The sequence below is a fragment of the Lissotriton vulgaris genome, chromosome 3_1 (genome assembly GCF_964263255.1).
Source record: "Lissotriton vulgaris chromosome 3_1, aLisVul1.2, whole genome shotgun sequence".
In the NCBI taxonomy this organism is placed as follows: domain Eukaryota; kingdom Metazoa; phylum Chordata; class Amphibia; order Caudata; family Salamandridae; genus Lissotriton; species Lissotriton vulgaris.
The window spans coordinates 827,832,365-827,904,453 of record NC_141689.1 but is presented as its reverse complement, the minus strand read 5'-3'; positions in this window follow the sequence as shown (position 1 = coordinate 827,904,453).

Here is a 72,089-nt window from a genome sequence, read left to right as displayed (position 1 = left end):
ATCCCTAATACTAAGACATTCCCTCTACATATGTGCCTATCAGAGGCGGCTGGCAGGGAACAGGATTGCGGGGTGGTTTTAAAAAAAAAACCCCAAAAGAAAAAAAAACATGTAAATGACCGACGTCTCTCCGTCGTGTTGCCGCTCTTCTCAGCGAGGTCTGAACCAGGAAGCACCCAGGCTCCCCATAGCCAATCACAATGCAGCAATGCAGCATTGTGATTGGTCTGAACGCCGTGGTTCGCTGCTCAGATGGGGACAGGGAGCCTGTGCATGTTCCTCTCCAGGCTGTGCATTACAGCCTGGTGGGGAAGATGCAAAGTGCGCATGACTCCTTGGCCGGCCCATGACGGCTGGCCAAGCAGTCATGCTCCCTTGGAGCGCGCAAACCGCTCCTCCCCCTGTGACGCCAGCCCAGTCCCACCTTGTCCTAACCCAGCCCTGGAGCAAAGAAAAATAAAGTGATAATAACAAGGTTATTATCATTTTATTTGTATTTTATTTCTGCTTTGTGAGCAGTGGGGCGACGCTCCTCTGCCTTAGGGGAGGGGCCGCCCCTGGTTACATATGTTTATTGAGTGTCTCACCTTTTCCAACAATTGTCGGAACCCCATGTATTCATTTCAATCATTTTGGTGCTGATATTGTTACAAATTACTTTGTAGGCACTCTCTTTATATTGTGATCAAATGGACGACTTTGCAGCACTATGCTAGAATGTTATCCATTGGCTTGCTAATATGTCGGTACGCTGATGAGTCGCCCACCTGGATACGTAATGCAGTGATTGCTTGGGTGGGTTGATTTCTAAATCTTTATATATGCGAGGAATAGCTCTTGTCATCTCACGATTGGTGAATATGTTCTTCATTTTGGTAGTACCTCTAGTCCCTCCTGCTTTAATTAAAGGTTGTTGTGCCCAATGTAAGCAGTTATTCTAAAGATATTTATTCTGCTCGTTTGGAAATCTTTGGAGCATTGATCTCTTCTTTTGACAGCATTTCCATCGTATAGGTCCAGAGGTATCAAGTGCAGTCCCCCATGCCATTGTGAAAAGCCCGTCAACTACACCAGGCTCAAAATATCTTTGTTCCCTATAAAAGGGGTAAAGGGCAAAGAGTGTGTTGGATTTTACTTTTCTCTGACTGTCTTGTTCTAATAGAATAATGTAGTTTTTGTTGACTGTAGGAGGGGACTCACTTTTTTATGAGTACTTGTCGAGAGCCATAGGTGATGTTTGAGTAGAATTTTACAAACATCTTGGTCTAATTTCACCCGTGGCTTCTGCATTAGTGTAGCTAAACATGATAGGGCCAATGTAATTTGCTAAGATGTATCTACTAACGTCCGATGCCACCAAACCAACATCATGTGGAGATCTGTAGAGAATCTATCTAGAAACGTGTGGTGCTCTTTTATTCCAAATAAAGACCCACAATCTGGATTTTATTTACAAAATTAGGTGGAAATATAGCTGGGTATAAAGTTCAATTTCAAACATTTAATTCTTCCTATCTACAATACCTCTAATTATTCCCAACAATACAGGTATTTGTAGAGAACATCTAACTGGGATGGACCTTATGATCATAACGATGTTGTATATCTTGGGATAGATAAATGCCCAGGAAGTGAACGCGTTCAGGGGCCCAGTCAAAGCTGTTCCTTACCAGTATGTCCAGAGTTTTCTTTTACTGCCCCACACTCATGCTTTTTGTTAGAAATGGGATTTTTGGTAGGTTAGGGCGCGGGCCAAAGCCCGGCAAAAGCCACCACTCTAGTCAGGATAAGGGAGTTACACGTCTAACATAACCCCTACTCACCCCCTTGGTATCTTGGTACGAGCAGCCAAGCTTATCTTAGAGGCAGCGGGTAAAGCATTTGCACATAACCAACAGTAAGACAGTGTACGCACCAATAAAGGACACACCAGTTTAGAAAAATATCCAATTTTTTAATATAATTAAAACAAGATCAAAAATGATGAACATCCACAATACTATACTTAAAAGTTCACAGTTCAAAAATAAGTTGATTAAAAAGAGTTCCTTGTGTGGATAGCCCCGTCCGAGCTTCCACAGTGTAGTGAGCACACAAATCCAAAAATAATTCTGGCTGACCCCGGGGTCGCAGGCCAACTACGGTGTCGGGAAGACCAGAAAACAGTACCTTTCAGAGATGCAGGGCAATGGGGCCCTTGAAGTCACTCGCGTTGCAGGTCGAGCTCCTTTCTGGAGGGATCCGGAGCGATGGCGCCAACAGGCGTCGGTGCTGCGGTGTGAAGCACAGCGGTGTGGTGTGCAGTGCCCCCAGGTTGCGGTGTGAGCAGCGGCTCAGTGGCAGTGTCAGATGGTGTCGTGGGTGAGACCAGGGTCGCGGTGCAAGATGGAGGCGGTGCTTGTCACGATGCTAGCAGGTCACGGTGCAAGCAGCGGCGTTGTGGTTGATGAAGCGCTGTCGTCGGTGGACGAACTAGAGCTGATGCTGTGGTGTGGGATGAGGGCGGTGCGTCGTGTAACCTCCGAGCGGTGCTCCCGAATCACGGTGCAACAGCATCGTCGATTTCGGCGGGAAGTGGTGGCGTCAGAAAGGCCAAGGCGTCGTTGTGTAGCGAGGTGGTGCAGAGTGCAGCCCCACAGGCTGTGGTGCGAGCTGCGGTTCGGTGATGGCGTTAGCAGGCGTCGTCAAGTTGCGTTCTTCGGGTTGCAGCACAAAACACACAGTCCCCAGTGCTGCGGGTTGAAGAACCTGAAGTCTTTGCTGTTCCTGAGACTTTGTGAATAGGGGGCAAGCTCTACCTTAAGCCCTTGGAGAGTCTCACCAATTTGGTTGCATAAAGTCCAGTCCAGGCCTTTCACTGCCCAAGACAGAAGTAGCCACTGCAGGTCAGCCCACCAAAGCACGCAGCAAAGTGGTCGTTCCTTTTAGCAGCTTCTCCGGCTCTTCTTCTGTGCAGTCTTCTTGATCCAGATGAGTTCTAAAGTTCAGGGGTCTGGGACCCAGTTTTTGTACACACAAATCCTTTGATCTTCCAGGCAGAGGGTGTCGGTGTCCGGCCAGAACCAGTTGGACCTTCTCTGGTGTGAATTCCTGGCAGGAGGTGGAGACGGCTTTGTCAGAGGCAGACCAGGCCCTTTGAGGTGCAAGGAAATCTCCCCCCACTACCCCCCATCGTAACCCAGGTCTGTTTAGCCCTTTCCTTACCTACCAAGACTATTGGGAGCCACCCTGCTTCCCAACCATCTGTCATCCAAAAACCAGACAGGCAATCCACATTCCAGCAGAGGAACACAGGATGACCGAGCAAAATAAAACCCACTTTCTAGAAAGTGGCCTCTATGAACTCAGAATGAAAAGGGTACCCTCGCTAAAGGCTGTGTCTTTAGACGCAGAATTCAGGCATACCAAACCTTATTCACTTATACCTTTTTCGGTCTACGTACGTGGGTGGCACAATCCGTGCTGCAGGTCCATGAGTAGCGGTTGACTCACAAGCCCCGGCACCCGCAGTGCCTTTTACTGGGGACTGACAAGTAAGCCATACATCCAATCAGAACACACTTTACCACAGGAGCACCAGCGTTTTAACACTGATCAGCAGTGTGAAAAGCGCGCAGAAACGTAATACCAGCAAAAACAGAGTCAAAACCGGGAGGGCAGAAAGCAAAAAACTCGGGGGAAACACGCCAAAAGATGCCAAGTCTAACACCTTTAGACTTATGTTAGTTTACCTTAAATCCCATATTAGTTGGAAATTTTATGAAGCTCATGCTATCAGAGAAGGAGCTGGGTCAGTCAAAAAGCAGAGAGCGTCATGTGCGAAAATTGCCATCTGTACCTGCTTGACTTTAATGGGCATACCCTTGATATCTGATTAGACATTATTTTCGTAAAATTCATTTGATGCGCAAATTAACAAGAGAAGGCGAGAGCAGACAGCCCAGTCTTGTACCCCTCGTCAGTACTATGGGGTCCCAGAAATGACCTCTCACTTTTATTCTCGTAGAAGACTGGCCAAACTTAGCTAAAATAAAATGTTCTCATTCTTTGGCCTAAGTCTGCTTTAACCAGATTTTTCTTGAGATATTTCCAGGTCAATCTATCAAATGCCTTCTTCATGTCAAGCGAGAAAATGAGCATCTGGGTATGGTCTCTAGTGACCATCTCAATAAAATCAACAGCTGGCCTGTTGTCTCCTGTCTGCCTATCTTTAATGAAGTCACTCTGGAGCCCAGCCGTCGTATTATGATACAGGTGGCCCGGCCGATACCTGCTAATGGCCCGACCGATAATCCACTCCACCTCCGACAGGCTCAAGGGGCCCGTTGAGGCAGTGGGTGTATTGTAATCCCCAAAATGGAGGTAATGCCTGCTCAGGCATCACCATGGGGATTGCGATACACTTTTCCTCCAGCTTTTTCATGCCTGTTCTGCCATGAAAAGGCTGTCAGAAAGGGTCTTTTGGGGCCCCTAGCTCAGCCCCTGTCTCCCGTGTCCCTCAGATATGGGGCCTGTGGTGCCCCCCTAAACATCCATGTATTATGTGGCAGGCACACGGTGCATGGATGTTTTAAAAGTGCATTTTTCCTATGTGGTTTATGCTGCGGGCTGCAGCACAAGTCACAATAGGAGAAATACATTTTCCAACGGCTGTGAAGCTGGCCTGTTGTTGTCCCCTGCCTGCCTATCTTTAATGAAGTCACTCTGATAAAGAGAGATTATTATTGGTCATACATTTTTATGTGTGTCGCAAGATTTTTTGGGTAAATCTTCACATCACTATTGAAAAGTGCTATTGGCTTATAAGATTCATATATCTCTGGATATTTATTTGGTTTTTCCAGAAGGGCAAGTGTTCCGTCATAGTCGGAGTGACCTTACCCATCTTCAGGAATGAGTTAACAACCTTGGTCAATATTGGTGCTGGAAGGTCAGCAAAAGACTAATAAAAAGAGTTTGGAAATTCATCAGGCACTGAAGTCATAGTGTTAGGAAGTGCTTTAATGGATTGTCTAACTTCACTCTCAGCGTCCATTACCTCCAACTCCTCTAGTATCTCCAGAGGAATCTCAGGAAAATTAACCTCTCTTAAGTACTCCAACCTGCAATCCTTTATCTACCTCCTTGTAGAGATTTTGTCAGAACTGCATAAAAGTTGCAATTACTTTGTGATCAACTGTGATATCACTTCCTTCGGACTTTGTGAGTGCCTGTATATAGTTTCGTTTTCTAAATTGTTTGATTTTATGATCAAATAGTTTGTCCGCTTTATCCCTCTTCTCATAATACCTCTGTTTAGTTTCTAGGAGTTTATGGAACGCCTCTTTTGTCAGTAACGACTCAGGTTTGTCCTGTACTTTGCAAAGAGACCTATATGCTTTCTGCCAGCTTGTAGATCTGTACTTAGTTTCTAGTCTGAAGATATCCGTCTCTAGGTCAAGAGTCCCCACTTTCCCTATCCTCCAAAAAGTTGTTGTGTGTACAATGGTCTCTCCTCTCCGAACAGCCTTTGCTGCATCCCAGATTGTGGCCAAGGCATCCCCTCAGTTACTATAACCTCCAGGTAACTCTATGGCTCTACTGCTTCAAGTATATTTGTTCTAAGTACTGGGTCACACAAGGCAAAAGTGCCTTTTGTCAAAGTGATCTGCCTTAAGTGATTTGTTGGGACAGAGATATATCTAGTATCAGCGTTGCAGATGCATGATCAGACAGCATCTGTGTACCTGTTGTTGAATCAGTCACCCTTTTTGTTAAAGAGAAAGTAAGGAAAAGTAATCTAAGTTTGAATGGGATTTGTGTACATAGGAGAAAAAGTATAATCTCATGTCTATCAAGATTAGGTCGCATATGACTGAATCTAATACTTGGGCATTTGGGGATGTATATGTTGCCAAGAGGTCAAAAACCTACCTATTGTGAGTACATAAGTTACATTAAAGTCTCCTGATTATCATACGTTTTGACGACAAATTGGCCAACAGCAGAAAAATAAGGGCCATAAATTAAAACAATTGTGTGCTATTTTCCATAAAGCACTCCTCGTACCCTATTGTTCTCACTGCTCTATGTTTGTGAATAGATTTTTTAAAGGAATCCCTGCTTTTATCCAAACCGCAACATCTCTAACGTTTGAGCGTGCCATTGAATGGGAGTGTGAGAAATCGAAGCAAGATCTCACCCTTCTTAAGCCCATTGCTAAAAGATGGGTCTATTGCAGAAGTACCATATCTGCTTGTTTCATGTGGAATCATTTTAAAAGAGCCTTTTCTCTTTATTGGAGCTTTTAAGCGTTGTACATTGGGGCATCAGGAAGCTAATCATTTGGTTATTTTTCAGATATAGCTTAGTTTAGTTGGCCTCATCCTGTAAGTGATTACCCACAATGTTCCATTCAACAATAATTAGTCTGCCCTGCTAAGTCCCCTGTCAAGAAGATAACTTTGCAAACAGCAACAATCTAAAAACACATTTCATCAAACTGTAACTTGCTAACCTGGGAAATCATGGCTACTCAGGTTCTACAAAGTAAAATATCTCTAATATTGTTCTTTGTTTAAATCTTAAGAACATTCTTCATAAAGCAAACAGTTCAAGGAGTAGCCTCTTGGGTTTTCTGTCTTCCCCAAAGCGATATTCTAGCAGGTGTTTTGATAAGGAACAGTTTGGTATTCTTGATTCATTTAGCTCTCCAAGCGTTCTCCCAAAACCTGAGATGAGCTTCTACTAAAAGATTAGGAAGCCCGTCCGCCATAAACATGAGGGAGGGATTTATTAGCATAAAACATAGTTGAAGCTACATAAGGGTCTCATGCCACTTCATCATCACCATCAGACTGCTCAATTATATTCATGTTTTTCATCTTTCACCTTCTTCGCCTTGCTCTCTGCTGTCACTATTCTGGATGTATTTCTTGTGGGGATTCTGATGCTGTCTCTTGGTTTGGCTGCAGATAAAGCAATCTAATTGCTTCTTCCTTAGAAGAGACAGAACCTTTCTTCTTATTGAGATGAAACAACAATTTAAATAGGAATCCCTATCTATTGGGGATGTCTTCAGCTCTCAAATGATCGTTTGCTATTTTAAGGGATGTACATTTTGCTGGGTTCAGTGCTGATATATTTTGGCATAAGGACAATTGGTGGAGAAGTGTGGCTCACTGGTTAGAGAAGGCAGACCTGGAAGCAGAGGTCAGCCCGGGACCAGGGTTCAATTCCTGGCTCGGTGGGGTCTTGAGTCCAAAAATGTTCATGGACTCGACAATTCTCGCTCCGGTGCCTACTCGATTCATGGGTTCACACTCTGCGACTCTGGGCAATAGCTTGCTTAATCTCCACAACGACCCCTCACAGCGGGATGCCTGGCTTTCACCTTGCGGATACCCTGCCGGGGTTATCTCACAGGGGAATACCAAGACGGGTTCCCTAAGCAAGCGCTTAGAAACCGGTTGGTGATTTGCGCTATATAAATTCCTGTACATTTACATTTACATGTTGCTCCTTTGAAAACAATAGGGTAGTTCTTTCTGGCTGCTCTCAGGATTTCTTCTTTAATATTGTAAAAACGTGCTCATGCGAACACATTAGGCATCAAATTGTTATTTGTTTGATAGACATTGTATACTCTATGCACACAATCTAATTCAATTGATTGTTCATCTTGGGAGAGGGTGCAATGACAACAAGAGTATGGATAAGGAATATATATGTTCTTTCTTCATACCTCTAACAAACATGAGTCCTCAAAACTTTCTTTTCCTTTACCATGATGATGATTGGGCAAAATCTCAATGCTAAAAGTAGAATGTGCATGGTTATTTACTAATTAATTGGATTCTAGCACCCAGGCTGTACGTATTTATGACATATGAAAAATCTTATGCCAACATGCAATGGGTTCTTAACGTTTGTATATTGAAATTTACTGTATGGTAAAGATCTTATGTATATATTGTAAATAAGCGTTTTTGTATTTTGTAGCCCTGAATATGCCCATCTGGGCGAAACATGTTGGCTACTGTGGCTATTCATTTTAAAAGAAGAATATTAACAAGAATGATTCTTTTGCTAAAAACACATTTTTTGGAGAATATGAATTATTGGAACTGTGCATGAAACATTCTGAATCTGGTGCTGAATACCTATGAATATGAAATATTATTATATATTGCAAAAGAGTGCTGAACCATTATAATTGATAGGTATGTATGATCAGCAATGCTGACCATTAACATTTGTCAGACTCTACCCTTTTCTGCTAATAATAAATCTAAAGCTAATCAATCTGGCAAAACCATTGATCTAATAGCTACACAATCTGTATTTATTACTAACAAAGGACCAGATGTACTAGTATCCAGTTTATCTACTACAGTAGAGAGTTTTTTTTAAATGTTATAGTCATAGAAAACTACTCCCACTGGTGGAATGATTGCTCCAAAAATATCTGACACCAATTGTGTCCCATCAATGGTACTACATGTATCTCTGTGAGATGGTGTAATTGTCAAAGCATCTGAGCTATTTACATGATACATCTTTGGAAACAATAAAGCTATATAGAAAACACTCCCCCAATCATCAGGTAAATGGAAACATGCATCCTGTCCACAAACAAATGATACTTAGGGAATAACTGCTTCTGCACCAGCTAATATTTGAACAAGTTCTCCAAGAACCTCAAATGTTTCTTCACAGCCGCTCTTCTAAATGTGTCTCTTTCTAAACTGGTTTCTGCTTCTATAAACACACAGCAAAATGCCATTGTGCAACATTCCGTCCATCATCTTGTGTGTTTTGCTGTTCACCCTATGTGGGAGGGTATGCCCAGACGTGAGTCCCGTGCTCACTACGCCACTGGAGTCAAGCTTCCTGTCTGAAGACGGCTGGTAGCCAGAAACCGGTCCTAAGATGCTTGATTCTGGTCCAGGGAAGACATGGCTTGGCAGTTCCGTCTGGACTGTTCCCATGAGGCACAGGGTCAAGACTGATTTGCATATGGCCATGTCTGAACTGGGGTGGCTTGGTGAGCAAAATAACAATTGATTAAACCCAGATCTGTGACTGGGGTGAATGTTTTGCCATTGTGCAACATTCCGTCCATCATCTTGTGTGTTTTTCTACAAATACACAGGCCTTATTACGATGTTGGGCAGAAGGCATTCAGACAGCTTGCAGGTGGCAGTCCGACTGACATCTGAGGCATCAGCCCAACCGCCGTATTATGATTCAGGTGGCCCGACCGATACCTGCTGGGGTAATCCACTCCACCTCCGACAGGCTCAAGGAGCCCGCCGAGACAGTGGGTGGATTGTAATCCCCAAAATGGTGGCAATGCCTTCTCAGGCATCGCCATGGGAATTGTGATGCACCTTTCCGACAGCCTTTTCATGCCAGTTCTTCTGCCATGAAAAGGCTGGCAGAAAGGGTCTTTTGGGTCCCCTAGCTCAGTCCCTGTCCACGTGACCCTCATACATGGGGCCTGTGGCAGGCACACAGTGCATGGATGTTCAAAAAGTGAATTTTTCCTACTGTCGTTTATGCTGCGGCCTGCAGCACAAGTCACAAAAGGAGACATACACTTTCCAACCGCTGTGAAGGAGGTTGTGTCGTAATTTGGGAAGCAGGGCTGCCGACTCTTTGTTGTGCTGTCCTGTTTCCAACACGATGCCTGTCGGACATCGTAATGAGGCCCATAGTTTCCTCTTTTGTCTTCTCTTTAGTTTTCATTTTGGATATATCTTTTTCTTCTTGTATTCCTTTTCCTCTTTCTTTTAAAGATTCTTTAAAAAATCTTCCTCTTTATTTGCCTTGTGAAACATGTGAGCTCTCCTTTCTTCTGAAGCAAAAATACATTTATTTTCTAATGGTCTCATTAAACAAGTTAGATTCCTTTCATATGCCTTGTCTATGACTGTAGGGGGCCCAAAGAAATACCAGGCAACTTCTATATCCTTAGTTTGTGGATGAGGTTGATTCTTTTCTGAAGGGGATCTTTAGAAAGTATCACGTCATAACTGGAAAAATAATATTTGAAACGTTCCTGTCTATAAAACAAACTAAGAAATATACTATCTGTAACTGCATATGGGACTGGAATTTGGTGATATGTCATATCTTCTGCGGTTGAAGAAGATAAGTGTGCGCAAATATAGGAATCCTTAGTGTCTAAAGCTTGGGTGTATTCCTGAATTAATCTAGAATAAACATTAGATGTAAAATCTCCATTTGGAAGATTTGCAAATGATGCCTTTATCTTTATCTCGTTTAGTGAATGTGCAATGGATGTAGGTGCAGATGTAGATTTTGGTGTTTCTGTCTTTGGGGTAAACTCATTCCAACTAAAAGAATTCTAAAAGCTGACATAACAACTATTAATGTAACAGCTATGACTATTCTGCACTTAGCCTGTATAAGGACACATGTGTTTGTCTACAGTCATACCTTTAGTAGAAAATCACAGTAGGCAAGCTCAGTAATCTGTGTACATTTCTACTTGTGCAAATGAGCAAAAATGTTCAATGATTTTTTTTTAGTTTTCTCATTCTGCTTGTTAGAACTGGGGCTCTCTAGTTGGCAATGGCATACACCTTTGACCAAATAGGGACCTTTGCTTCTAAGTCAGGACAAGGGATTACACTCCTAGATAACCCCTGCTCACCCCCTTGGTAGCTTGGCACGAGCAGACAGACTTATCTCAGAGGCAGTGTGTTTATACACAGTAATACAGTAACAATACTACAGATGGGCACCACACAGGTTTATTAAAAATAAGTATTCTTTATATAGACCATAAACGACAAAAATCAACAATACTGTACTTAAAGTTGACTTAAAGATGGTAAAAGTTGCCTAGTTGAAGTTGGTGATAAATGCGACACAGTTTTCACAAAAGTACTTGGATGCGTAACGCAAAACGAACAAAAGGCTAGCAGAGTGGGAGATGCGTCAGTTCCATGCTTTAGGGGAGATGATGCGTCGTGCCTCAATGCTTGCGCAGAGTAGTGGATGCGTCTTGATCCTTACCGAAGCGGAGATGATGCGTAGATTCTTGTCCTGCGAGCTAGTTGCGATGCGCACGATGGCACCGCGATGCGATGCGACACTCCAGGTGTGATGCGAGAAGATGGCGCCCTTGATGCGACAACGTGAAGACGATGCATACTCGTCTGGCGGCCGTGCGGTGAACTCTGTAGCTTTGGAGCCGCGACTGGCCCTGCAACGCGCTTCTCCGGTGATGCGACGGCGACCTTGCGGTGGCGACAATCAATCAATCATTCAACCAATCAATCATTTGTAAAGCGCACTACATACCCGCAAGGGTCTCAAGGCGCTGGGGGGGGCGCTACTGATCGAACAGCCAGGTCTTGAATATCCTCCTGAAGGTCAGCAGGTCTTGGGTCTGTCGTAGACTCAGTGGGAGGGTGTTCCATGTCTTGGTGGCAAGGTGGCAGAAGGATCTCCCACTGGTGGTTGTTCTTTGAATGCGCGGCACGGTGGCGAATGAGAGTTTGGCGGAGCGTAGCTGGTGGTTGGGGATGTAGAAGGAGAGCCGTCTGTTGAGGTAGGCTGGGCCAGTCTTGTGGAGTGCCTTGTGCGCATGGGGGAGGAGCTTGAAGGATATCCTCTTGTTAACGGGGAGCCAATGCAGGTTTCTCCGGTGGGGGGTGATGTGGCCGTGACGTGGTACGTCGAGGATCAGTCGTACCGAGGTGTTTTGGATGCGTTGTAGTCGTTTTATGAGCATGGTCGGGGCTCCTGCATAGAGGGCGTTTCTGTAGTCGAGTCTGCTGCTGACGAGGGTCTGGGTGATTGTCTTTCTTGTATCTGTTGGGATCCATCTGTAGATCTTGCGAAGCATGCGGAAGGTGTTGAAGCAGGAGGAGGCGACGGGATTGACTTGCTTGGTCATTGAAGGCGTTGAGTCGAGGATGATTCCCAGGTTCTGTGCGTGGTCGGTGGGTGTCGGGGCTGACCCCAGTGCCGTCGGCCACCAGGAGCCGTCCCAGGCTGAAGGGTTGGAGCCGAGGATGAGGACCTCCATCTTGTCCGAGTTCAGCTTCAGATGACTGGTCTTCATCCAGTCGGTGACGGCCTTCATTCCTTCGTGGAGGTTGGCTTTGATGGGGTCCTTGGTGAGGGAGAGGTTCAGCTGAGTGTTGTCGGCGTAGGAGATTATATTGAGGTTGTGCTGGCGGGCTACATGTGCGAGCGGGGCCATGTAAATGTTGAACAGCATCGGGCTGAGAGAGGATCCCTGGGGTACGCCGCAGATGATCTTGGAGGCTTTGGAACGGAATGGGGGGAGGCGGACGCTCTGGGTTCTGCCGGAGAGGAGGTGGTCCAATCCAGAGCCTTGTCTCGGATCCCTGCGGTGTGAAGGCGTGCGTGTAGTGTGCGGTGGCAGATGGTGTCAAAGGCGGCAGAGAGGTCTCGGAGGATGAGTGCTGCGGTCTCGCCGTTATCCAGCAGGGTCCTGATGTCGTCGGTGGCGGTGATGAGGGCAGTCTCGGTGCTGTGGTTGCGACACGCTTCTCCGGTGATGCGTCGGGTAACAGCTTTGATGAAGTCCTGCTTCTTTGGTGATGCGGCAGCAACCTCGGCGGCGGCATCACGCTTCTCTGGTGATGCAATGGTAACAGCTGCGACTGCGACATGCTTCTCTCGATGCGTCGCGCTTCCAGCTCCCAGCGACACGCAGTCCTTTGTAAACAGAATTCCCAGCAAGGAAACTCTGAGGAGAGCTGGAGGTGAAGTCTTTTGTCCCTGAGACTTCAGCAGGAGGCAAGCACAAGTTCAAGCCCTTGGAGCAATATTCTGCAAGTTGATGAAAGTTCTGTCAAAGTTCCTTCTCCTTTCCTTGGCAATATAGAAACCACTGCAGGCCAACCCAGCAAACAGCACACTGGCAGAGGGCAGTCCTCACTCCTGCAGCTTCCTTAGTTTTTCTCCTTGGCAAAAGGTTTGTCTTGTTCCCAGAAGTGATCTACATTCTTGGGATCAGGGTCCCAATACTTATACCCCAACATCCTTTGTCCTCTGAGGCAGAGGGGCCTTTGCCCAATCCAATCCAGTTCTGAAGCACTCTGATGACATGACTCCTTCTTTCTTTTCACAGTGCAGGGCAGAAACATCAGACGCCCCACAGGAGGTGGAGCCAGCATTGTGGAAGGAAAGCACAGCCCTGGAGCACTTTATTGACATGTTTCCTTCTCTTCTTTCACAGTGCAGGGCAGAGAAATCAGCCGCACCCAAGGGGGTGGGGCCAGCATTGTGGAGGGAAGGCCCAGCCCTGTTTAGGTCCCAGGTGCACTCCTCCCTCCCATCTAGATGCAGATCTCTCTATTCACCGCTGGGCTGACGTATTCTGTCTCCTGAAATCTCCCAGCCCTGTCACTCAAACTCCAGACAAGGAAAACACAACCTAGCACAGGCAGGCTTGAATAGTTAGACAAGAAAATACCTACTTTCTAAAAGTGGTATTTTCAAACACAGAATGTTAAAACCAACTGCACTAAAATATGTATTTTATCATTCTGAGTTCAGGCATACTAAACCCAAATTTCTACCATGTTCCCTGAGTCAATTAGGATTATAAGATGTAATAATCTAACTGCCCATTCCGGCCTATGGAGAACAGGTAGCCTTGCAATAGTGAAACACGAAAATGGCTGTAATTCACTATTATGACATGCTACACACACCAGGGCATGTCCTACCTTATACTTACAATGCACCCTGCCATTGGGCCTACCTTAGGAGTGTCTGATATGAAGAAAAGGGAAGGTTTAGGGACTGGCAAGTGGGTGCACTGGCCAAGTCGACATGGCAGTACTAGACTGCACATAGGCTCTGCAATGGCAGGCCTGAGACACACTTTACAAGCTGCTTCTGTGGGTGGCACAAACAGTTCTGCAAGCCCACCAGCAGCATTTGATTTACAAGCCCTGGGCACACATGGTCCACTGCACTAGGGTCTGGCAAGTAAATCAAATAACCCAAGTTATTGGAGTCACTAATCAATACATCAATTTAACATAGGGAGCACTTGCATTGTGGCACTGAATAGCAGTGACACCGTGCCCAAAGCACATTACCAGCGAAACAGATAAAAAATAGAGGAGGCAATCAGTAAAAAATGGAAGGGAAACTCACGCCAATGATGCCAGGTCAAACACTGCGAATTTACATTAGTCTTCGTGAGGCATCCCTAGCACTACTCCGTCTTCTTCTAAATGTGTTATCCCTACACGTCTACTGCAGCATTGATCCTAGCCAATTCTTCTTAATTCTTTTATTTGTTTTCATTAATGAATAATTGTCACAATCATTTATCACAGTCTTTATAATGTGGTTAAACAAGTTCATTGTTTGCAGAATCAGATTTCTATGGTTTGAATTTGCTAAACGTTGCCTGTCAAGTCTTTTCTTGCCCTTTTTTGTTTCAAAATTTTAAATCAAATGCAAGTTTTAGAGTGGCATATCATGAAGGTTAAAATGAATTTCATCTTAGTTCATTAGGATCTTGATCTGTTGCGTTTGGCATGTTCTTGTCCACTCAGGTGCAGAATACCTATGACAAGGTACTCTTGCTCTCTTGGATCTCCTTAGTGTCTTTTAATCTTCTTCCGACTCGCTTATAATACTAGATTCTGCTTTGTCACTTATGGGTTGCAGTATGCATTGCCTCCAGCTTTAGGGCCCTTTTGATTTCCATAAAGGACTTTCTCTTCTCACACTTGTTAATTTACCAGGATAATTCAACAGCTCCTCTATTTTCAGCTCTCAATTCTCTATTTTCAGTGGGTACTTTCACACCACTTTGCGAGATTTCAGGAACTTGCACAGGTGATGGACTCTGCTGTACTTCACCCCCCTCTAGTCCTTCAGGACATATTGACACAGAGGGTCTCACACTTGGCTAAAAAAATACCACTTCTTCCAACTGACATCTCATGTGTGAATCATGCACCCAGTTGGGTGTCCCAACAAATTTACAGCAGTGTTAGTGATCAGGATCATCTGGTAGGGACCCATCAGGATTTTTTAATGCGCTTTTTGATCAAAATCCAATCACCAGGTTTAAGATCGTGGCACTGCTCCTAATTTGGAATGGCAGTAGCAGCTCCAACCTGGTGAAAAACAGAACGCACTACATCACCTAATCCTTCCTTTGCAGTAGTTGAGGATCATCTCATTTGTGATGTTCACAAGTGCATTCTGCAGGCACAGCAGGCAGTCACTTAGCATGTACCATGAGTATCTCGTGGGGTGATAATCCAGTCTGTCAGGAGTGCTTTGAAGACTCAAACATCAATGGTAAAGCATCTGGCCATTTCGATGACGTAGATGCACAGTCTTTTGCCAAACATAATTTCAGTTTCCCATTTAGCTGTTCAACTATCCCCGAAGTTCCAGGCGATAGCTACAATGCCAATCCTGTTCCACTTGAAGTGCCACACATAGCATTATAAGGACCTCATTATTAAAATGAGGCCCCCAGTGTGACTCCAGAGAAACCGGAAACTTGAGGCACAGAATAAATTATTGTAACAACAGTTAGCTGCAGTGAGGCTACAATTTCTCCATGTGAGATAGGCTTACACCAATCAGGAGAAAATGCACTCAATAACTAGGATATATCTCAGCCTGTTACAAACAGGCATTTCGATAAAATCTAACTGCCTCCTGTTAAAGGTTACTCCTGATCATCCTATGTGACTCAGTGTTACAGATGTTCTTCTCCTTACATTACCCTGCTGACATGTCACACACCAATGGCATAATTCCTCCACTAGAGCTCTAAATCAAGGATATAACTAATTCTGTCTGTAACCATTGCATCCCTCCCAATGTGTGCAGGACTATAGAAATGATGTGTCAAGGGAAACAACAGGCTATCTGGCAACACTGGTCTTCCGTCTGCTGAAACCCAAATGTTATTTGCGTTTTTAACTTGTGCTCTGATCCATCCTTGATGGTCTGCCCTTAAAGCTTCTTTTTGTAATCTTTTGATTTCTTTCCATGTATCAGCTACTGACAGCAGCATTGAAAGGTGGTGTGGTGTGCTCATTAGATTAATTTGTATGTTAACTGTTAAATGTGCATGTCACAATCGCACAATACTATGCCACTTCATCAGCATATCTATTTCCAACCGTGACATAGTCATTGCCTTTTCTGTGAGCTGCACATTCAAATACAGCAATTTCTTGTAGCAAATGTAAAGCTTCCAACAGTTCATCACATGTTGCTCATTTTGGATCAGTGATTCAGATAAAAAAGAATTCCCTCTGTGACCACAACTTCCTAAAGTCATAAACCACACTGAAACTATACTGTAAATATAGTCACTTGCAATTGGGCTGAAAGATTGCAGGCTCGTGTAAGGGTGATCAATTCTGTCACTTGTGCAGTGGTAACACCCCGACGATAAGAGGCTTTGACTACTTCCTGAACTGTTCAAACCGCATAAGCTGCTTTCAAAGTCCCCTCATTGTCTCTTAAACATGAACCGTACACAAAAATTACAGTGTCAAGCCCATCAAGAAGTTCATCTTTAATATTGTGGTCTTGGCTTGGTGCATAAATCCGTAACATCAAGGCAGACATGTTCAACCTCTACTCCATCAATAAAATTTTTAGGCAATGGCAACAGTGTAGCTGGATTAAGTGTTGACACCTTTTTTAAAGTCACATTCCTAGGAGCAAGAATCAATTGTTCACATTTTATAAGTCTGCTGTTTGTCAAATACTGCGTTTTAGTATGAATTAACAATATTTAGAGTGAGTGAGGGGCAATCACTGTAAAAGGGTGCCCCATCACAATACTCTCACTTCTCTCAATATTGATATCAGCCTCTGCAACCGCTTTAAAGTAGTCTGTGGCACCTTGGTGAAGAGTGGTCGCAAAATAATCCACTGGCCTTTGTGAGTCTCCATTTGACTAAGTAAGTAACAAGAGAGAGCAGCCCTCTCATTGCAAAACAATGTGAACATTTCACTTTAACAGGTATTTCTGGTGCTGGGGCATAACAGAGGCTTTCTCTCAGCTCCCGGAATACTTTCAAGCAATCGTTGTCCCATAGGAGCAGATCGGGTGCATCCTTGTGCGTCAGCCTCAGTAAAGTGTTTGCTACTTGGGAAAAACTGGGTATCCACTGTCTGAAGTAGCCCACCATTCCCAAGAACATCCTGACTTCTCTCTGTGTTCTGTGGGGATTCATTTTTAATCTGGTCATGATTCTCTCTTGTGACACCTTTCTCGTTCCTTTTTCAATGAGATGTCCCAAATATAGGACCTGTTTCTGGATATTGTAATTTGCTTGATGACACCTTGTGTTTGTTCTCAGCTAAATGATTCAAGAGAGCAATTGTGTCTTGTTTACACGCTTCTTGTATACTTGATGCCACAAGGGAATCATCAATGCATTGAACAAGAACTGAATTACCAGGCATTAGTAAAGTCTAAAGATTATTTTTCAAAATCTCATTAAAGATCGGAGGACTCTCTGTATATGCTTTTGAAACTTGGCACCATGCCGAAAACTCTATCTCTGAATATAAATGAGAACAAGAGTTAACTGTCCCCATGCAACAGGATAGAGAAACAGGCCTGGCAGAGAGTCACAATGGTATACCCCTCCACATTGCAAGGAACCTGAAATAGTATTGTTGCTGGATTCTGTACCATGGGTAAACATGGGACTATAATTCTACACATTTTTCAAAGAACCTGTACAATGCGATACTTGCTGCTAGCTTCTGTAAACTCATAATTGCCAAATTGCAAGGACTTCCAACAATTAAAAAAAGAAACCTTGTTTTAGCATGTTTTAAATCGATGGAGTGTTTCCAGCCTCAGTATCAGGTGTTAGATTATATGGTGGTGTTCTTGGCAGAGACGTTTTAAGCCATGGGCAAAGGGGGCTCTGGCCCAATGCCCCAGCCTTTCCGGGGGCCCCCTGATAGAGCCAGCACTGTTATGCAGAGAGTCTTGCCCTGAGGAATTTGAATAATTCTTAGATAGATTGTTTCAAATATCGTTTAGCTTTAATTTATTTTTAATATGGGTGATGTGTTTGAGTCTATTACAGCCATTTTGCAGGGAAAAGTTGCGTTTATGTTTCAGGCAACATCCACAACAAAGTTTTTCGTTTAGATCAAAACAGGGCCTCTCCTATTCATATGTCACAGGGATTGTTTGTAGTAATATTAGTGAGCTGACACAATATTGAAAACACACTTCACTATCCCTAAATATTAGATGTAAGCACATTTAGAATTTGGACCATTGTGCCTGTGCACTGTCAGTGACCTGACCAAAGAAGGCATGAAAATGAAAAACTGGATCATAAATTGAAAGCTGTTCCGCACACATACCCCCAAAAGACATCTGGCCCAGGACCCCCAAAATTCTTAAATTGTGTTAACATTTTTACATTGAGTCTGATTGACTCCTTTCATTTGCCCATCACCACTCAGTTAGGATTCTGTCTACAGTCCCTCTTCCATTGCCCAAGCCTGTTACAATAATGACAAAGAGTTGATTTTCTCAGAGTTGCAATATCTACCCTTCAATTTGGATCAGCCTAAACACATCTCAACCCTAAGAAGTACCTACTCCACCTTGTTCCACCAATGTTTCCTCCATACACCTGATTCTGAAACCCCTCTTGGTTAACTTAGTCTGAGCCAACAATAATTTTTCTTCAAACCTTTTCTGCTTCATCTCTTGCTTACCACTACACTATGTTGCATACCTCAGGATCTCGTTTAAGGGTTTTGTCTGCCAACAAACCACATTCTGTTGAATGTGCATGCTGATTTCTGGTCACAACCCAAGAAAGAACTGCAGCTTTCCATATCTTCCTGTTTGGGATTTTCTCACCAGTGTACTGTTTAAACACCTGCAACAATTATTCATAATAGGCATGCACCAGCAGTGCTGTTGATCTTCAGCCAATCAATATCCCATGCTGGAACTTTTGCTTTAAAAAAAGTAATTACCTTGTCATACTTTGTCATCACCACAGGGGAAGGTGCATATGTACATGCATTACTTAGAGGTTCAGGACATGGCCATTGCACAGCTATTTTACATTCAGCCCATAAATCACCCTACAACACAATATCAAATATAGTATTCAAGTCTGGCCACAAAACCTTCAAAATCTTCACAAATTTGTCAACTTGTGTATACAACTGGGCAGAATTCTCAATTATTTGTGCATGTTGCAAGGTTCCCTCTAATCCATGGTACATGAACATATCCTCCACCTGCTATCTCCCTCATGAGGAAAGTTATGACATCATCTGGGCGTACTGGTAGTGGTTTACTATTAACTTCTGTAACATTTGATTGTTTCTTTTTCTTGCCTTGCTTCTTTGCCCATTTGCTCTCTAACCTGTCAAAATGACTCAATTTTCTAATGCTGTTCACCAATTCTGCAATATGCAATCTCATTCCTGAGGATCTCATGGTCACAATAGCTTCATCATCTAACTGTGCCCTGTAGTGTTTTGGCGATATTTTATGACAGAACCCTTTTGACTCCAAACGGACTCTGTAGAGCTGTGACCTAGGTGTTAGAGTGCAATGCCATGAAAGCTTGGTTTAGAATGTTGTGTTCACAGTTACGTGCAGCGGAATAAAGACGTGTAATATTAAGCTCCATGTGTGGTGTGGTCATAGCCGGGTATCCAGGCACGGAAGATGCTCCAAATGGCGATGAGCTAAAGGATAAGTAAACCAAAGAATCACTGTGCTCTCTCAGAGAGTTTGCCGTGGTCCAAGCAAACTGCTTGTACATGCCACGCGTGTTGCTGTCAAAGAACAGAATCGACACTTCATGCAGTTGGAGTCAAAACGCAACTCCAGTTGCTGCAAAGCAAATGAAGACAATGGAAAGGTTGCCAAGCATTTACACCTTGATGGTCAAGAACCTGTTGGTCAAGCCATACATAAAGGCACTGCACTGCCACGCAAGATGAAATTGTACACTATGTGGAGTGTTAATGTTGAAAGCAGATTCAACCTGGGTTATGAAGCGCAGTCTCTGATAATTATAACTGGCAAAATAACGCTGTGCACAGAAGTGCTGCAAAGTGGGGATCAACCAGGTGTTACAAAATGCAAATTGATATTTAGAAGAAAAGAAAAAAATGACTTGCTGAATGCTCTGAAGAGAGTCATCATACTACCACACTCAGTGAAGTTGGCTCAAGGAGAAGTGTTCAGTGTTGTGCTTACAGAGCCATCCATATCTGTAGCGATTCATTCACAAAATTGCCAAGTGGGGCTCAGAACAACTTAACAGGTCTTCAGAAAATAAGTAGCGGAGAACAACTCTTGAACTAGTGAAATCTTTCAAATGGTAGCAAAGAAAGTCACGTTTCCAGATCTCATTAAAGATGAGTCAGAGGCCAGCACGTTGCATGGTCTCACAGAAGAGCTGCAAGCACCCAGTCACAAGGAACCACCCATGGTGTCATTACGTTCCACACTGGTCTACAATGCTGTTCCGTTCCTGAAACCACCACACCACCTTATGATACAGTAAAAAAAAAAATTGGTGATAAATGGTCTGCGTGGTTAGAAAGCTTCATGTACCTGAAGAGATTGAAGAAAAGTTTAACAATTATCTCAAAAATCTTGCTGGTGATGGTGTGAACGAAGCCATAAAGAAAATCCTGCGAACTGGCTAAGAAATTACATATGGTCACATTAAAGAAAAGCTGAATCTCAAATTCAATTCACTCCCATTGTTGATTACGAAAGATACATTTTCAGTCAAGAATGCCAAAAAGTTGGTGAAACCATTGTGGAATTTGTAGAGAAACTTGATACGCTCCTCAAACACTGTATGGTCAATTAATTTATTAATGCAGAAGGTTTTCGGCTTCAAGTTATTGATGGATGCTTGTCAGATTAATTCAGAAAACAAATGCTGAGAGAAACTCTTAGTCTTTCGCGAGTATTTATGGCTTCCAGTCCTGAGAACCGTGCTGAAGGAAATGCTGCTGAGATGGAGACCAGATGTGCCTTAAGTGAATCTTGTTTGTTTCAAAGCTTTATTTCGATACACACATGAATCACTCATGAGCATAAAAAGTAAGCCAAAGCAAAAGACTGAAGGACACAGAGTGCTGTCTACAAGTAGAAAGAAGTTATATTTTCGACATGGATTTTCGTTTTCACACAACGGTAAATGTTGCATCATTAGACAGATATGTAAAGGCAGTGGGAAAGAGAACTGTTTTATGATGGTTTGTAAAGCGTAGGAAAAGGCAAGTGAGTCATGGTGCGGAGACAAAATGGCCACCAGAACATTCTAGTGAACAACAGTCTACATACCCCTACAAGGCCAAGCGGTGACATCAATTGAAGCAGATTGACACTGAATGATGTTGCTTGTCATCTAAATCATCGTCAAACAGTTCATCCATCTCAATTTCCAGTGAAAGTGAGAAAGACAGTTGTTCCATGCCAATGTTTACATCAGAGAAACGTGCACATGTCGGACTGGCTGTAAGTAAGGAGAAATGTCAGTCAAGCTCTTGGTTGCCTCCCACCCTCCTCTCTATGTATAAAAACAGATGGACTTCCCGTCCGCGCAGCGGGCGGGCGCAGCGGGCGCACCAAAGGCGCGCCAAAGGCTAGCCCGTCTGCGCCCGTGGCCCGATTGGCCCGCGACCAGCGCCAGTCCCCCTGTCGGTCGCTCTGATGTTAGTCATATTAAATGGTCTAGAAGTCAGCTCCTACAATTGAGACCAGGTATGTGTGTGCCTGCCACCCGTTGCTGCCCTTGCAACCTTGAGGGACACCCTTTTAAATGCCCACACTGTGACTACATTTTAAATCCATGGGGGAAACGGGCCTCCCACCATTCGAATTTGGCCAAGCGTCCTATTCACCCTTTGACGCTGAAGGCGGGCTTGGTTAACTGTCGCTCTCTCCCTCGCCATGCTAGCGAGATTTGGATGTCACTCTCCTCTCATGCCTGGGATATCCTGTTTCTCACTGAGACATGGATAAAAGACACATCTAAACGTGATATCCACCTAGCTATTCCCTCAGGCTATCATCTGATGGGTATTAATCAAGAGGGTGCAAAAACTGGGGGAGGTCTTGCTATCATTTTGAAATCACATTTTAATTTGACGATCAGGACACTCACGAAAATTGGGCTTATTGAAGCCATGTACTTTACCATCTTAGATTCGGCTTCAGTGATTTTGGCTTGTATTTTAGTATACAACCCCCCCAACGCTTCAGCCTCCTCATTAGTACTACTGCTACACATGATAGCGGATCTTTCCCTTAGACATACGCACTTTATAGTGCTTGGCGATTTTAATCTTCACGTTGACCTTAACCCAACTAGTTCAGGGCCCGACCCACATAGCGGGCCATACTTCTTGATTTAATATTTTCAAATCATCCTGGGATCATAGTGCATCCCTCTCTTCCCCTTACATGGTCAGATCATTACTTTCTCCCTTTTGACCTAACTCTTCCTTCTTTACCCAGTCCTATAGCACTTGGCAGGGAGTACGGGAGAAAATGGCACAAAGTTACTTGTGCTGCTTTGGATCCTTTATTCTCTTACCAACCAGACCCTCTATCTGATGACCTTGATGAAAGAGTGGCTAAACTTAATTCCTCCCTTCTGCTTGCCATTGACACCATTGCCCCTTTACAACCTATTACTTCTGCCAGATCCCGACCATCTGCTCCTTGGTTCTCTCCTGCTCTGCGCGAGGAAAAGAGCCGCTGTAAAAAGTTAGAACGCAAATGGCAGCAATCTTATGATTCTGAGTCTAAAATTATCTACAAGACTGCCCAAAAAAATTTTCAAAAACTAAAACGGTCTACCATGAGACATTTTTATGCCCTACAAATTAAAAATGCAGATAACTCTTCCAAAACCCTTTTTAGTATTGTAAAGGATTTTGTTAACCCCCCTGCCATGGTGCCTCAGAGTACCTCTAGTCAGGCCTTATGTAATGGATTGTCGGACTACTTTCAAGATAAAATTACCAATATTACATCTTCTTTTTCTCCTGTTACAGCCCCCCTATTTCCAGTGACAGGGATCTTGAGAAAGTGTCATTGATGTCCTTCAAAGAGCTTACTATAGAGACTGCATTGAGTCTGTTTGTCCAGTGCAAATCTGGTTCATCTTTAGATCCTGTCCCTGCTAAAGTGATGGGCGATCTGGCACCTCTATTGATCAGCCCACTCCTTTCGATTTGGAACACATCGTTATGCACGGGCCAATTTCCGACTGTTTGGAAGGAGGCAATGCTAGTTCCCATTCTGAAGAAAGTAGACGCGGATCCGGTGCAATTTAGTAATTACCGTCCCATTTCTCTCCTTCCTAAACCGGCTAAAATCCTGGAAAAGGCTGTTCAGAAACAACTGGCGGATTATTTAGAAACCAACCAACTGTTACATGATTCGCAGTCGGGATTTAGAACTGGTTTTAGTACCGAGACCGCTCTTTTAGAGGTCTCAGAGACGATCCGGGAGTGTGTGGATAGGGGCGAGGAGGCCATGTTGGTTCTCCTCGACCTATCCGCCGCTTTCGATACGGTATCTCATGAGATACCATTGGATCGTCTGGGTCAGACTGGAATGGGAGGCGCGGTCTTGACCTGGATTGGCTCCTTTCTTAAAGGACGGACTCAGAAGGTCTTTCTTAGACCTTTTGAATCAGAGGGTAAACCGCTACTTTGCGGCGTGCCTCAGGGCTCTGCTCTGAGCCCCCTGTTTTTTAATGTGTATCTTGCTCCTCTAGTGAAGGTGGTGGAATCTTGGGGGGTCAGAGTGGTCTCTTATGCTGATGATACTCAGCTTGTGTTTTCATTTAGAGATCACTCTGACACTAATTTTGCCAGTTTTCGCCATTGTCTTAGCAATATATGCTCCTGTATGACCCCCAATCATCTCAGACTTAACACAGATAAGACACAAGTCCTATTTTTCAATCAGAAAACCACGCTGCCTGCCATCTTGTAGTGGCCGACTGTGCTCAATCCTCCCCCCATTCCAGTCTAAACAGTACGTAATCTGGGCTTTCAATTTGATAATACTCTGTCCTGCAAAGCTCAAATTAATAAGGTCACGGCAGCTTACTTTGGTAAACTGCGTATGATTAGAAAGATTTTTCTGTACCTTCCGTTGGATGCCTGTAGAACCATCATCCATGCCCTGATCACCTCACACCTGGATTACGCCAACAGTCTCTATGTCGGTGCCCCCTTGTACCAAATTGAACGCATGCAGATTGTGCAAAATGCGGCGGCGAGATTGATTGGCAATATTCCTTATCGCCACTCTGTCGCATCCTATCGTAAGAAGCTACATTGGCTTCCTATCGCCCGTCGCATTCAGTTCAAGGTTCTGACTCTTGCTTTTCGGGCCCACAGTGGGTCGGGCCCGGGATACTTGAGAAAGAGACTTATACTATCCCAGTCGGTCAGATCTTTGAGGTCGAACAACTTGCGTCTCCTGTTTGTCCCTCGCTTTCGCCGTTCCAGAGCGGGTGGCAGAGCGTTTGGTGTAATGACAGCTAAACTCTGGAACAGCCTCCCACTGGACCTTAGGTTTATTTCCTCTGAATCACTGTTCCGGAGCAAACTGAAAAAATGGTTGTTCACCATCCCTTAAAGTATTTTTCCTTTCTAAGTCTGCAGTCTATAGCGCCGGGACACCCCCGTCGGGGGTAGCCGTGCGCTTTACAAGCTTCAAAATAAATATAAATATAAATAAAGAAAAGTTGACAAGTCAAATGAAATGAAATGAAATGAATGAAACTTATATAGCGCACGACTTACCCTTGGGCATCTCAGCGCTTGCTTAGGGAACCCGTCCTGGTATTCCCCTGTGAGATAACCCTGGCAGGGTATCCACAAGGTGAAAGCCAGGCATCCCACCGCGAGGGGCCGTTGTGGAGATTAAGCAAGCTATTGCCCAGAGTCGCAGAGTGTGAACCCGTGAGTCGAGAAGGCACCGGAGCGAGAATTAACGAGTCCGTGGAATTTTGAGCCCAAGACCCGCCGAGGCGGGGAATTGAACCCTGGTCCCGGGCCGAACTCAAGCTCCAGGTCTGCCGCCTCTAACCCCTGAGCCACACTTCTCCACAAGTCAAGTCACAAGTCAACGCACCAGAGTCATACAAACATTGTCTGAAAATTGCATTGAAAATAAAAGACTGCACGGGGGAGGAGCTTCGCGGGCAACCAAGATGGCCGCGTGAGCTCGGGGCTCCGAAGACCCTCCGATCCTCCGCATTTATCCTGCTATCTATCCTGTCCCACTTTAGTGGGAATCTGTTGCGGTGCTGTTGCTGAAGCGGGGCCCGTTCTCCGATCGAAGATCCGGGTTTCCTACGCGGAGTTAACCCGTGTTGAAGGTTGGAGACTACGGCGCCATAATAGCCTGGCACTACGAGGGTGACGGTGGTGCTTCTACGTGGTGGCAGCCCGAGGTGGATGGTGCTGCCCCGCTCTGCGCTGGTGGCCAGACCTGATTGTCCAGCGGCCTGAAGTGCTGGAGAGGCGGTGGAGGTGATTACTGATTTCTGACTCCTGGAAGCTGCAGTGCCGGCTGGATCCTTCTTTGGACTGCGATACCCCTGTCGCCCAACATGGCGGGAAGGGAAGCCCAGGGTCAGCAGGAAACCTTCCCTCTCGCAGACCACCATCTCTGAACGTTTCTTCCTCCCAAAGGGATTGCCTGGAGCTTCAGGCCGTACTAAAGACTCTCAGCGCGATGTGTCACCGGACGACTCTGAACCCACCCTCCGGGATGTTATGGGGGCCATTGCGGGCATCAAGGCCGAAATGCATAAACAGCACGAAGTGTTAACGCATAAGGTCGGCACGTTGGCGATTGAAGTCAACCTCATCAGGGCCGACCTCGGCAAGACAAACGATAGAGTCAAGTCGCTCGACATAAAGGCGTTGAGTTTGACTACTGATGTGACCGACCTGCAGTCGGAGATTCGAGACCTGAAGGCCACGAACATGCTGTTTGCCCGCAGGCTCGACGATTTTGAAGGACGGGCAAGACGCCAGAACATCCGCATTATCGGTGTACCGGAGGGCGCCTAGGAAGACGCTGCCGATCTCTTTGTTGAGAATCTAGTGCTGAAACACCTGGCTCCCGGTGGACTGAGCAAGTTCTTTTTGGTGGAGCGGGCACATAGACTACCTGGTGGCCAACCGAAACTGGGAGCATCTCCGCGCCCCATTATTGCCAGAGTTTTCAATTTCAGGGACCGGGACGCTATCCTGCAGGCTTCGAGGAGAGGTGGTCCGTTGAAATTTCAGAATGCTGATGTGAACTTTTTCCCCGACTTCACTCAAGCGGTTCAGAAATGCCGGCAAAGCTTCATGGGCGTCAAGCGTAGGCTGAGGGAGATGGGGATGAAGTACTCTATGCTATTCCCGGCGAAGCTTCGGATAGAACATGGCGCCCGGACAGTGTTCTTTGACATGCCGGAGGCTGCTGGGGACTGGTTGGACACCTTCCACAACGACGGAGTGCCCCTGAGGACCAGTCGGAGGGGGCGTCGGGTGGACCTGATCTTCAGGAATGAACAGTTTTTCTCGGACTTCCTTCGGTGGATGGCCCTGCACACGCAATCAGTCACGGACTACTGTTTTTCTTTTTCTTTTTATTACTGCTCTTTCAGGACTAGGGGATACCGGGGGGGCATAGGATGTCTCCTTTCTCCTCGGGGGGCTTTCCGTAGATTAGTTTTTGGGGCGACAGGCACACTGCGATTTGGGGGGGCTTCTTAGTCTAATGCAGGGGTGCAGGGTGGGGGGTGGTTGGTTTGAATGTTCTATTTGTGTTTCTTCTTTGTCTCTCCTCTTAAGGCAAGGTGACTATTCTCCTGTTTATTATGTTGAGGTAGCTGGTTTCTGGGGGTGGCGGGTGGGCCTGTGCTTTGATGATGGGGGCTAAGACGCTAAATGTATTGAGTTGGAATGTGAATGGGCTAGGGGATCGCCTAAAGCGTGGGGTGGTACTGCAAATGTTTAAAAGGTGTGTGCCCGATGTCATTTTGTTACAGGAGACGCATCTCATTGGTAATACGTGCCAAGCACTCAATAGGAAAGGGTTTAAAATGGTGGCTCACTCGGGGTTCTCTTCGGGTCCCGAGGGGTGGGGATTATGGTGCGCGTGTCTCTCCCATTGGAGGTGGAGACTAGTGTGATTGACGATAGAGGCCGTTACGCTGCCGTCATGGGTAGATGGGAGGGGCGTACCCTGGTTTTGGTTTCTGTTTATGTCCCCCCTGGTTTGCAATCGACGACCTTTCAGGATCTCGGGGGTGCCATTTTGGGCCTGCCGGAGGGATTGCTCATAGTTGGCGGGGACTTTAATGCAGTGGTGTCGGGGACCCTTGACCGTTTTCCATCCAGAGATCTTCGCGGTGCACAATCATGGCTCCCAGACTTCCTGAGCACCATGGGACTTATTGACTGTTGGAGACTTCTCCATCCCGCCCAGCGGCAGTACTCCTTTCATTCAGGCACGCACGGAAGCCTTTCCAGGATTGACTATATCTTGGCTCTGGCAGTCCAGGCTTTGACCGTTTCCGGGGCCCGTTTGATGGCCAGAGGCATATCGGACCATTTCCCGGTCTGGGTGTCGTTTGATTTTGGCATCGTGGCAGCCTCTAGAGTAGCACCGATCAATCCTTGGTACTTTCGCAACCCCAAAACTCGTGACCTCCTAGCTAAAGCCATTGACCTGTATTTCTCCGAGAATACGGGCTCGGTATCGTCGGCCTTGTCTTTGTGGGAGGCCTTCAAAACTGTCCTGAGAGGAGAAGCTTTCTCCTTGATAGCCGAGGTGCGCAGGCGCAGGGACGAGGATGTGGTGCGGTTGGAGTCGGAAATTGAGGACCTTGATTCTCAAATGGAAACAGATCCGGCACCTGACCTGCTGCATGTCCTCTCCTTAAAGCAGTCGGAGTACCGGGCCACTGCCACTGACGCTGCCAAGGCGATGGGCAGAGAACAACAAGGGAGGATTTACGACGCAGGGGACAAGGCGGGCAAGCTTATTGCCTGGTTGGATAGGAGGGAGATGGCTTCCCGCGTGGTGCCCGAGGTGCTGGGTGGGGACGGTGTGGTGGTTACTGACCCCAGCGCTATTGTCTCGGCCTTTGCCGAATATTTTGAGACGGTCTACACTTCAGTTTCCACCTCGACTGAGTCGGACTCAGCTTCTTTCCTAGATGGAATTGAGCTTCCTTGCCTCTCGGATACCGAACGTGACGACATGGACAGGGGCATTACGGCGGATGAAGTGGCACTCGCGATACGCTCTTTACGCTCTGGCAAGGCTCCCGGCCCCAACGGTCTTCCGGTGGAGCTTTACAAGATTAAGGCTGATACCATTGCTGTACCCCTGCGGCGTATGTTTTTGGAGGCTCGCGAGGCTGGTGAGCTTCCGCTGGACCAGCGACTGGCCACTATTGTGGTTATTCACAAGGAGGGGAAGCCTAGGGACCTTTGTAGGTCATACCGCCCGATCTCCCTGCTAAATGCTGAACCCAAGATCCTGGCTAAGCTACTGGCCAACCGGCTGGTGGGTGTGATCGCCGATCTGGTTCACCCGGATCAATCGGGATTTATACCTCATCGCAACACCGCTCTCAACCTTAGGAGGCTTCATGCTGTCATGGCGCGGGTGAACAAACTCTGTGAGCCGTCCGTCTTGGCCTCACTGGACGCAACGATGGCGTTTGATTCCCTCGAATGGAATTATCTGTGGGCGGTGTTGTCTAAGTTTGGGTTCGGCCCCGACTTTATTAGTTGGGTCAGGCTTCTCTACGCCTCCCCGCTGGCCAATGTAACGGTCAACGGCCGGGTATCAGCTTCCTTTGCCTTGCGCAGGGGTACCAGACAGGGTTGTCCGCTGTCACCGCTCCTTTTTGCTTTAGCGCTTGAGCCGCTCGCTGCCTGGATAAGTACCCATCCATACATCTGTGGGATTAAGTGGTCGCCGGGTTTTGAGGACCGAGTGTCATTGTACGCGGACGATATCCTGCTCTATCTAACTTCCCCTTGCCGGTCTTTGATTGTGGCCTTTGACGTGCTGAGTACTTTTGGAGGATATTCGGGCCTAGTTATTAACTGGTCGAAATCCCGCCTTTACGTGCTTAGTGGAGAAACCCCACGACTTCCTAGGGGCTGTGCTATACAGGTTGCGCTGCAGGGATTTAAGTACCTAGGTATCTATATATCAACGGATGCCCGGGCACGATACACTAATAACTTGCTTCCCCCTCTTGCGCGCCTTCGGCGCGATGTGGAGGGCTGGAAAAGGTTGCCGCTGTCCCTGCTGGGCCGCGCGGCATTGTTCAAGATGATGTCCCTGCCGAGATTCTTATACGCACTCCAAAACACACAGGACCCTGTCCCTTCCAAATATTTCAAGGAAATTGAAGGTCTGCAGCGGACCCTCTTATGGGAGGGTAGGCCGCGTATTGCTGTTGCCAAATTGACTATCCCCTGGTACGATGGCGGCATTGCTCTGCCTGATATCCGTCGGTACTACTGGGCCTCTCAACTGGCCGCTCTTAACCATGGCTTTTATGGCCCGGCGGAGAGCCCGGGGTTCGCCATGGATCGTTGGCTCTTGAACGATGGGAAGTATTACAAAGCGCTATATTCAAGATCTCTGGATGGGAAAATGACTGGTCCCACCAAGACTGCTGTGCACATTTGGAGGGCCATCTCGAAAGCACTGGGGTGGAAGGCTAGACTTACGATGGCCACTCCACTCTATGATTCTGACTTGTTGGGTAGGCTGTGGCACACGAAGGGGTTTGACCGGTGGGATCTCATTGGAATCTCCAAAGTGACTGATGTGATGGCCAGGGGGGAGATCAACTCTTTTGATGCTCTGAAAACTGAATTTCAACTGGGCGCCACAGAGTATTTCAGATACGCCCAATTGCGACATGCCCTTGCGGCTGCACTGCCGGTTGGTGAGAAGGTCCCAGAATCATCCCCGCAGGAAGATAGGGTGCTGGACGGCCATATGCTGGACAGTGCCATTTCCCTGACCTACTAGAAGTTGATAAATGTTCGGACGGATCTGTTGTCGAATGTGAGAGACCTGTGGGTGCGTGATGGAATTGAGTTGGATGATGAGGACTGGCAGTGTGCGGTGTCTTCCCCCAAAGAAGTGGCAATTTCGGCTAGATTTCGTCTAGTTCAATTGAAGATACTCCACAGAGTTTATGTGACTGGCCCCAGATTGATTCATATGGGGCTCTCGGTGGACGGTCTTTGTAGGCGTGGATGCGGAGAACTAGCCACTTTCTTGCATACCATCTGGGAGTGCCAGGTTATTGCTTCTTATTGGGAACGTGTGCATGCGGTGATGCGTGAGGTAACTGGAGTGGACTTGCCTGCGGAAGCCCGGCGCTGCTTGTTGAATGTGTGGGGTCCAACTGATTACAATACTGCTCAAACCCAGTGGGTCATTCTGGGGAACATGGTGGCCAAGCGGGATATCGCTCAGAAGTGGGGCTCCCCGACTCCACCCTCCGTGGAACTGTGGAAGACTAATATGGATTGGTGCATGCTTTGTGAGAAGACTGTATATGTGGCCCAGGGGAAGCCCAGGAGGTGGAGAGTCGTTTGGGGGGCCTGGAACGAATATAGGGGTGACCTTTGTGTGCCTCCCGATGCTGATCAGCTGGAGGTTCGTCTTTCTCCCTAGCCCTTCCTTCCGCCCAACTTTCCAGCTAATCGAAATCCTGACTTTCTTCCCCACCCCCCCATTTTGTTTGCTTTTACCAGTATGGTTAATACAGAGAGCTGTTTGGCCCCGCCCGCCCCCCGGAACTGTGTATTGCCGCTTCCGAGCTGCTCCTTGCCACTTCCTTTCTCTTAGTGTTTCTTTCTTGTTGGCATTTTCTAGGTTTCTCATATTTATAATATAAAATTAAACCTGATGTGCTCCTTTGATTTGACTTGTGCGCACCTTTTCTCCGTTTCTTACAATGCTGCCTAGCCTCAGGGATGTAAGGCTGAATAGCTGTGTGCTTTGAACTTTCAATAAAGGTTTCCCCCCCCCCAAAAAAAAAGAAAATAAAATAAAAGACTGCTCAATACCTTTCATCATCGACAGAGGTGCATTGATAAAAATAATGCCTGTTGATAAATAAAAGGAATTGTTTCCATTGCCTCGACTTACGCCATCGAAAACCCAGAGTGCATACTTGAGCTGCATCGAAGCCCATGAAAAGTCGAGGTTAATTTGTAGCGACATTAAAACACAAAAAACTGAAGGTGCAAGCACCCATCCATGTGCTTCAATGTACAGTGGCAAATAACTGTCTGCTTAGATTCAGTACTTCTGCTGCTATAGGACTGATTTCTGTGATTGCAACATGAATGCTCACCACGAAATATTAAGTCAATTTCTTTCATTGTTTCATGGCTTGGGAAACCTAAAGACTATGAAAGTAAAGTTACCCATTAATGACGATGTCTTCCCTGGTGCGAAGAGACATAGACAAGCTACTTTTCCGTTATAGAAGCAGTTGAACAAGAACTTGAATCATTAATGAAGCATGACATTATTGAGCATTCAACTGATCCGTTGCAATGGTGGTGTCCAAAAAGGACACTGATGGAGCTGTACGTTTATGCATTAATATACCCCAAACAAACAAAGCAATTGAATGAGAACGATATCCAGGTCCACATATTGCTGACATAATAAAGCAATTAAATAGTGCAAAGGTTTTCTGTCAACTTGTGTAGGAAGGTGGCTACCTGACTATGGTTACCCCAGATTTTTTGCCTTGTGTTTAGCTGGTTTTCGACTTAGTTGGCCTGGTTCCCTGCTAATCAGGGCCCCAGGCTATCTGCTCTCTCTGTAAAATGGATTCCATGTACCCTAGGTGCATAACTAGATTGGCTTGGGTCACCTTATCAGCCCCTGTACAGAGCACTATGGGTGCTCAGGGCATAGGTGCCACCAAGGCCTACCAGGGGCTGAAGCATAGCTTTTGCCACCCCTGGCTGGTTCTTAAATTGACACAACTGGCTGATCACTCAGCTGGGGGCAAGTGGGTGTAATCACCCCTTGCTTAGATATAGTATACCTATATCTAAACCTATATCTGGACACATATAAACCTGTGAGCCACTCCTATGGAAGGCCTCATCAATCCTGGAGGCAGAGTGCGTGGTTTTATGTGAGATGGAGCTCTGGCATGAGCTGAGCCGGTCTGCAGCTGTCGGGAACAACTCCCTAAGCTGATCCGGGATAATGCCATACCATATACTCTTAAGCGCCTTATAATCCTCGCGCTTATATAGCAACTTTGGTGTGGCTTTATCAAAACATGTCGTGTAAGGTGTCATACGAATTGGAATACTACCCCCTCGCCAGTTCTGGCGACGGGGGTAGCATTCCACCCTTCTAGAGGGATAAGACATGTTACTTTACTAAAACGCGGTTGATTTAAAATGAGCCTCAGATCCACAAAATGGATGCCCCTGCCACAGACACGGGTCTGGCCTCCTGCTGCTGACCGAAACTCAGCAAATGGTGGCCTGGACAAAGGGTTTCCTGTCGCAGGGCGGTGTCAAACCACCCCAGACAGGAGATAGTGGATTGGAGTAGGGAGGTTTCAAAGAAACCAGACACTGCCTGGGGAGCACAAGGCTGCCCCTTGCATAATCCGGCCAAACCGGTTCTGGGGCCTTCCAGCCCCAGTCCCAGCGTGGCCTGGATCAAAGGAAAGGGGTGTAACCACCCCCTTCCTGGGTCCCACCCATAGGAGGGGACCTAGCAGGATGTCCAGCCCACCAGATTCGAATAAGAGTGGGAGCAGTGCCAATGCAACTCAGATCATCCTGAAGAAACATAAGAAACGAATTCTGGACCCTTCGACATTCTATTCAACATAGAAGAAGGAAGAATCTCCCTTGTGGTCAAGGAGTGACCACCCTGTGCAAACAGGCACCATCCAGCCCTCGACCCTTGCTTTGTTGCAGTTCCCGCCGGAACTCGAGCGACAGAGATCGACGAGATTAAGCTTGCCTGCCTTCTCCCAGCCCGATCCACAGTCCCTGCAGAGCTGAGAGCAGTGGAGGCGACCGGAAGCGTGGGGCACGCCATCTTGAAAAGGCCACGAGACGCTGACCGTGCAGCCCACGAGTGATCCTCGAAACTGCGCACCGGGGTTTGAGAAGCCCCCACCCCGAGCTACACTTGCACCAAAGCTACCCCCTCCACACTCGACGAGTGCTGCGTGGAGACCTTCTGCTTGTTTTGGCTCGACGCGTTGGCCCGGTCACTTGCCAGCTGGCTTGTGGCCCCTGTGCCGACGAAAACTTGAATACAACTCACTTTTCTGGTTGCTCCAGATCTGCACCAGCTCCTGTAAAAAGGAGCCCCCACTCTGACCCTCCTGGTTCGAGTGATAAGCAATCTCCCGGTTCCGCGTGGATTACTTTTGCCAAGTGCTGTTTGCTGCAATCTTGAAGCCGACAGTGCTGATGGCGAGAGCCTACGTGGGACAGATCGTGACCTGCTCCTGGACGTCGCAGATGCCCCAGAGCCCACGTGACAATGGAGAGAAGCCTATCGACAACCACCTGATTGCGCCCGACATTGCCTGGTTCCGTCCTGGTTCCACCCTGGTCACTGCTGAGTGACCCAGACTCTGTCCCCTCTGCTTTCAGGTAGTTTTCGACTTCGATCCACCCTTGGATCACACCGGACACTTCTGCTTCACATCGCCTGCAGCTTCTACAGCTCCAAGCACCAAGAGCCTGCGTGTCAAAACCCGACGCCACTTCGACCCTGTGCACCCACGGCCTGTGGGTGAGGTAACATTGCAACGCCGGTGTTCCCACACTGGTACACACCTCTAGGGTCTGTGTCTAAAGTTGTGTTCCTCTAGGTTCAGCGGAAGCATCTTTTAACTCACTTTGTGTAACTTTTACGCACCATTGACATTGCATTGGTGCAAGCCGCACTTTCCGTGCTGCACCCGAGTTCCGTGGGCTACTCCCGACTTCAGCATTGCTAGTCCTGACTGCTCCCAGTGAATCTCTAGGCCCTAGGCCTAACCACTGTTCGATTGGTATCTCTTATACCACTTTTTTAGTATATGGTTTAAGTGGCCACCGGCCCTCATCCAAAATTGTGCAACTTTGTATGTTATACTGGGCTTTTGATTTAACGCTTGTGCCCCTTTCCTCATAAAGAGTACTGGGGAGTAATTTAGAAATAAATACATATATTTTTATAATATATACTTGTGTGGTGTCCTTTCATTTGATTACAGGATTGTATGTGGTAAAACAGCTCGCTTAACACGACCTCTTAAGTTTAGCCTTTAAGGCTGCTTAGTCCATGCTACCACTAGGATAGCTTGTCTAACAAGGTTGACTTACAACCTGACATCTCTGGGGTTTGTTTGGACTGATACCAAGTGGTTCCAGAATTGGAAACACTACATATCAGGCCAACTTCTCACAACTTGTTTTAAAAAAGGTTATCATTAGTTGGAATTTGAAGAAGATTTCAGGTTTATTACAACCTTCTCTAAACATCTGTCTGTTGCGATATATAAACTGCACTTTGGTGTGTCATAAGCTGCAGAACTTTTCCAAGACATCATTCAACGTGTTATATAACCGGTTGTAAATGCATTCAACAATAGCGATGACATATTGATTTTTGGAGCTACACAGAAGGAGTATGATAAAGCTTTCACACAAGTATGTCACTTACTGACTTATGCACGTCTGTCTTTGAAAGAAGACAAGTGGGATTTCCACAAGACAAAGTTGAAAATTCTTTGGCCATATATTTTCTGATGGGGGTATGACACCTGATCCTGCTAAAGTACAAGCACTGTTAAAAGCTGATCCCCAAGAAGATGTTTCTATGATACATTCATTTCTTGGAATGGCAGTAACTATTCAAGATACATATGAGATGTTGCTACCATAAGTGCTCCCTTACGAGAGTCACACGAAGGTGCGAGAAGTTTCAAGAAAACAAGCCATTGAGACTGCTACTGATCTGGCCTACTTCAATCCAAAGCTTCGTACTGAGGTTGCTGTTGATACTAGCCCTGTCTGGTTGAGAGCTATCATCGCACAGCCCAGTGGACCCCCTATGCTCGAAGGTATATTGTGGCATATGCCAGAAGAAGTTTGTACCAAACAGAACATGTTTACTCTCAACCTGAGAAAGAAAGTTTGGCAGTGGTATGAGCTTGTGAATATGTCCATGTATTCCTGTATGGAAAGCCTTTTACGCTGGTAACTGATCATCAAGCTTTATTGACTATCTTAAGTAATCCAAAAGCCAAGATGCCTCCTTGCACTGACCAATGGGGATTCCGATTACAAGAGTATAATTACACCATTGTACATCTTCCAGGGAAGATCAAAACCCTTGTAAAGCCTACATTAATTTCTTTGTAAAGTCAAATACAGCACCTGCCATATCGTTAGCCCAGATCATCACTGCAACCAGCCATGATAGTGCCATGCTGAAGTTGAAAGATATAATTACACATCAGTCGTGGAACCAACACAATTGACTTCTAACCAGTGATAGTGAATACCAAAAGTATAAAAAAATATTTATGATGAACTGTCCATAACTCAGTAAGGAGTTTTTCAAAGAGGGTCAAGAATCCTAATTCCGGAGGGTTTAAGACAGAAAATAATTGAAGTGGCTCACAAAGGACATCATGGTATTGTTGCTACCAAGCGAGCTCTCAGAGATCGAGTTTAGTTTCCATATTTAGTTAAGAGGGTTGAAAAGAAAGTCAAGGCCTGTCATCTATGTAACTGCCGCTATGCATTGGAGAGAATAGCTCTCAATTTCTTAAGTCCACTGGACAATGGCCATCATCTGATGGTAATTGTGGATGAGTACTCTTGATTTCCATTAATAGAGGATCTCTCATCCACAACTCATGAGCAAGTCATTGAGAGACTTGATGGCATTTTTGCAGCATGGGGCGTTCCAGCCATTTTGAAGTTTGATAATGGCCCGCTGTTCAATAGTCGAGAAATCAAGGATTTTCTGTAGCATCTGAACGTAAAGCTTCAGATGAGTACACCTTTGTGGAAGCAGGCCAACCGACTTGTTGAGAGTTTTATGAGTACGCTAAAGAAAGCAGTACAGCGTGCAACTCTTACAAGGCTCTAACTGTGTTGAATTCCACCCTACAAGCCTATTGTTTGACACCTTAATTTGACCACTGGCAAAAGTCCTGCAACTTTGTTGTTTGGGACAGCAAAGACAACCATGTTACCTCAATCGACCAACAAAAGAGAAGGAGATGAGAATACAACTTGAATGAAAGACTTGGTTAAAAAGGAAAAGATAAAAGCCTATGACCACAAGAGGCGACTTGCAATGAACATTGAACTTAAGACAGGACATCTAGGGATTGCTCACTAACTGCGAAGGAGAAAATGTGACGCTCTATATGATGCTGCACCTTTCCACGTTGTGTCCACCAACATACATATGGTGACTGCCCAGCGTCCTGGAAAATCTATTATCAGAGACTCTTCTCAATTTTGGCATTTGATTAATTGATCTTCTGATCAAGATGGTGAAAGAAAGACTGAGCCTGAAAACCCAGTAACTGTTGTTACTTCTTCACCATGATCTCTGACAGGGAAGATGACAGCTCCCAGCTTCCGGTAACCAGATCAGGTCAAATAAATAAAGCATTCAGAAGACTGAATGAAGAAATGTGATTGTGTGTGTGTGTGTGTGTGTGTGTGTATATATATATATATATATATATATATATATATATATATATATATATATATATATATATAGTATGTATGTGTGTGCGAAAAAAATTATTTTTGTTTGACAGAGGGGGAGGTGTAGTAAGTATCTTGCGATATTTTTTGATGGAACCCTTTTGGTTCCTAACAGGCTCTGTAGAAATGTGACGAAGGTGTTCGAGTGCAATTTCATTAAACTGCTTTAGACTGTTGGGGTCGCACTTACATGCAGCAGAATAAATATGTGTAATACTAAACTCTGTGTGTGGTGTGGTCATTGGTGAGTACCCAGGCTGAGAAGACGCAAAATGCCCTAAAGCTTTCCTGTAAAGGAACACTCTTAGAGAGATCCACCTCACCTCATATTTTCCTGTCAGTTCGGTTAAATTATCATGTTTGGAAGCTGTCCATCTTGAAATGTCTTTACTTAAATATATCAATTAGTTTTCTTGATATTGATTCAAATGTGAAATGTCTAAACATCCTCTAATAATTTCTTCCAATTCTACCTTTGATTTTGGTACATTTAGAGGTCTCACCCTCTCCTGACGAGTAGTTGGTCTCTTTGCATCTCCTGTATCTTTATTTTCAGGAGCTTCCTAAGACCATAGAGTAAAAATCCTATTGAACAAGGATTGAGTCTCTTCCTGTGCAATTTATGTTGTAAAAACAATTCTTCTACCTTCTCTTAATGATTGAGCATTTTGTGGTGGGCTTCAAGCAACAATTTGTGAGTTTTGCGACATTGAGCTAAGTCCTTTAATGGCTACTCCTCCTTCAGCACCTAGAACAGCAGGATTCTGAAAAATATTTATTGGTGCAATTGCTGCAGGAATCCCTAAGCTCTGTGCTGATACAATGTGTGGCACAGGTGCTGGAATAGTCACAATAGAATCAATAACACCAGAAGCAGTTACCGTAGGGACAGCTTCGACGGGTGCAGTTGCAATCGAAAGTACTGGAAGTGGTCTCTCAATCTGAGTTATATTCGAGTCCACTGGAGCTGCAGCCGCTATGCTACTAACAGTTGTAACACCTTCTGTAACTGATATTAGGGCTACCTACAATGGTGGTCAGGAGGACTACAAAGCATATAAAATGTCACCACCCAAATTGCTATAATTGTCAGTTTTCCTTGCAGACTCTACGTTGTCATTTCCTCGTTTTTGACTCTTTTTAGGCTTTTCTGTCATTATCGCTGAATACATTCTAGCTCCCTCAGCTACAAATTCCCTCCACAGCTGTTGTCCTTCATCCCATTAAGGTGAAAAGTGCTAAAATGATGGACAGAATGCTGAATACATCATATATTCACCCCCAGTCAAGAGATCTGGGTTAAATCCATTGCTCTTTTGTTCACCATGCCATTGTTTCCAGTCCAGGGAGGACCTGGCTTGGCAGTTCGGGCTGGACTGTTCCCACAAGGCACAGGGTCAAGACTGATTTGCATATGGCTGGGTCCAAACTGGGGTAGAGTGGTGAGCAAAGGAATGATGGATTAAACCCAGATCCTTGTGACTGGGGGTGAATGTTTGCATTGTGCAGCATTCCGTCCATCAATTGTTTCTTTTGCATTTGTCGCCCTAAGTGGAAAGGTTATGCCCAGACATGGGTCCCATGCTCACTACACCACTAGTTTCAAGCTGTCCTGGCTGATGAAGGGGAATGCCCTGAAACCGGTCCCAGGGTGCTTGTTTTTGGTCCAGGGAGGACCTGGCTTGGCAGTTCAGGCTGGACTGTTCCCACAAGGAACAGGGTCAAGACTGATTTGCATATGCCTGGGTCCAAATTAGGGAGGTGAGCAAAAGAATGATGGATTAAACCCAGATCCTTGTGAATTGGGGTGAATGTTTGCATTGACCAGTATTCTGTCCATCAATCGTTTCTTTTGCATTTGTCGCCCTAAGTGGAAAGGGTATGCCCAGACATGGGTCCCATGCTCACTACACCACTAGTTTCAAGCTGTCCTGGCTGATGAAGGGGAATGCCCTGAAACCGGTCCCAGGGTGCTTGTTTTTGGTCCAGGGAGGACCTGGCTTGGCAGTTCAGGCTGGACTGTTCCCACAAGGAACAGGGTCAAGACTGATTTGCATATGCCTGGGTCCAAATTAGGGAGGTGAGCAAAAGAATGATGGATTAAACCCAGATCCTTGTGAATTGGGGTGAATGTTTGCATTGACCAGCATTCTGTCCATCAATCGTTTCTTTTGCATTTGTCGCCCTAAGTGGAAAGGGTATGCCCAGACATGGGTCCCATGCTCACTACACCACTAGTTTCAAGCTGTCCTGGCTGATGAAGGGGAACGCCCTGAAACCGGTCCCAGGGTGCTTGTTTTTGGTCCAGGGAGGACCTGGCTTGGCAGTTCAGGCTGGACTGTTCCCACAAGGAACAGGGTCAAGACTGATTTGCATATGCCTGGGTCCAAATTAGGGTGGTGAGCAAAAGAATGATGGATTAAACCCAGATCCTTGTGACTTGGGGTGAATGTTTGCATTGACCAGCATTCTGTCCATCAATCGTTTCTTTTGCATTTGTCGCCCTAAGTGGGAAGGGTATGCCCAGACGTGGATCCCATGCTCACTGCACCACTGGATTCAAGCAAGCCTGGCTGATGTCCCAAAACTGGTCCCAGGAAGCTTGTTTCTGGTCCAGGAAGGACCTAGCATGGCAGTTCAGGCTGGACTGTTCCCACAAGGAAAAGGGTCAAGACTGATTTTCATATGGCTGGGTCCAAACTGGGGTGGTGTGGTGAGCAAAAGAATGATGGATTTAACCCAGATCCTTGTGACTGGGGGGTGAATGTTTGCATTGTCCAGCATTCCGTCCATCAATTGTGTCTTTCGCATGAAACAAAATGTCCATCAATTGTTTCTTTTGCCTAAAGCGAAATCCGGCACATTAAGATACCCTGTAACAGAAACCAGCAGATAAGTAATACTGCAAACACATGATACATACAGGTCACTTAATGCACCCCTTCCTGCACATAAACAATATGAAATGGCATTTCGAAACTTCATGTGTGCTGCTTAATGCGGCACACATAGAAGTTGCAAAACATCACTTTTTTAATGATTGGTTATGTGCAGGAAGGGACACCTTCCTGCACATAAACAATCAATGGTCTTTTTCTGTTTCTATGTGTGCTGCACAACGCAGCACAAATGGAAAGATCAAAAATGAGGAGCAATTATACATTTCTCCTCGTTGCGCCAGGGTAAAACCAGGTTTTCCCTGGTCTTAATTTTGGCACTGCCCCATATTTACGCCACCACTGTAAATAAGAGGCAGCGTCAAAATCAATGGGTGTTGCGGTGGAACGCCCACCACAACACCCATTGCCTGTCCCTTTCACGCTAAGTATAGTGTGAACGGGTGCCTTATTTACAAGTCGGCGTTAAACCACATTAAATGGCTTAATGCTGCCTTGTCAATAAGGCGAGGCCCATATCGCCACAGGAGCGTCACTAAAAGTGATATTCCTGTGGCGATAAGGGATTGTAACTATGCCCCTACGTTTGCAGATGTATCACATAACACTTACTTTGCATGGAGGCATCAGTTACTTAATTGTATTCAAAAGCACTGCTTCCAAACATGCACCATATTTTCTTTAACAAATGCTAGCCAATTACTTCACTGTGTTTATGACTTTTGTTACAAACGTATTTAACATGCTCCTATCTGTTTTATAAGTATTTCATTTAACATCAACGTGCCTCATTATGAGATGTCTCTCTTTTGGTGAACACTTAATGCATGTAAAATGGATCAGAAGTTAGTTTCCTTGTGATTAGACTGTAACCAGTTATGCAACTAAGCATGTTCATACCCGTTAGTTTCTCTTTGCTTCTTGGTTATGGGTTGAAGTGATGACGTTCTTGACAAATGGCTGCATGCGGGGTGGGTAGGACTTTATTATGGGGTTGTCAATGGTTTGCTTGTCTTTAACCCAGCATGCACGTTCTTCACAAGGGAGGAGGATCCACAACTCAAGCTGAAGCTAGCTGAGAGGAGAAGTTGGGATCCTTTCTGACTCGTACATATATTTTTCTTAAAAAGTGAGGAATCTGTATTTCATGTTTTGTTAATTTATCCGGTATATTTTATGCACTTGATAAGAAGCGACACAAACAAATGTTTTCTGAAAACGACTTTACCAGAATACCAGAGGCTCTGATTTTTTTTTATTCTTGTGAGATGCAAATGTAACTGATTTGGCAACTGTGAAATTAGATTTTTCGGGCTTGAAACATGTGATCCCATACAGATGATAAACAACAGCATGACCTCTTTCAGCAGGGGTGAAGGTCTGCATTTTAGTGTTTTTGGTGATGAAATGCTGTGCAATAGATTTCATGGTGCGAAATGGAGGTGCATTTAATTTAGATTGTATTATTACTATACAGTGAAATATAGTCACTTGTTTTCCAATTGTTACTTTAAGATCTTTTTCTATTACTTTACAGTGAAAAATAGTAATCGCTTTTCCATTTGTTTAGATATGGTCTTCTTAATCTTTACCATGAAGAATGTTAACCGGGTTCAAGCAAAGTTTGTTTAGCAGGAGGGATCACATTCACTGGAAGCTGCTCAAATTAGCAATGGGTATTGAATGCAGTGAGGTGCACCGTAAACCGTGCTTTGAAGATTACTGCACGCTCCTCACCCCTTCTGCACGCCTGTGTTGTGACAGACACACTCATTTGCAGGGCACAAGTCCTAAAAAAAGAAGTGGGGGGACTCTCCAAGGTAGGCATGGTCACAGGAAGTGACATCACGACAGGAAGTGACATCACAACAGGAAGTGACATCACAACAGGAAGTGACATCACATGTAAGGCAGATCTATCATTTGCATATAATGCAAGATTTAACAATTGAAGCCGCTTGGTACTTAAGCCTGTGACTTAAGGTCCCTGTATGGAGGAATTAGCAGCCCAAATGTGGATGAAGTTTGGCGAAGGTGACATCAACACATTTTCAAAACACTACAGGAAAGTTTGACTGCAAGATTTTGTATACATTACAGGTTCCCAGAGAGGCTGCTTCCCACACTCGACAATGACTATTACACACACTAGGGCTCCATATTCACGTTATTCTATCGATGAGTGTTATATGTTATCTCCCCACCTATTGTAAACTAGCGACTCTGTATTACATAGTTTTGTCCCAGCTGCCTCTCTCTAGCTGTGGCTAGATTTATTTATTTTATTTATAAAGTTTTATATAGCGCGAACTTGATCCTGAAGGATATCAGAACGCTTTACAATTTGCAGCAAAGGTAACAAATCTGAACATTAGTCTAACATTGGGAATCTTGGTTGAAGACAATGGAGCTGCCGGGGCATTAACTTGGGTCAATGCCTAAATTTTAGATATATTAACTGGCCATTGTATTTATTTTAGCAGATTTATTTATTTCTATTTATTTTAGGAAATGTATTTAGTTTTGGTATATTTTAGTTTGACTTATTTGCCTTCATTTACTTCAGTGCAACAAAATATAAACATTGCTTTACTTTGTATTAATACTGTTTATTTTTGTGATAGTTCCTAAAAAAAGGGCCGATTATGACTCATGATTTGTAATGGTTGTTTCCCCCTTTACAGAGACTACTTACTATAAAATTGGGGTGGGCCTAGCTCATGATGTCATTTTGTGGGGACCCCTTGAAGAAAGCGGGCAGAACCTTTGCAAAACTTTGTGCCCCCCTATCCAGTAGTGCAATTATCCAAACACTGACAGGATTGAGCCTAAATTAAAAATATACTGACATACGTAATGCCAAGTCAGACGTCATCATGGAGTCATGTTTAAATGAACAATCCAGCGCCATCCTACTCCTCCCCATTCCACAAAATTATACAATTCAGACCGACAACACAAACTAGAAGGGGGCGTTGCTGTCATCATTAAACATTCCATGTGGAAACAGCGACACACGGAAGAACACACAAGGGTACACCGTCATACTACTTACATTTTGTAGCCTGGTGTCAATTGTTCAATGCAGGGCTTAAATTTGCCAGTGCTTAGCGCCGGCACTTAATTGGCAGGGCCGGGTCTAGTGGGACTCTGATTCTACACGCACGAGGCGCACAGTGCATGTAAAATGTTTTAATTTAACTTACAGCACACTTGCTAGTACTAATACTTAATTAACTCCTCAAGTCTCGTGCAGCCGCATCGCATTGTGTTTAGTTTTTCACATCTCAGTTTACCCTTAATTGTTCACGATCACTTGAATAATGAAATATTCTGAGTGGGAGAGCTCTTTGGCAGCACTCTGCCAGGTTTCTCTCTCGTCACTCTCATGCTGCTGTGTTAAAGAGCCTCGGTTCTACCGCACAAAGAATTAGGGTGACCAACTGGCATTGGTGCAAATTCAGGACGGTGAGTGTAAAAATTCAGGACAAAGGGTCAAAATTCAGGACACAAATTCAGGACAGGAGGTCAAAATTTAGGACAAAACTTCAGGACAATAGGTACGTTTTACAGACACATCAGAGGTCGCGCAATAGTATATAAGTAAGCCCAGCCATTTCCAAAAGTATTCAACCATTTGCAAACCTATCCATCATGTATCCTTCCATGTATCATTTCACTCATCCATCCCTTCATCCATCCCCTCATCCATCCTTTCACTCATCTCCATTATCCATCCATCTATCCACCCTTTCACCCTATCCATCTGTACACTTATCCATCCACTCTTCATCCCATCCATCCATTCACTCATCCATTCAGCCATTCACCAATCCAGCCATTCTTTCACTTACTAATCCTTCCACCCATCCACTCTTTTAGTCATCCATCCATCCTCCCTTTCTCTCTCCATCGACCCTTTCACTTAGCCTTCCTTCCATCCATCCACCAACCCACCCATCCATCCATCTACTCATCCACTCATGAATCCATCCATTGCCCCTATCACTCATCCATCTATCATTTCACTCCTTCACACATCTATTCATCCTTTTGTCCATCTACCCTCCCTTTCACTCACTCATCCATCCTTACACCCACCCTTTCACTCATATGTCCATTCATTCACCCTTGCACTTATCAATCCATCAATCCATCCATCATTTCACTCATCCACCTACCCCCATCATCCACCCACCATCCACGCACCCACTCATCCATCCTTTCACCCACCCACCATCCAATCCACTGATCCATCCTTTCACCCATCCACCATCCACCCACCCACTCATCCATCCATCCTTTCACCCACCCACTCATCATCCATCCATCCATCCTTTCACCCACCCACCCACTCATCATCCATCCATCCATCCTTTCACCCACCCACCCACTCATCATCCATCCATCCATCCTTTCACCCACCCACCCACTCATCATCCATCCATCCTTTCACCCACCCATCCATCCCTTCACCCACTCTCCATCCATCCATCCTTTCACCCATCCATCATCCATCCATCTGTCCTTCCCTTCATCATCCATCCATCCATCCCCTCATCATCCATCCATCCTTCCCCTCATCATCCGTCCATCCTTTTCCCTCATCATCCATCCATCCTTTTCCCTCATCATCCATCCATCCTTCCCCTCATCATCCATCCATCCTTTTCCCTCATCATCTATCCATCCATCCATCTGTCCTTCCCCTCATCATCCATCCATCCTTCCCCTCATCATCCATCCATCCTTTTCCCTCATCACCCATCCTTTCCCCTCATCATCCATCCATCCTTCCCCTCATCATCCATCCATCCTTCCCCTCATCATCCATCCATCCTTCCCCTCATCATCCATCCATCCATCCTTTCACCCACCCCCTCATCATCCATCCATTCCCTCATCATCCATCCATCCCCTCATCATCCATCCATCCACCCTTCCCCTCATCATCCATCCTTTCACCCACCCCCTCATCATCCATCCATCCATCCTTCCTTCCCCTCATCATCCATCCTTTCCCGTCATCCATCCTTCCTTTCATCCATCCTTCCCCTCACCCATCCATCCATTTATCCTGCCCTTCATCCATCCTTCCCCTCCATCCATCCATCCATCCTTCTCCCCATCCATCCTTCTCCTCATCCATCATCCTTCCCCTCACCCATCCATCCATCCTGCCCCTCATCCATCCTTCATCCTTCCCCTCATCCATCCTTCCTTTCATCCATCCTTCCCCTCACCCATCCATCCATCCCATCCATTTATCCTGCTCTTCATCCATCCTTCCCCTCCATCCATCCATCCTTCCCCTCATCCATTTATCCTTCCCCTCATCCATCCATCCTTTCCCTCCGTCCCTCATCCTTCCCCTCATCCATCTTTCCCCTCATCAATCATCCAGCTACCCTTCCACCCATGCATCCAGCTATTTACATTTTCTCTCCATCCTTTCCCTCACTCATCAATCCATCTATCCTCTCTCATTATCCATTTATTCAATCTTTCATTCATCCATTCACCCTTTCACTAATTCATCCAGCCATTCACACATCCCTTCACTTACTTACACGCCCACCTTTCCATATTAATTTTGAGCTGAGCCCTTTTGAGAAGAGGCCCATCAAGAACTTCACCCTCGCTGCAGGGGCCGTTCCAGGACTGGGATAGAAGCCACCCAGGGCGGAGACAGGATCCACCACGGGGGGGGGGGACAGGAGCCATCACAGGTGGGGGTGGACTGGAACCACAACATGGGGGGACAGGTGCCATCACTGAGGGGAGGGCAGGAGCCATCACAGGAGAGGGAACACAGGGGTGGGCATGCAGTATTCTAGTATCATCTTGGGCTCCTCTCCTGCACAAGACAACGAGAAGACAGGCTCTCTGTTCAAAATGCCACCCCCCACTGTGATGTACAGTACTTACAGGAGATACTCTGAGAACTGATTGAACTGATTGTCCTCCAAACTTTGTTAATCAGTGTGGGTGCGATTGTGCCATTTCTTTATTTTCTTACATTATAGCCTGCATGTTTGAAGAACCGAGGTTTGCTTACTATTTAGTGACAGTAATTAAGCTATGTGAAGAGAACCACATGGTGCCTGGGTGTAATCCGGGGTGTAATCTGGCCGAGTCTCGGATGTTTGGGGCCCTGGGTAGAAATGGAATGTGTGAGCCCCCCTCTAAATAGCAGATACAAGACGCATTCAGGGCTGTTTGCATGTGAATAGATGTCGCTGCTCCGAAGCTGCCGCCCCTCCCTCTCAGTCACCTTCGAGCACCTTTTAACAGCTCATCAAGGGCTGGAGGTGTGAGGGTAACCATCCCGCTGTGCCTCTACAGTGCTGCTGGGGGTCTGAGCTTTCATACAGCATCGGAGTCAAGAAGGGAGGTGGGGGCAAGCTGTGCCCGTTTAAAATTAAGGACAAATGCGGAAAAGCTTTATTTACTTTAAGCGCGCCGCGCTCCCGTTTTTTTAATGGTGGACGGGTTTTGATTTAGCAGGGTGGACGGCGTCCACCCTGAAAAACCCTTGGAAATAAGTGGGGGGATGCCGTCCACCCGCGTGGTACCCCGACTCGTGCCCTGCTCATTTGGAAACAGGAAAGGAATGCAGCTTTCACCACGTTTCTTTTACGCACATGAAATCTGGACTCTACTCCCCCGATTCTCAATGGCAGTCAATCTATTTTGAAGATATTTTACAACAGAAAGAGCTATCAAGGTGTACTGAAATGTGTAACAATTTGCACGTATAGGTGTAAATGGCGTACTTCAACATATGTGTAAATGCTTAGCAAAAAGGAAGTCACATATGCTAATATTGTTTTTAGAGAACACTGCCACGCCCACCTTGCATTGAAATGACCGTGATACTACTAGACAGGCCGGCATAGTAGGTTTAAAGATTAGGGGGCAGATTTACAAGCCCCTTGCGCAGTTGCGGCGGCGCAAAGCCAGCGCCATGGTGCGGGGTACTTACAACGTGACGCATCTGAGAGATGCATCACGTTGTAAAGCCCTGCGCCACATGTAGGTGTTCTGGCGCAGGGGGGGGCGTTCCGGCACAGAAACGCATCCTAAAAGTGCCTGAGTGAAATCTACAAGATTTCACTCAGCCACTTTTACGGCCATGCTGCGTCAGAACCCTGCACCTGCTTGAAGCAGGCGTAAGGATTGACGCAGCATTTTAAAGATAGGGCACCCCGAGCCTTGCTGGAGCTGCGTTGCGCTTGCGAAGCAACTCCAGCAATGCGGCGCCTTTACGGCAGCAGATGCGTCACGCATCTGTCCCTTTTTGCCCCATAGTGCGCGGCATTGTAAATGCAGCGCATCCATGGTGGCGGCGTGATGCACAGTAAGTGGTGCATCCCTGCTGATATGCAGGGATGAGCCAGTTATTGTAAATTTGCCCCTAGATTTGTGCAGCGCTGCTCGTGCAACGTGGAACCACCCGACTTTCAGGAGCCAAAACCCCCACCCCACGAAAAAATATAAAACAAGATAGGTTTTTGATACATCTTTTCACGTCCTTGAAGGTTGGCTGGAAATTCCATAACGGATGTAATAAATCTCAACTTGTTTTAGAACCTCCACACACGAGCTGGGAATCCGCTTTGTGTAGGAATTTCCAGTTTTTACCTGCTCTGACCGAAAAGTTGTTGCTAATCAGTCTATGAATGTCTGCTGCCCCCGTGTGGACTTGTAAGGAATTGCCCTGCTTCTGCAGCTCTTTCCTCCTGCACATATGTGCTCGAGCCTTGGCAAGCAGGGACTGAGGGCCTGATACCCAAAGGTAATTTACGCTTGAGTAATTTACACTTTTGAGTATGTTTACTGCTTTTTGGCTTTTCTCAAAATCCAAGTGTAAGTTTACTCCAAAAAAGTGTAACTTGAAAGTCTCCACCAAATTGAGGGCCTGAGGGGAATTCACTAACAGCAGGGACTATTCACAAAAGTAACTCACATTTGTTAGTAATTTACACATGTAAGCTTCTCTTACACTTTCTAGAAAGGTTACTTTGGCTATTTACGAAATCTAAGTGTAAAGCTACTCAAGTCTATCAAAGTAAACACTTCTCTAAATAACACTCAATGGATAATTTTTCAGTCAGTGCTTTTTCTTTAAAATGGAAAAGTACTTTAATGCACACATGAATAAATATTGTGTACACAATCACAAATGTTTATAGGTTCTCAGATAGAATTACAAATGAAAACCACTCCTAAAGAGGTCTCACAGAATAACCAGGGTGCAAATCAAGTACTTTACAGAGGGACCAACTAACACCTTTAATCTAGTCTGTTCTGTTATATTCAAGATACCATGCAACAATTTCCACATTAGCAAGACCCTATCCCTACAACAAGTATTGACAAAGTCAATAGGTCTCAGCAATGCCCGAGCTGTTAGCTGGCCTGGTCAATGTGAATGTCTTTTAGCCATGTTGTCTAGCAGCACATCTGCTGTTCAGCAAGGCTGAAAGTTACTGAAAGCCCAGAATCACATGATGTTGAGCCAACACCGAGTCTCTTCGCCCCCCCCCCCATGTTGATTTTATTGTCCTGCCTCTCCTAACACAAATAAGTGCTATGATGTGGCCTGCGCTGTCTGCATGATAGCAAATTATTTAGTGACTTTCAGCTATGCTGAAGAGCAGATCTGCTACCAGACATCATGGCGAAGTAACAATCACATTGACAAGGCCAATAACTCGGGCATTGCAGAGATTTATTGACTTTGCCAAGGCTTGTTCGGTATTGACTGGGTATTGCTGAACAAATGTCAACGTGATAGTGAGAAACAGTTGAGGATCTTTGAACTGAAGTGAGGATGAGGCTTAATTGCCAGAGCTGCTGACAGGGGAACTGGGGAACCAGGTTCGAATCTCGGGGTAGGCTGAAAAATGTGCGATTCTTATGCTTCTCCTTGCTTACGATAATTAATGTGTCATTGTGTAATGTAACTGTTGAGCACTGAACACACTCCAAAACCATTGGCTGGTGTTAGCACTATGGCAAAATGGAGGATGGGACAAGAGCCACAATACCATCAGATCATGCAAAAAAAATAAAACAGCAGCAATGAGGGAGGTAGTGGGGGAATGGGGCAAGCAGGAGGGGATGGGGAGTTGGGCAAGCAACAACGGGAAAAACCCTTAATTAAAGCAGGATCAGTGACAAAAATGAATGTGTCATTGTGTAGTATAACAGGTGAGCACTTAAAGCACTCCATTACCATTGGCTTGTGTTCGCACTATGGCAAAACGGATGAGGGAGTGAGCTCCAATACCATCAGATCATGCAAAAAATAAGTTAAAAAGTGCTGTTCGTGTTTTAACAGCTTATTGAGAAATGCATTTGTCTTTGTACAGGCGCATGCATTTTAGAGGTATTTGGGTATGTGTACAAAGGAGACAGCCTAAAAACACAATACTCCTAAGGATTGTTTGGAGAAAAAAAAGGTCTGCATACTGGGAGCAGTGTAAGGAGACATGTACTTGATCCATGCGCCATGGGGGAGCCAAACACATGAGGAATTGTTCATGAGTTTAGCATAGACTAGGGAGACTGCCTTCTCTGGCATGGGATCTAGTAATAGGTGACCCTACAGGAGAGCCACTTCTGACATTGCCTCTCCCTTTTGTTTGTGTCCCCTCAGTGTGTGTCCTAGTTGTAGGTATTTGAAAAGCTCGGAGTCTGCCATGTCATACTCCTGCTGCAGAATATTTATGGTTAGGTAAGCTTGTCCACTCTATAAGTCCCCCAGCTGTTCAATGCCAAATAGCTCCTATTTGGCGAATCCCTGTAGTTTCTGGACCCCATGCAGGGTGTTGCTAACCCACAAGGGGGTCGCCTCTATCAGCCTACCCTCCCATCCTAGAGACCTGGTTGCCTCCTGCCAGATTTTCTCTATTGCCCATGTGTGTGTAATGGTAGAGCGTCTATATTCCAGGTACAGTAGGGCACAGAAATGTGTCTATACGCTCCCATGTTATGCCTGTCCACCCTGTACGTCGACTCCGTCACTTCTGAAAATACCCAGTCATTGATCACCACTATTTGCGATGCTCAATAGTATTTACATATGTTGGGGATTGCCTGGCCTCCCTCATAAATTCCTCTCTGTAGTTTCCACAACTCAATCCTGGAACAACTCACAAAAGCAGTTGCACAAGACTGTCTACTTTAAAAAAAAAAAATCATGCAGGACCTTATATGGAGTATTCCATAGTACATAAAGCAGTCTCAGAAGTGTAATCATTTTAAATAGTACCGCTCTCTCCATGAGTGAGAGCGGGAGCTTTCGCCAAGTGCTGAATGTCCCCACCAAGTCGGTTGAGGTGGGGGTAGAGATTGTGCTTGAGACACTCATCACTGTTCCTTGTTATGTAAATCCCCAGGTACTTGAATCTCTTGCGCGCAATTGGGGTCATACATGTGGCCTACACTATAGGAGCGCCCCAACTCAGGGGAAAAATCAGGGATTTCTCCCAATTAATTTGGTAGCCAGAATATCCATCAAACAATTCAAAGATATATAGTATCTTATCTATCTTCACTATCGGCCTCGTGGCATATAGCAAGATGCCATTGGCGTATAGCGAGAGTCTTTCCTCATAATCCCCACTGCTGTCAGTGCCCCATATTAGGGTTCCTTCTCACCCATTGCACCAAGGGCTCCAGCACCAGGGCAAAGAGCATGGGGGTCAGTGGACACCCCTAATGGGTACCCCTGAGCAGTGTGAACATGATAGCCAAACCTAAGCTTCAAAATAGCCCACATAACGCACAATTACAAGGTTTAAGCAACCATAGTTGCATTTTTTTGCAATTTATTCCCAGGAGGGATGGACATGGCCTAAGAGAAGAGGGAAGTATTTTCCAAAAGTTGCAGGATTATTGTTTCGGGCGGAAAATAATGGGAAAACCTTACTCTTTTATACCGTGCTTGCATCTGCGTATTGTGTATATCTTCACTGCCAAATGTCTTTATACTAGGAGGAAAGATACTGGGTGGGTACTCGAGAAGGGGAGAAGGGTGAAAGGCAGAGGAGGAGAAGGGTGGAAGGTGGAGGGGGAGATAGGTGGAAATTAGAGGATGAAAAGCATGTAGCAGCATCTGGCAGGTCAGCTGTTTTTGTGGACCCCTAGACAAACAACTGTGCTGGATCCCACATGTCACAAGCAGCTGTTTTGAAGTAAAGTGTTAAGGGAAAGAAAAAACTCAGTAGCTCCAATTTCCGGCACCAACTACTGGTTTATCGAGTTCAACTGCTGCGGAATTTGTTTGCAGCTATTAAGATAGTTAACTTAACCCCAGAGCAGCAACAAGTTATTTACCACTTATATTCTGTAGGACTTGACATGAATCTGCATGGCAAGCTGAGGTGATTCAGAAAAGGGGGTGGTGATGAACAGAGTGTCTGAATTAAGCAGACCACTCTTACCCAGTCCAAAGATCAGGGCTTGATCCATCACCGTTATTTATCTCACTGCACCATCCCAGCTCAGAACTTGGCTATATGCAAATCAGTCTGTCCCTGGCCCAGTGCATCATGGGAACAGGGCAGACTAAACTACCAAGCCAATTCTTCACCAGAAAGGAGACAAGCTACCAGGGACCGGTTTCTGGCATTTCAGCCTTCTTCGGCCCGGCTTGCTTGAATCCTGATGGTGCAGTGAGAAAGGGACTCATGTCTGAGTATACCCTGCCACACCTATAGTGGCCAAAAACGATTCAGAAAAGGGGTGGTGATGAACAGAGTGTCTGAATTAAGCAGACCACTCTTACCCAGTCCAAAGATCAGGGCTTGATCCATCACCGTTATTTATCTCACTGCACCATCCCAGCTCAGAACTTGGCTATATGCAAATCAGTCTGTCCCTGGCCCAGTGCATCATGGGAACAGGGCAGACTAAACTACCAAGCCAATTCTTCACCAGAAAGGAGACAAGCTACCAGGGACCGGTTTCTGGCATTTCAGCCTTCTTCGGCCCGGCTTGCTTGAATCCTGATGGTGCAGTGAGAAAGGGACTCATGTCTGAGTATACCCTGCCACACCTATAGTGGCCAAAAATGATTCAGAAAAGGGGGTGGTGATGAACAGAGTGTCTGAATTAAGCAGACCACTCTTACCCAGTCCAAAGATCAGGGCTTGATCCATCACCGTTAATTATCTCACTGCACCATCCCAGCTCAGAACTTGGCTATATGCAAACCAGTCTGTCCCTGGCCCAGTGCATCATGGGAACAGGGCAGACTAAACTACCAAGCCAATTCTTCACCAGAAAGGAGACAAGCTACCGGGGACCGGTTTCTGGCATTTCAGCCTTCTTCGGCCCGGCTTGCTTGAATCCTGATGGTGCAGTGAGAAAGGGACTCATGTCTGAGTATACCCTGCCACACCTATAGTGGCCAAAAACGATTCAGAATAGGGGGTGGTGATGAACAGAGTGTCTGAATTAAGCAGACCACTCTTACCCAGTCCAAAGATCAGGGCTTGATCCATCACCGTTATTTATCTCACTGCACCATCCCAGCTCAGAACTTGGCTATATGCAAATCAGTCTGTCCCTGGCCCAGTGCATCATGGGAACAGGGCAGACTAAACTACCAAGCCAATTCTTCACCAGAAAGGAGACAAGCTACCGGGGACCGGTTTCTGGCATTTCAGCCTTCTTCGGCCCGGCTTGCTTGAATCCTGATGGTGCAGTGAGAAAGGGACTCATGTCTGAGTATACCCTGCCACACCTATAGTGGCCAAAAACGATTCAGAAAAGGGGATGGTGATGAACAGAGTGTCTGAATTAAGCAGACCACTCTTACCCAGTCCAAAGATCAGGGCTTGATCCATCACCGTTATTTATCTCACTGCACCATCCCAGCTAAGAACTTGGCTATATGCAAATCAGTCTGTCCCTGGCCCAGTGCATCATGGGAACAGGGCAGACTAAACTACCAAGCCAATTCTTCACCAGAAAGGAGACAAGCTACCGGGGACCGGTTTCTGGCATTTCAGCCTTCTTCGGCCCGGCTTGCTTGAATCCTGATGGTGCAGTGAGAAAGGGACTCATGTCTGAGTATACCCTGCCACACCTATAGTGGCCAAAAACGATTCAGAAAAGGGGGTGGTGATGAACAGAGTGTCTGAATTAAGCAGACCACTCTTACCCAGTCCAAAGATCAGGGCTTGATCCATCACCGTTATTTATCTCACTGCACCATCCCAGCTCAGAACTTGGCTATATGCAAATCAGTCTGTCCCTGGCCCAGTGCATCATGGGAACAGGGCAGACTAAACTACCAAGCCAATTCTTCACCAGAAAGGAGACAAGCTACCGGGGACCGGTTTCTGGCATTTCAGCCTTCTTCGGCCCGGCTTGCTTGAATCCTGATGGTGCAGTGAGAAAGGGACTCATGTCTGAGTATACCCTGCCACACCTATAGTGGCCAAAAACGATTCAGAAAAGGGGATGGTGATGAACAGAGTGTCTGAATTAAGCAGACCACTCTTACCCAGTCCAAAGATCAGGGCTTGATCCATCACCGTTATTTATCTCACTGCACCATCCCAGCTAAGAACTTGGCTATATGCAAATCAGTCTGTCCCTGGCCCAGTGCATCATGGGAACAGGGCAGACTAAACTACCAAGCCAATTCTTCACCAGAAAGGAGACAAGCTACCGGGGACCGGTTTCTGGCATTTCAGCCTTCTTCGGCCCGGCTTGCTTGAATCCTGATGGTGCAGTGAGAAAGGGACTCATGTCTGAGTATACCCTGCCACACCTATAGTGGCCAAAAACGATTCAGAAAAGGGGGTGGTGATGAACAGAGTGTCTGAATTAAGCAGACCACTCTTACCCAGTCCAAAGATCAGGGCTTGATCCATCACCGTTATTTATCTCACTGCACCATCCCAGCTCAGAACTTGACTATATGCAAATCAGTCTGTCCCTGGCCCAGTGCATCATGGGAACAGGGCAGACTAAACTACCAAGCCAATTCTTCACCAGAAAGGAGACAAGCTACCGGGGACCGGTTTCTGGCATTTCAGTCTTCTTCGGCCCGGCTTGCTTGAATCCTGATGGTGCAGTGAGAAAGGGACTCATGTCTGAGTATACCCTGCCATACCTATAGTGGCCAAAAACGATTCAGAAAAGGGGGTGGTGATGAACAGAGTGTCTGAATTAAGCAGGCCACTCTTACCCAGTCCAAAGATCAGGGCTTGATCCATCACCGTTATTTATCTCACTGCACCATCCCAGCTCAGAACTTGGCTATATGCAAATCAGTCTGTCCCTGGCCCAGTGCATCATGGGAACAGGGCAGACTAAACTACCAAGCCAATTCTTCACCAGAAAGGAGACAAGCTACCGGGGACCGGTTTCTGGCATTTCAGCCTTCTTCGGCCCGGCTTGCTTGAATCCTGATGGTGCAGTGAGAAAGGGACTCATGTCTGAGTATACCCTGCCACACCTATAGTGGCCAAAAACGATTCAGAAAAGGGGGTGGTGATGAACAGAGTGTCTGAATTAAGCAGACCACTCTTACCCAGTCCAAAGATCAGGGCTTGATCCATCACCGTTATTTATCTCAGTGCACCATCCCAGCTCAGAACTTGGCTATATGCAAATCAGTCTGTCCCTGGCCCAGTGCATCATGGGAACAGGGCAGACTAAACTACCAAGCCAATTCTTCACCAGAAAGGAGACAAGCTGCCAGGGACCGGTTTCTGGCATTTCAGCCTTCTTCGGCCCGGCTTGCTTGAATCCTGATGGTGCAGTGAGAAAGGGACTCATGTCTGAGTATACCCTGCCACACCTATAGTGGCCAAAAACGATTCAGAATAGGGGGTGGTGATGAACAGAGTGTCTGAATTAAGCAGACCACTCTTCCCCAGTCCAAAGATCAGGGCTTGATCCATCACCGTTATTTATCTCACTGCACCATCCCAGCTCAGAACTTGGCTATATGCAAATCAGTCTGTCCCTGGCCCAGTGCATCATGGGAACAGGGCAGACTAAACTACCAAGCCAATTCTTCACCAGAAAGGAGACAAGCTACCGGGGACCGGTTTCTGGCATTTCAGCCTTCTTCGGCCCGGCTTGCTTGAATCCTGATGGTGCAGTGAGAAAGGGACTCATGTCTGAGTATACCCTGCCACACCTATAGTGGCCAAAAACGATTCAGAAAAGGGGGTGGTGATGAACAGAGTGTCTGAATTAAGCAGACCACTCTTACCCAGTCCAAAGATCAGGGCTTGATCCATCACCGTTATTTATCTCACTGCACCATCCCAGCTCAGAACTTGGCTATATGCAAATCAGTCTGTCCCTGGCCCAGTGCATCATGGGAACAGGGCAGACTAAACTACCAAGCCAATTCTTCACCAGAAAGGAGACAAGCTACCGGGGACCGGTTTCTAGCATTTCAGCCTTCTTCTGCCCGGCTTGCTTGAATCCTGATGGTGCAGTGAGAAAGGGACTCATGTCTGAGTATACCCTGCCACACCTATAGTGGCCAAAAACGATTCAAAAAAGGGGGTGGTGATGAACAGAGTGTCTGAATTAAGCAGCCCACTCTTACCCAGTCCAAAGATCAGGGCTTGATCCATCACCGTTATTTATTTATTTATTTATTTTTGTAATTTATTGAGCGCGGCGAATACCCGTGGGCGTCTCGGCGCTAATTGATTCCATTAAATTCCCTCATCGCTCATAACAGGCTGTATTGGACTACTGATCGAATAGCCAGGTTTTCAATAACTTTCGAAATTGCATAAGTGAAGGAGAGGACTTGATGCAGAGAGGCAAGGAATTCCAAAGCTTTGAGGCCGCAACTAGAAAGCGACGGTCTCCCCAAGATACTGTCTTAGATCGAGGAACCACTAGATGATTCAGAGTGGTGGATCGAAGCATTCTGGTTGGTTTATAGGGTGTCAGATTTGCCTTAAAGAATTGGGGAGCTTGGTCATGTAATGCTTTATAAACTATGCATAAAGATTTAAATTTTATGCGGTTGCGGATCGTTAGCCAGTGATAGTTTTTGAGGGTGTCAGATACTGAGGAAACTTTAGGTGTTCCTGAAAGGAGCCGTGCTGCAGCATTCTGTAATGACTGAAGCTTGTTTATTATCCTGATTTGGGCATTTAAAAATAGCCCGTTGCAGTAGTCAAGGGAAGTTAACACTAACGGACTAATTAGTGTTTTTGCAGCAGTAGCTGGGAGAAAAGGGAGAATTTTCCTAATCAACCTCAATTTATGGTGGGCAGTTGCCGCTACCTTGTTTGCATGTGCCATGAAATTTAGGTCCACATCGAAAGTTACTCCTAAGTTCCTAACCTTGAGTGTTGGCGTCGGAGGCTCACCCATTCCCGGTGGCCACCAAGTTGATGACCAGTCAGGTCTGAGGGGTCCGAAAATTAGCACTTCCGTCTTATCGGAATTTAGCTTGAGACAGTTGCAGGCCATCCACTCACTGATTGCGAACGTTCCGCGCCGAAATCGGTCAGCCACCTCTGGTCCATTATCTTTAATACCCAAAACCAGCTGGGTATCGTCTGCATAGGAGGTTACGCTCATCCCATATGCCTTGATGACGTTGGCAAGGTCCGACACATAGATGTTAAAAAGTGTCGGACTTAGGGATGAGCCTTGAGGAACCCCACATGGTAATGACAGATTAATGGACTGATGAGGGCCAATGGTGACAGCTTGTGATCTGTCAGCTAGGAATGAGGCAATCAGTTTGCTCGCCGATTGGTGAATGCCCATCTTTTCGACACGGTCGATTAGAGTGTTGTGGTCGACCGTGTCGAACGCCGCCGACAGGTCCAACATGACTAGGACTGCTGTTCCACCGAGATCTCGGATGGTCCTAATGTCGTCCGCAGCCTTGATTAAGGCGGTTTCAGTGCCATGGTGTCTTCGAAAGCCAAATTGTGAGTCATCCAGTAGATGGTGTGTCTCGATGTACTCAACCAGCTGTTGATTCATGGCCTTTTCGACCACTTTGGCTAAGAAGGGTAGGCTTGCAATTGGTCTATAGTTCTTTGGGTCTGTCTTGTCCAAGCTAGCTTTCTTTAACAGAGGCTTCACAATTGTATTTTTTAGGGATTCGGGAAAGATTCCGGAGCCTAGTATTGTGTTACAGACTGAAGTGATCATCGGGATGAGTGTATTCATCACTGGTGGGAGGACCGAGAGTGGACACGGATCCAGTATGGATCCGGTCTTAATGGAAGAGACTATTTTTGTGGTTTGTTCCATGGTCAGAGGTTTAAAACTCGTGAATTCATAGTCCAGTACCGGCTTAGGGGGGGACGAGTTTAGGGGGTTAGAAGAGAAAGCCTGATAGATGTCATTGACTTTGGAATAAAAGAATTTAGCCAATTCATCACAGAAGGATTGAGAGGCAGGCGGGGTAAGAGCTGGTGCGTTACCCGATAGTGTTCTGGTAATATCGTATAGTTGTCTAGATGAGTTTTTAGCTTTGTCGATTTCTTCTGAAAAGAAAGTTTTCTTTGCTTCCATAATCATGTCTTTATACACTGATAGTGACTCTTTATATTTCACTTTCTCATCGGGATCATAATTTCTTCGCCATTTCCTTTCCCTGGTTCTGTTGAGCTGTTTTTGTCTCCTAAGCTCGTCAGTATACCATGGTGCAGAAGGGGTCGTTCTGTTCGTGGAAACTTTTTTTGTTGGAACTAAGGTGTTAGTGGCATTTCTTAGCCAGTCGTGAAATTGTTGTGTGGCAATGGATGGGTCGGTGGAGAGTAATAGAAAAGAGCTGTCCAATAGATTGATTAATTCGGAATGATTTATATTTTTCCAAATTTTAAAAGTGGCTGGCTTCGGCGGTAAAGCTTTTCTCTTTGAAGTATCTGTTAGAGTCAACTTATTGAATATGACATAGTGATCTGTCCAAGGCAATGGCAGGATGTTAAGTATATGTAGGGTCTCAACATTAGAAAAGATACCGTCAAGAATGTGTCCAGCTTGGTGGGTCGGGGACGTGATCAAATGTTTGAGTCCTAACATGTCCAGATCCATAATCAAGGTCTGGGTATCCTTGTCCTCTTTCAGGTCCAGGTGAAAGTTCATGTCACCCAGAATTGTAAATGATTCCTCCATGATAAGTGATTCCATGATTGTACTAAGAGTGTTTATAAAAGGCTTTCTGTTTCCAGGGGGACGATATAAGAGTAGTCCTTTGAAACTATATATGGCTGTGAAGCGAATGCTAAATTGAAGTACCTCACATGTGGTTACCGAAATGGGAGTTATTTTAATTGGAAATCCTTCTCTGGCAATAATTGCCAGTCCCCCCCCTCGTTGTAGTTTCCTGTCCAGGCGGTAAATGGTGTAGCCGTGAGGCACAGCAATAACCAAGTCTGGTCCGGATGCTTCATCCAGCCAGGTCTCAGTCACAAAAAGGACATCTAGATTGTTGTCTATGATGAGGTCGGCTATTTCTTGTCTATGCTTGCCCACTATGTCATATTCAAAAAGAGTATCTCACTGCACCATCCCAGCTCAGAACTTGGCTATATGCAAATCAGTCTGTCCCTGGCCCAGTGCATCATGGGAACAGGGCAGACTAAACTACCAAGCCAATTCTTCACCAGAAAGGAGACAAGCTACCGGGGATCGGTTTCTGGCATTTCAGCCTTCTTCGGCCCGGCTTGCTTGAATCCTGATGGTGCAGTGAGAAAGGGACTCATGTCTGAGTATACCCTGCCACACCTATAGTGGCCAAAAGCGATTCAGAAAAGGGGGTGGTGATGAACAGAGTGTCTGAATTAAGCAGACCACTCTTACCCAGTCCAAAGATCAGGGCTTGATCCATCACCGTTATTTATCTCACTGCACCATCCCAGCTCAGAACTTGGCTATATGCAAATCAGTCTGTCCCTGGCCCAGTGCATCATGGGAACAGGGCAGACTAAACTACCAAGCCAATTCTTCACCAGAAAGGAGACAAGCTACCGGGGACCGGTTTCTGGCATTTCAGCCTTCTTCGGCCCGGCTTGCTTGAATCCTGATGGTGCAGTGAGAAAGGGACTCATGTCTGAGTATACCCTGCCACACCTATAGTGGCCAAAAACGATTCAGAAAAGGGGGTGGTGATGAACAGAGTGTCTGAATTAAGCAGACCACTCTTACCCAGTCCAAAGATCAGGGCTTGATCCATCACCGTTATTTATCTCACTGCACCATCCCAGCTCAGAACTTGGCTATATGCAAATCAGTCTGTCCCTGGCCCAGTGCATCATGGGAACAGGGCAGACTAAACTACCAAGCCAATTCTTCACCAGAAAGGAGACAAGCTGTCGGGGACCGGTTTCTGGCATTTCAGCCTTCTTCGGCCCGGCTTGCTTGAATCCTGATGGTGCATTGAGAAAGGGACTCATGTCTGAGTATACCCTGCCACACCTATAGTGGCCAAAAACGATTCAGAAAAGCGGGTGGTGATGAACAGAGTGTCTGATTAAGCAGACCACTCTTACCCAGTCAAAAGATCAGGGCTTGATCCATCACCGTTATTTATCTCACTGCACCATCCCAGCTCAGAACTTGGCTATATGCAAATCAGTCTGTCCCTGGCCCAGTGCATCATGGGAACAGGGCAGACTAAACTACCAAGCCAATTCTTCACCAGAAAGGAGACAAGCTACCGGGGACCGGTTTCTGGCATTTCAGCCTTCTTCGGCCCGGCTTGCTTGAATCCTGATGGTGCAGTGAGAAAGGGACTCATGTCTGAGTATACCCTGCCACACCCATAGTGGCCAAAAACGATTCAGAAAAGGGGGTGGTGATGAACAGAGTGTCTGAATTAAGCAGACCACTCTTACCCAGTCCAAAGATGAGGGCTTGATCCATCACCGTTATTTATCTCACTGCACCATCCCAGCTCAGAACTTGGCTATATGCAAATCAGTCAGTCCCTGGCCCAGTGCATCATGGGAACAGGGCAGACTAAACTACCAAGCCAATTCTTCATCAGAAAGGAGACAAGCTACCGGGGACCGGTTTCTGGCATTTCAGCCTTCTTCGGCCCGGCTTGCTTGACTCCTGGTGGTGCAGTGAGAAAGGGACTCATGTCTGAGTATACCCTGCCACACCTATAGTGGCCAAAAACGATTCAGAAAAGGGGGTGGTGATGAACAGAGTGTCTGAATTAAGCAGACCACTCTTACCCAGTCCAAAGATCAGGGCTTGATCCATCACCGTTATTTATCTCACTGCACCATCCCAGCTCAGAACTTGGCTATATGCAAATCAGTCTGTTCCTGGCCCAGTGCATCATGGGAACAGGGCAGACTAAACTACCAAGCCAATTCTTCACCAGAAAGGAGACAAGCTACCGGGGACCGGTTTCTGGCATTTCAGCCTTCTTCGGCCCGGCTTGCTTGAATCCTGATGGTGCAGTGAGAAAGGGACTCATGTCTGAGTATACCCTGCCACACCTATAGTGACCAAAAACGATTCAGAAAAGGGGGTGGTGATGAACAGAGTGTCTGAATTAAGCAGACCACTCTTACCCAGTCCAAAGATCAGGGCTTGATCCATCACCGTTATTTATCTCACTGCACCATCCCAGCTCAGAACTTGGCTATATGCAAATCAGTCTGTCCCTGGCCCAGTGCATCATGGGAACAGGGCAGACTAAACTACCAAGCCAATTCTTCACCAGAAAGGAGACAAGCTACCGGGGACCGGTTTCTGGCATTTCAGCCTTCTTCGGCCCGGCTTGCTTGAATCCTGATGGTGCAGTGAGAAAGGGACTCATGTCTGAGTATACCCTGCCACACCTATAGTGGCCAAAAACGATTCAGAAAAGGGGGTGGTGATGAACAGAGTGCCTGAATTAAGCAGACCACTCTTACCCAGTCCAAGATCAGGGCTTGATCCATCACCGTTATTTATCTCACTGCACCATCCCAGCTCAGAATTTGGCTATATGCAAATCAGTCTGTTCCTGGCCCAGTGCATCATGGGAACAGGGCAGACTAAACTACCAAGCCAATTCTTCACCAGAAAGGAGACAAGCTACCGGGGACCGGTTTCTGGCATTTCATCCTTCTTCGGCCCGGCTTGCTTGAATCCTGATGGTGCAGTGAGAAAGGGACTCATGTCTGAATATACCCTGCCACACCTATAGTGGCCAAAAACGATTCAGAAAAGGGGGTGGTGATGAACAGAGTGTCTGAATTAAGCAGACCACTCTTACCCAGTCCAAAGATCAGGGCTTGATCCATCGCCGTTATTTATCTCACTGCACCATCCCAGCTCAGAACTTGGCTATATGCAAATCAGTCTGTCCCTGGCCCAGTGCATCATGGGAACAGGGCAGACTAAACTACCAAGCCAATTCTTCACCAGAAAGGAGAAAAGCTACCGGGGACCCGTTTCTGGCATTTCAGCCTTCTGCGGCTATCTTTTCAGGATTTTTTGACGTTAGAGCTGCTGCCTTGTGGGGTTAGGTGCTCTTAGGTGCACTTCAATGACTGCACTGGGTTCTTCTGGGGCGCACTACTCTCCACATGCGATTGTGTTGATGTTACTACCATACTGCATGGTGGCTGACTCCAGCCTCGCAGCCAGGGTGTCGTCTCTTTATTGGTTCCCAGGTGGAGAGGCAGCAGAAGAGGAATTCATACTTCTTGTGTTTGCAGGTATACCCCAGGCCTAGGGCAGCAGAACAAATTCCCCAGCGACATGGAGGGTGCTTCTCCTTGTCCCTGCAGAGCATGGTGGGAATTACATACCCACAAATTCAAGGGAACATAACTTCTCCTTCAGCCACAGTGGCAATGTTCTTCATGTCAAGGCTTTAGAGGATCTCTGCAATGGAATCACAACTCCAAGCCAATGGGTGTCAGCGGCCCCCTATCAGGGTGTGCAGCGGGGAAAGCCAAAAAGCCCCCCATGAAGCACAACTTTGGGTGACAATAGTCTGACAAGCTCTCCATGGATCTGGATGCACTTTTCAGTGCGGAATTCAGGGAAGCTCCACCAGCCCCTTAGGCCTGCAGCCAGGGACCTTCCTGGACCAGTTTCCATGAGGACCCTTCAGCTTTCCTGCTGCCTGTGGCTCAGCTCTTTCACCTCTGTAAGAACAGGTGCATTGCAGGGATCAGGACTTGTCCTCTTGTCCTGCTCTGGTGAGCTCCTGACCTGGGCTCTTCCTGGCAGAAGCTCTAACGTACTTTAGGGAAGACCACTCTCCTTTCCTGCACTCTTGGGTGCTTGCGTGGTGTACATGAGTAAACAGTTCCCAGTACATGGGTACCACAACAGGAATGATACAATAGATATTCCGGGAACCTTCTCCTTCAGGATCCTCAGCACAGTGACCACAAACTGCTTGCGAGGGGGTCAGAGAATTAGTGTGACCGCTCTAAAGAAAGTCTATAAAAGTCCAAACATTGACTCCCTTATAGGGTGGTGGCAAAGACAGACTAACTTCTGGCTGCTCTGGGCTTCTCTCCCTCACAGACCAGCCAGGAGGGCTGTGGGCCGCTGATGTCCTTCCTCATCCACTCTCTGAGGAGTGAGATACCACCCTAGAGGCGAGTATGGGTGATATCATCACCCCCCCAGCCCTAGACTCAAGTCCTAGAGAGGAGAAGCATTGAATTGAGAATGGCAAGGATGATGCTTGGCAACGCATGCTCATTGGACCCCAGGGCTGCAGGTACTGACACCCAACGCTGCCTACTAAAAGATACTGGCCCCCGTGGTGGAGGAAACAATTCAGTGGCATGGAGTTGAACCCCCCCAGGCATCAGAACGTGGACCAGGCCAGAGTGACCGTAACTGAAGTAAGGTGAATTGAAGCCCCCACCACACGTCCAACACCAACCACCGCCCAAAGACTTCTCACACCACATGTTTTTATTCGAGAAAGGCTCAATAAGTTGGAACATCCCATTGCCTATTACTCCCAGAAATACACTCCAGCAGAATGCAACTATTCTGCATTGCAAACAGAATTGCTGCTATAAAAGAAGCCTTACTTGAGTGCAGACACTTCCTCCAGGGAGCTCAGTTCAATGTATCAGTTTGTACCGTCCCTCGGAATCTGCAGGTTTTGCTACAAGCAGAGCGCAGGAATAACAGGCAAGCTATGCGGTTGTTCATCTTTTAGCAGCTCACAGCTTTTCACAACATATGTACCTGGAACCATGGATACACTTTATCGATACAATAACCAGAAAGAAAGAATTATGAACCTAAGAAAATTCCTCGTAATGCTTTTACTTTTGTGGTCTTCCTTAACATCAACCTTGCTCGATCACGCCCCCTTAAAACTAATGGACTTCACCAGTTTCAATTTAGTAACCCATTCTGTGTCCTTAATTTTTAAATAAAAAAATAGTTGCTTTTCTGTAAGAATAAACGAATCATTCCCTCCAGGAATATTCAAAAGATGGCCCTACAGCTATGCCATGATTGTCTGAAATAAGGACATTGAGGAAAAAAGCTGCAGAAGAAATACCAAGAAGTGATGTCTGGTTGCCTAGCCTTCAATGAGATGTTTCTAACTGTGTAGCTTCTTGTGAGGTTTGAAGCTGAGACTAAGGTTGACACTCGGAGAAGGCAAGCCTCATATTAAACCCTGAATTACTAACAAGACCCTTGGAAATAATATTCACAGATTCTATTGAGGATTTACAAATATCTGAGGGTTGAACAACTGTCATGGTTGAAGTGGATTCTTTTACGAAGATGAAAGCTTTTCTGGCTTACCAAACATTCCTTCTGTATCTAAAATGGCGATTGTCTTTTATCTGACATTTTTTATTTTCATGCTCAATCAGTCAATATTATCTCAGATCGAGGTCAACAACATATATCTACATGTTGCATGGTGTGAATTTAGAGAGAGTGCACCTGGGCTGTGGGTCTGGTTAGCAGGCCCACAGCCACATCTAAGTCAAAAACCAGTAAAGCAAAGCAAAAAGTGGGGGTGACCATAGGAAGCAGACCCTACTCTCCTACAAAAACGACTTATTCAAAATATTAAATGTTTAAGATTGAAATTAAATTGTTCAGCACAGACGGCCAGGTAGGTGATAGGGTCTGGTTATTTGCAGCTAATCTCACTTATTCCATTCATAAATTCAAGTGTAGTTCCAGGTACTATGGTCCATGTATCATCCTCAGGATAATCCATCCTGTTACTGTCAGACAGAAGCTTCCATCATCTTGTAAGATACATCCTTCATTTCACATCACCCCATTAAAACTTTTTTTGAAAAGGTCAGAAAATTCTCATACAAGAAAACCTCCTTCGGTTATTGTAGATGGTCAAACCCAATAGGAGATGCAAGAAATATGTGACTCTCAATATCATAGAGGGAAATTACAGCTTCTCAATGATTGAAAAGTCTATTATACTTGTGAATTCCCTTGCTAGATGTTTTAAAAAAAGAAAATCCAAGTTAGTAAATCTGTAGTTCCTAAGAGGAGGCAGAGTGTAAGATGATTTTTACCCTGGGCCATGATGTTCTGATCTGCACTGAGCCCCTGTGTCTGTCGACACTCTGGTTGTTACATGTGGGTGATTCCAGTCTGCGCTTCCAACCCGGCACCCTTTTGCATTATTTACCGCAACGCGGCACTCTCAATATGATTATAGGATGAGCTTGGACTCCTTAGCTTGCGGCTTCTCTGTAACGCACTGGGAAGATTTAAACGTTTTCAGCCTATGGCATCTCTATAACGCTGTAGGTGCCTAAAAACCCTTCTTCATTATTTTCCATAAACCCCATGGCAATTCCAGGAGGGCACTGCATCATCGCAACAAGGCCTGCCAAAAAGGTCATGTACAGAACCACCTCCCCGGGCTGTGAGAAACAGATCACCTAGGAGAACATTGTGTGGGAGTTATTTGAGGAAAAGCAGAGAGCGATATATGGTGGAAGACCTACACATTGTGAGACAATAGCTTTGGGGTTTTATAGGATTGAAATTGGATAAGTTGAACACATCAAAAGAAGTTGGCCAATATATCAAGTGGGGGAAAGGTGAATGTTGTGACTCATGTGAAACCTGGGAAACCTAGACAACACTACTAGGTAAACATCACAAACCAACTGGGTGGAGGTGTAGGAGAAGGGTAGGGAAAAGTAAAGCTCTGAGCCCAAGGAGTCATTCCTGATGCTGAACAACTTCACTGTGTGAGTTCACACTAAGGGTTCACCCATTTAAGGCAAGGCCTGGTCCTGGGGACATGTTCTTAGAGGACCAAGCCACCTATACAGTGCCTAATTTGGGCCAGTGGTTTCCAGTACTCAGCACCAGCACTTAATTCTTAACACTGCCACTTATGAAAGCTACCACATGATGGTGTTGTTTATGTAATTTAAAGACGAGCAGAGCAACAGTTGATTATTATTTCATTATGCATTTAAAACAACTAATTCCTGCTTCCAAGTCATTCCTATTGCTTTGGAGTCCTTGAACAGTCTGAACTGTAACACTTGTAGGAGTGTGATGGTTAGTAGTTGAGTAGGTACCTTCATTGGCAGCACTGACAGGAGCAATGGGTGGTGCAAGCTGCAGTGGCCTCCTGAGGAGGGCCCTGTCACTTTTTTATTTTTACAAATTAAGCCCTGCGTCTATACCCTGAGGTACATAATTGACTTTCTAGATATATAATAAGAGTAAAGATAATATTACCAACAGATTCAACCTCATTTTGTTAAATGATAGATGACTTAAATCGCTAAAGAAAAGATATACAATATTGAGATGCCTTAAACAATCTGACCCAGACATTATCTTTCCACAAGAGACCCACCTACTACAAGCACTCCCGGGATTCACCGGTGGTCTGTGAGCCTGGTAGCCACTGAGATAAAGTCCCTGGACTTTAGACGTTTGGTCCCTCCCTCATCTTCATTTTTATCCGGCGGAGTCCAAAATGTATGACCGAATCCCGGTGGAGCTGCTCCGACAGCTATAGGGGAGGCAGGCTCTGGCACACCGCTTTGGCCGTCACCTACCCAGCCGGACCTCGGACTTATGTTTCGTCTCTTTCTCCGCTGCTAACTCCCTGCTCTCCCTAACCTTTTTCTTTTTTTTTTCTTTTCTGTGGATCTTGTTTTTTCATGGTTGCTAATAACTCCTATATTACATTTATAACCTTTCTGTAATTAATGTGATTATTTTGTAACTTGTAACACTCTATTGCCTTGTGTAAAGTGCTCCAATACCTCCGGGTCTAGCCAGCGCTAAATAAAACTCAAATAAATAAATAAATAAACAAATAAAATAAAGGCAAGGGGCAGATGGGTCTGTGGCCAGCTCTGAAGCATAGGGCTGTACCGCCATTATTGAATGACTATTGTTTTGCCACTTTATCAGAATGTAAGTACCACCACGCTATTCTGAAATGATGGTCTCTTGAAGGGCTGAGGGTCGAGGTAGACATTCTGCCAACCTCTCAGTGGATTTTACACCTCAGCCTCATGACTTAATCAGGAGAGGGGTGGCTTGCGTTTGGCAGAAGAAAGCAATTGCCCCTTTACAAATTGATGAGCAATAGAACTACACACCCGTAGCTAAAATAAATCAGCAAAAAATATTTTTATGACTACTCATACTTTAACATCTTTTTTAAACCACACTCTGTGATCTGGATCGTAAGCGCTGTTTGTTATTTAGGTGTTTATAGTACTAGGGAAAACTGCGTGATTTAGAGCGAAGCAAATATATTAAGTGAAGGACATAAATATAGTGCTCTAGATCTTGTTTGTAAAAAATGTCATCCCTATCAGGGCAGATTTTCTATTGTGATCTTCAATGGGTGACATTCTTATAGGCAATATTCGAGGCATGATAATTACATCAGATGATAATCTGACTACAATATTCTGGCACACCTTGGACCTGCAGCGCCCACTGCGGCATCAGGACAGAGTCCCACACACAGGTCTGCATATCCAACACATCTTGGCCTGCAAACCACACCCCTGAACCATTACAGCTGAAAAAGTACAGCTCTGCAGTGCACCGGCTCAGCCAAAGCATTTCAATCTAGACTCACACCTAGAGTGCCAGACCTTCACGAGGAATTACTAGAATCTCGTCTGACATAAATATTGTGTCCTGAATATCGTTTGCAAATATATCTCCCCATTGGGGATCAAAATAGAAATTATGCACCCAACGGGACCATATTTTCATAAACGATATTTTGGACACAATATTTGGTAGTGGTGATTTCCTGAATGTTCATGTTTCTAAAGGACCAAGTGAAGTGATATTTGTTCACAAACATAAGCAGCATTTCCTGATTGGAGCCCAAGAAGGAGTTTGTGCTGTCCTACTGACCAGTCACTTGGTCCCTTCTCCTGGAGAATGAGAACATTCTTTTGTGGAGCTGATATAAACAAGGGAGAAACATTGCTCAATTTGTTTAAAAAAAAAAAAACCTAGGGGCAGATTTATGTTAACTGGCGCATCCCGAGGGATGCGCCAGTTAACATGCGCCACAGTGCGCCACAGCTGCGCCACCCATGGTGCGCCGCATTTATGATGCGGCGCACCATGGGGCAAAAACGGCACAGATGCGTCACGCATCTGTGCCGTAAAAGTGACGCATTGCTGGAGTTGTGTCGCAAGCGCGACGCAGCTCCAGCAAAGCTCGGGGGGTGCCCTATCTGACCAATGCTGCGTCAAGCCTTACGCCTGCTTCAAGCAGGCGCAGGGTTTTGACGCAGCATTGGCATAAAAGTGACTGAGTGAAATCTTATAGATTTCACTCAGCCACTTTTGCGAGGCGCACCTGCCCCGGAACGCCCACCCTGCGCCGGAACGCCCACCAGCGGCGCAGGGCTTTACAACGTGACGCATCTGCCTAGATGCGTCACGTTGTAAATCGGTCGTAAGGATGCGCCACGTTTACGCCACAGTTGCGTGACGCAAACGTGGCGCATACACAACATAAATCTGCGTGCCAGGGCTCTTGCCAGGAGACCTCTGCACCTTGCACCACACATTGCCCCTGAAATTCTGCCAATGATAGTAAAAACACAACTATCAACCATCACACTCCGACAAGTGCGACAATTCGGATTATTCAAGGCCCCCAAATCTATAAGAATGGCTTCAGCGTTATGTAATAATAATTTTTAATGTATATTAAATTAATAATCAACTGTTGTTGTGGTCATTTCTTAATTAGCCAGAAATTGCCACATTGTGGCAGACTCTCACAAGCGCGGTGCTGACAATTAAATGCCGGTGCCGAACACCGGAAACCCCCAGCTCAAATTAAGCACGGGGGGAAATACGCAACATTTTCATTGGAAGAGCCATAGCTTTATACTTAACTGTGGATTATTCAAAACATGTGAAGGAAACAAGGATATTTCATTAGTATTTCCAAATTCAACGGATTACTATTCCAGTCCAACCCACCAGAGTAGCAAAAGGTGCATTTTTTATTAGTGGAAGGCTGTATAGGCAGTTAAAGGGTATTATACCAGCTTAAAGTGCTGGTTTGGTGTTTGTTATATTCAATGATGTCTCATAGACAAGTCGTGTAGAAAACACGTTATTGGTTTATTCATCAGGTTACAGGTTCAAATATAAGTTACAGGATGATAGTAAGATCCATGTGATGCCCCACCAGGAGCAGCCTCCTTGCTGCTCAGCCCATCCGCTCCAACTGATTTCTCCTCAAGCACAAACACTTTGAACATTCCAATGAGATCACCATTGGCTGAGCAGCAAGGCAGAGAACAAGAATAGGGAGAATGCATTAACCAACAAGTAGATTATACCAGTGTTCTTGTTCTTTCAGCTGAAACATAGACTATGGCCTCAATTACAAGCACAATGTTCAGTTGCATCACCTGTGCAAACCCCAGTTTGTACCACTCTCAAGTGCAATCGTAACAACTTTTGGCACAAAATAATCTTTTCTGCACTAAAGTTGATTGCTTTCCGTCACGTGAGCACCTTCACTAAACTATAGTAAATCTGAGCCATTGCATCCTATTGGAACAGTTGGAGTGCAGCTACCAATCAAAATAACAATAGTGTTTTGATGTTTCTTACAACTTTGAAGCTGATGCACAACCAATATATATGGATGCTGACTACCAAATAAATCTTCAGCTATGAGCCAATATGATCAGTAGTTGTACCTACACCTTAGCAGGGAAGAAAAGTGATCCTAACATGTGTACAGAAAATAACTGAATTCAATATAGCACTCCAAATCACATGCACAATCACCCAGTCTTTGTTTGAAAGCTGGATAATATGCTGCAAACATGTACAGTGAATGAAATATCACAATAAACATCACAAATAGATAATCACCATGTTCCCCTCATCCTGTAGCTCCACACACAAATGCTAAATTGGATGTTTGTTTGCTTATTATTTGGTATGAGTGCACGCGTAGAGGCATTAGAAAACAGACCTCTGAGAACCAAGTTTGGCATATTAAAGTAATATTCACTCCATTTGTTTGCATAATGAAAAGAGATTTGACTGTTGTGATCCCTTCTAGTTTTGACAGTATATTTGTAGGTTTGGTGATCAAAATTCAAAGTTTTACAATTGTTTAATGGAAGATTTGTGATATGAGTTTGAGCTGGATGTCAGGCCCAACCCTTACTTTTTAATATCTATAAGTCACCACCAAGCTAGGACCTGCTGGCTAATAGTGCTGGGTGTATTGTATTTAAAAAGTGGGACCTGTGTACTTAAGTTTTACATGTCCTGGCAGAGACTGTTGCTAGTCCTATATCTCCTGTTAACTAACACCGAATTACCTTATTACATTTACTAATTGCTACCTTTGAAATGGAAGCAGATTGATATATCATTTTTACACTCAAATGAACTGACATTTACAACCCTCCTTAATGGTAACATTGGATTTTAAGTTAGAATTCCGAAAAGGCAATTTTTAGAAAGTTGACAGTTTATTGTCCCAAGCATTTGTGTATTCTGCCAGTCTGCTGGACCATCTGATTGTGAATGGCTCTGCTGTTGGGGTTTGTATATTGTTTCCAGACACCAGTACAAAGGGGGTTTAAGTGTGGGCAGGATGGGCCATCCTGACAGAATAGCTGGGAAGGAGCTGTGCTCAACCTCACTTACACTTCAAAGGGCTTTGTATCCTGCACACACAAAGGAACCTGACAGCAGGCCTGCCCTGCCGCCTTTTGTCACCCCCATGAAGTTTGGAGCCTTAACAGGGGAAGGGGAAAAACTTTCCAGAACCAGATGTGTGGATAGGACAGGGCGTCCCCCACACAAAGGCTGGCACCAGGAATAAATGGTGGACCTTCAGAGCCACTCTTCAGAACACACCCCAGCAGCTGCGCATATTTAAAATGAAGGACAGCTCTGCTGTGATCGGACTGCCCTGCTGTTTGAAGGACTGCCTGAGATGGAAGATTGGACCTGCTTTCCTTCATCCCAGGCTAACCACAGTAACTCAAAGGAACAGTTGTCTGACCTCCTGTGTGAGCTACAGGGACATAACAAGCTTCAGAGGCCTCCTTGCAACTGCTCAGCTGATCTATTGCAAATGGACCTAGCCTCTGGTGGAGCGAGTCCCTGATCCCTAAGAGGTATCACCCAGATCTTGGACTTCAGAGTGTACGTCTCCAAAAGAAAAGGTGAAAATCATGATGTTTGGGCTTATTGTGAATGGGACCGGTCGCGCCAAGACTCTGCTGCCTGCGAAGACCACCAATGCAAAGTTCTGATGACACCTGCTCTTTACAGTGACATTACAACCAGCAACATGGGAGCTACACTGCGAACCTTGACCGGCTCTTCACGCTACAGTGACAACCATCACACCAGACCTACTCTTTGTGCTACATAGAAAACAATCCACAACGCTCAGCCTCCTCCTCCTCGTGGACCCCATCCAGCGGCAGCTGAACTCTTCGTGCTGGACTTGAGAAGGAAACTTTTCAAAGGAAGTAACCTGTTCTGTATAGCCAACTCACACTCCATTGAGGCTGGCTTGAACTTGTGACTTTTCTGTCATCTAGTGCGACCAGATGACCACAAATAGCAATTTGAGCTTTTCTGTGCCATTTTCACTAAGGGCCATATGTATCAAGCCAAATTGACTTCGCAAACACCGAAATTCGCAGAATTACAGCGTTTGCGAATGCAATTTGGCCTAATGGTATGTATCGAGGAAATCTGCTTGCAATATAAGGAATCGCAAAATTTGCAATTCCTTATTTTGCGACTGCATTTAAGGAATCGCAAATTCTGCGATTCCTTAAATGCAATGTAAGAAGCCAAAAAAATTCGCTAATTGGCCTTCAGGAATCGCAAATTGCCACCAACTTCTAGTTGGTGGTAAGTTGCGAATTCCTTGAAAAATGCATATTTTTGCACTTTTCAAAGTGCCATGTGACGCACAAACATGTCCCATGTTCATCCATGCATATTTCAGGGGTGCAACAGGGTGTCCTTTGGACACCCCTGCACCCATGAAAATATTCTCAATTTGCGATTAGCAAATTGCGAAACGCAATTTTCCCATTCATTCCTATGGGCCTCCTGGCCCATAGAAATGAATGGGAAAGTATTCCTTAAGTGCGAATTCACAATTTGCGAATTCGCAATTAAGGAATATCAGGAAATCGCTATCAAATTGCAATTTTCTTGATACATAGAAATGAGCGATTCTGAAATAGCGATTTCTTAAAAATCGCTATTATAGAATCGCTAATTGCTACCTTCATACATATGGCCCTTAATCTTTATAAATGAATGTCCTAGACCCTACTGATTGGATTTTTGTTGTTCCGGTATCAATTTATTTATTAAAATATACTCTATTTTTCTAAATTGGTTTGGGATTTTTACTGCGTCGTGTTTCAATTTATTACTGTTTTATGGTGCGGAAATATTTTAACCATTGTCTGGTGAACTCTGAAGTTGGAGGGGGAGTAAAAGAAGGGTGGCAGACGGAAAGTCCTCTGCCACCGTCACTGCCTTTACTCCGTCTATCAAAGTCTAAATTTGGCCCAAAGATTTTCACTTACTTAGCAGATTTTCATTTACTTAAGCATATTGATGCTTCTAATTATATTTTTTGAGATGGATAGATGTAAGGATTGATGAATGGATGGTTAAACGCAGGGATGGATGAGTAGGTGCAAGGATTTATGGATGGATGGAGAGTGTGTGCATGAATGGAAAGGGTGTAAATGGTGGATGAATAGATCTTAGTGAGCTGATTGGTAGATAGATGAAACAATGTACATGGGACCGTGGGTGGATGCATGGATTGATCGACAAAAGGACAAA